The sequence below is a fragment of the Colius striatus genome, chromosome 1, assembly GCF_028858725.1.
Source record: "Colius striatus isolate bColStr4 chromosome 1, bColStr4.1.hap1, whole genome shotgun sequence".
NCBI lineage: Eukaryota > Metazoa > Chordata > Aves > Coliiformes > Coliidae > Colius > Colius striatus.
This window is the reverse complement of record NC_084759.1, coordinates 133,856,451-133,917,398: the sequence shown is the minus strand read 5'-3', so window position 1 is coordinate 133,917,398 and position 60,948 is coordinate 133,856,451. Positions and strand designations below refer to the sequence as shown.

The 60,948-nt window shown below is 40.7% G+C and overlaps 1 protein-coding gene across 1 annotated transcript; it reads right to left on the bottom strand.

Annotated features, from left to right (window-relative positions):
* Positions 1-242: 242 nt before the first annotated feature.
* On the bottom strand, positions 243-48,359 carry CRACR2A (calcium release activated channel regulator 2A). The gene is given in 17 exon segments (XM_062011416.1): positions 243-333; positions 1,139-1,239; positions 3,772-3,842; positions 3,845-3,866; positions 5,573-5,687; positions 7,228-7,309; positions 10,110-10,242; positions 10,740-10,747; positions 12,916-13,016; positions 13,709-13,851; positions 16,055-16,166; positions 39,378-39,471; positions 40,693-40,823; positions 43,313-43,409; positions 43,412-43,463; positions 48,193-48,266; positions 48,269-48,359. Coding segments are annotated over 17 exon segments (1,518 nt in total).
* Between the last annotated feature and the right edge of the window lie 12,589 nt (positions 48,360-60,948).

Here is a 60,948-nt window from a genome sequence, read left to right as displayed (position 1 = left end):
TTTATAATGTTGCAGCTTCTATACACAAAGTAGGATTTGATGGTGTTAGGTGTCAAACTGAATAAAAGACTCTTACTTCCCCAGATATGCTGTCAATTAACAAAATACAATATATGTAATAGTAAAGATGAGTGAATACAAGGATTTTCAGAATTAGAAAATCAGAATAGGTGAAAATATTTCACAAGAAATATTTGGGCAATAAAGCAATCTGATGACTTGTCTAAACATGCCCAAACGTTTTATGGCCTGACACAGCAAGACTTTTTATTCATATCAGGTTGAAGTTCAATGGTTTTCTCTTTCACTTTATCTTCATGTTCCTTTAAAATCCTGGGGAAAGAAAACAATACTTTTGAGGAAAAAAAGTCAATAATACCTATAAAAGATCAAAATAAAAATCAATTCCTCCAAGTGTATACACCTGTCCAGAGAAAATGTCAGAAATACATGAACTAACAAACAAACAAAAAAGTACAATTACAGTAGCTCCATCATAAACCCATCTTTGTTCACTTAAAAAGATGTAGCTGGTGCTGATTGTTAGCATTTATTGTATATTATAGGTTTAAAACAGTTACTTTCATTTGTTATTTTTGAGGCTGGAGCAAAACAAACACATATCTGGCTACATAGACATTTATCAATTACCTGACATGTTTACAAAATGTCACTTCAGCAACAATATTAAAGATCAGCTAATTAATCACTAGTGTTTCTGCCTCTGTAGGTAATTCAGAAGAGGCAGATTTATCTTTATTTTTACCCCTGTCCTTTATAACTTCAAAAATCCACCTCTTCCTCTCTCCCACCCTTCAGCATACAGCTGTAATGGTCAGAGGGAAGAAAGAAGCACTTCAAGTGTTCTGCTGCAAATCTATATCCATGCAGAGTTCTCCAAACCTCCAAGAACTATCACAACATAGCAGGCTCTCAAATGTTCCTAGTTTTCCAGGTGTTTCTGGCTCAATATAGAGCTTCACTAGCTTACGTGGGACTTTTTATGAACCTGAGCAACTACTCAGTTGGAGCAACGGTGTCAGCCTACAGACCAGTTTAAAAGGAACAAACATTTAATCTCATTTAACAAACAATTCACTGTGTTATCAGTGATAGGAAAGTCAGGCACATACAGAACTCACAGATCATGTTATCTTCTTATCTTGCTAAGTGGAGCACACACTTTTTGATATTGTAGCCAGAATATGCACGGCATTCATAGAAAAATAAATTGTAATCCTAGAATCAAACAGAAAGACAATTACAATTAATTTTGCACAATATTTCCAGTTTTAAAAAAGCAACACAGACACACTGAAATATGCAAACAAAGAAACAGAACTAGATCATCTTAGGAAAAATGAAGATTGAATTCTAGAGCTAACAAAACAGAATAACAAAAGAAAATAAGCCCAAGGGTGCCTCCCAATCAACTATATGCATTTCTTAGCAGATATTTTCTATATGGCTGTTTTTTTCTGTAAGAGCTTGAGGTAATTAGTACATCACTGAGTGCTTGACAAAGCAAGTGAAAATAATTCCAGTGATTTGTTGAGTTGTTTTTTTATCTTGTAAAGCTTCAGCAGCAACATTTCTGTATTCAAGAGTTCAAGACCAATGTTTTCAAGCAAATGACCAGTTAAATACATCAGTGAAAAAATAACAACAAATTAATTTTGATTTTTATGTACTTGTGAAACTTTTCTGCAGCTTCTTTCACAGTCAGCCTGCACCTTTGGTTTTGTAGCCCCAGGGAACTTTATAACTAAGAACAAGGGATGAATGATCAAGCCTAGAGGTCATTCTCAGCACTTCAGCTGAAGCCGTATCACAATAAATGTAAATGCAAGAAATCATCTGCACAAAAGTCTGATCTGGGAAGAAAAGTGAGAGGGAATGAAGGATTATCCTCTCTGAAAGAATATGCTTTCAACATAGTACCTGGAATCTCACCTTGAATACCCCTATGCTATTACTACATGCCCTTTTACCATCCAGATTTCAACTTTCTATTTACTGTCCACTCTTCTGTGGACACTTAAGACACATAATCCCAATCCTGTGAGACCTTGAAACTTGTTGGACTTCAGCTTCCAGTAGGCTAATCTGCATGAGAACAGATTCAGAGTTGTTTTCACCAAATAAGGCTATATATATTTGTATCAGCTCAGCAACTAGTCCTGTGTATTTTGGATCACTTGTGGGTAATTCATGGGATTATTTGCAAAATAACTAACTCAATTACACTCACTAATAGAGACAGTGATATGTGGTTTCATAGAAATTGCGTGGTTATTTAGCAAGAATTAATATTTAATTAAAATTCATGGCTATTATTAGCTCAGCAAGAAAAATTATATAATTTAATTATATCTATGCTGCTTTTCAACTAATCCATTGTTATTATTCATTCCTTGCCTTAGTTACCTCATGCAGTACACTGAAACACTCCGATGAGTCATTCAGATCCATTTATTGGATTATGATCATCTTTACTTATGTAAAGCATGTTATTTTCTTACATGACATGCCAGAATTAATAGCCTGGTGGGCTGTGAGTTCTATATATTAGAATTATTCATCTTTACTAGTACAATGTTTTAAGAGAGCTAAATGACATGTAAGACACCTACTCTGTCCATTTAGCATGTGTCATACGTTTTTTCACAGAAGGGTTCAATGTTACACCCTGGAGTCCCTCCTAGACTCAAAACTTTCTGCATTTTCATGCCTACAGAAAAATAAAGCAGATTTATTAAAAGGAGAACCTTTGAGGGATGAAGTTGAAGGCTGGCAGTGGTCCCCTATAAAAACAACATAATGGACACAAATCTGAATAAAGGAGGTATGCTTGTAAATGTCTGTATGAGTAATCAAAATACGATAAAAAGAGATCTGGCCCTAATTCTTTCAGTTATATAGAAGTGCCTAGCAGCAATCTTTAGTTGCACTTCAAATTTTAAAAATGCTCTTTTTGGCTAACAGCAAGAAGACCTGTAAATATATTTTCAAATGAGAAACAAGGACATACATTAAATACATTGTTTAATTTAGGTAAATGCCTACCAACTCAGTTCATTTCTCAGGATGACTTATTTCTTAATAAATTAATATTCTGGAGGAAGTAGTGTTCAATCTGCAAGCATTGTATAAAGACATTAAAAAGAAAATTTGATGGGCATGGTACACAGGAATATAAACAATTATCTGATATTGGCAGTGCTTTAATGCTTAAATTAGGGCACCTGGATCACCAGTGTTCTGATAGATGCATACTGCTAACTCTACTTACTTTATCTGTGACAGAAAGTTACTAAAAGTAAACACGTTTTCTACTCCTACCATAGGAGAAACAGATGGTCTTCATGGTTTTACAGGAGGTAGGAGGGAGAAAAGGTCCCTGAATTATCTCTCTTTTAAGAAATCATTCACAGAAAAAAGAAAAAAAAGAAAGGAGGGAAAAAATATAGAGAAAGAGAGAATAAAGAAAAAGAGAGAGGGGAAGAGAGAGGAGAGACAATGAGAGCTAATTCTTAAATATTTTTTGTACCACTCTTTGTTTTTTTAATCTAGGCAGTTTTATGTCTACTATAATTATCAGCAGTTACATCAGTGAGAGCTGAATGGATGAGTGTGATGGGGTTCCTAATCCTTTAAAATACTTGTCTGATTAAAACAAATATGTGTTTCCATGAATTTAGACATATTCAGCTACAATTTAAAAAACTTCACCTTCAAGTTTTGTAAGGGGTTTACCTCTAAGTATATTACCTTAGCAAGATGCTCTCCCATTCCCATAGGGACTTCACGTTCCTTTTCATTGTCAGTTTTATTACCCAACAAGGTACATTCTCCCCAGTCATCTCCTACAGAATGAAGGGTAAATATCAATGAGGCATTGCATTTGAAGTCAGATATCAAGATGATTAAAACTAAAAAAGTTTCACTTCAACAAGATATTTAAAACATACCAGCCAGATGTGCATCTCTTTACTTTCAAACATATCAGGAATTAAAGTGGGATAAAAAGCATGAAAAAGAATTATAGAGATTGTACTAATCTAGCATCAGACTCAATATTAAAGTGGGAAAGAGAAAACTACCTTGCTACACAGACCCTGACAATGCATGTTTATAGCCATTGCTTTTCTAATTATACAGAGAGGAAAATAATGTCAACATCCACATACATTTATGCCAAATAAACTACATAAAGTAGTAAAGAGATACACAGAATAGATTCCTCAAAATACACAGAACAGTCACAAATCAAAATTTATTCTGAAAATGGTTAGAATTATCCCAATGAGTACATTCATAAGGTGGGCTGAATGCTGCAGTGGTAAATAGACTTGGCTTTATGTCTTCAACTTAGCAATAGCTTATAGGAAACAAAATTAGTAAAAATCAGTGAATGCTTGGAAAAAAATTTTTACTACAATATTATTTTTTTCTAGATCAGAAACTGGAATTCTCTTTTTCTATTATGAATTATAATAATCACTGATTAGTAAAGATCAAATATTTAATAAGGTCCTGTTGTTTCAAAATGCATGCTACTATCCAGTAGAGATACTCAATAATCATTGAATTATAGAATGGTAGGGGTTGGAAGGGACCTTTAGAGATCATCTGGTCCAAGTCCCCTGCCGAAGCAGGTCTGCCTAGATCAGGTCACACAGGAATGCATCCAGTTTGGAAGCATTTGAATGGATAAGTCCTAATTTCAACTCACCCTTTTGGTCATTACAGAACAGTGTATTATACTAGAATATGTGCCCAATCAAAACTGACTCAATGATCTTTGCATACCTACATTTTCAGTAACATTACTTTGCAATAGTGAGCAAATAGGAAGTTCCATTTTGTTCTCTCTAATGATTTAGTTCTTTATGGCAGCAGCCTCAGGGGTTTTTTTGGGGTTGGTTTGGTTTTTTTTTTTTTCCCCACAAGAAAATTCAGCTGATTGCACTCTCACATGTTGTCTATGAGCTACAGAGATATACTACAAAAAGAAAAGAATTTTTAATCAACTGAAGTCACTCAGTGGCATGAGCTACGGTTTTGTTTTCATGTGGTTGAAAGGATGATCCCCAGGAAACTGATCTGTCTACTATGAGACATTTTTATAACACTAGTGTATCTGATAGCTTTAAGTTCATGGCTTCTGTTCACAACAGTCTTCTGTGAGCTACATACTTGGTTGTCAAACTGTTAATAACAGCCAGTGATCATGAAATCATCATGATGGATCCAAAGCACCTCCCAGTGATAGTGGTGATCCAATGGGAGTTATCAGCTAGATAACCTTTATGAGAAATTCCATGAGAGGACTCCATGCTGGCCTTTCTCCATAACTCATTTAAAGTCCTTAAAATCCTGGAACTGTGATAATTTTCATAGACACAGAAATTCTAAAAATAGCTTTACTGGTAACTGTGCAGAACAAAATCTCTAACCTAAATGTAATTGTGACAAGAAATATGCTGCTCTCTGTGCTTTGCCCTGCTAACATTCCATACCCAGAAGGTAGAGAGTAACAACATCAAAGTTTAAAGTTATATCATGTTACCTCGATGTTTATCAGCCACTTCTTCACAGCTGTGAATGTTTCTTTTGCTGTTACATCGTACATAACAATGACTCCATCAGCTTTTCTGAAAAACTGCTTGGTAATACTTTGGTACCTAGAAGTAAGAACCTATTTATAGCTCTCTTCAACAAAAGTAGTGATCAGACAATACAAGCAAAATTTTATAGTAATCTCCTTCCCCCTAAAGGAAGATATTGTCATACAGTTTCTTCTCACTGTCTAGTCTTAGTGTCTAGACACAGGAGATCTTCACTGCAGATTCCATTTGAAAGATGAGGCTTATTACAAATTATAGTAAGGTATGCCATTCTTCCTAAACCATCACACCCCTTTGCACATTCAGCAGAAGATTCACAGAGGACACTACTATCACAAACTACTGCAAAAGCAAATAAATTATTTGCAAATTTCTTTTTTTTTTTTTTTAATAGAAAGTATTTGGAAAAGTTCCTTCTGCCTTTCTTTAATGAATTCTAGTTAGTCTGGATAATCAGTTGCATATCACAGATGCATATCTGACCTTCCCCCATCCTCTTTGATTTTAAGCTTGGAGCAGAAATTTCCCCCTCACAAAGTGCTGTGCTTAAAGCTAGCTAGGTTTCTGTTCAGGTCTTTTCCCTCAAGATTCCTGTAGAAAATGTTTATCATTATTATCAACCTTGCTTTTAGTAATACAAAACCACATGACAGGTGAAGGGAACTACACTGAAGGTGAACTACATGACAGGGAAGGAAATTATCACTGAAAACTTACAAAAAATTGGAGTTCTTCAACTACAATACAATTGTTTTGGTGAAAAAAAAATCTTATTTTTTAACTATTAAGGCATTTTCTGCTATAAATAGTTCTAGGTACATTTAAAAATCAGCCTTCTTCCTTAAAGAAATTGTGTGGCACTAAACTTTGAAGAGCTTTAGTAAGAATCTCTTATAGATTGGCAGTTTTGCAATAGACACTTAGCTCCAAATCAGCATGCTAGGCAAAGAGGTAAACTGAATTCACCAGCTCTATTAGGAATATGATTGCATTTTTTCCTCTCCTGAGAAGCCGGATTAGGTCCATGTTTACTAATCTTCAAACAGATGATTCAAGGAAGTAAAACCTTAGAATGTGCAATGGTTTTGGCTGAAATAGTTAAATTTCATCATACTAGTTTGTGCGGGGACATGTTTGGGATTTGTGATGAGAACAGTGCTGTTAACACACCATTTTTGGTACTGCTCAATGGCACTTACAAAGTGTCAAGGCCTTTTCTGTTTCTCAGACTGGCTTGACAGCAGGTTGTCTGGCGATGAATAAGGAGCTAGAAGGGGACACAGACGGAACAGCTGAACCCAACTGACCAAAGAGATATTCCATACTGTATGATGTTGCACTGTGATGGAGAGAGAGGTTGCCTGAGGCTGCAGTTGCTCAGAGATTGTCTGGGTATCGATTGGTTCACTTTTTTTTTACATGACCTGGCTTTTGTTTGGTTTGTTTGTTTTTAATTATTAAACTTTTTATTTCAAGTAATGAGTTTTCTCACTTTCATCCTTCTGGTCTCTCCCAGTGGACAGAGGAGTAAGCAAGCAGCTGTGTGGTTGGTGCATGGCTGACTCCCAGTGTTAAACCACAACAGCATGTTTCTTACCATTCCTGGCCAGCAGTGTCCCAGAGTTGCAAGGCTACCTGGGTATTGTCTACTGTCATGGTTTTCACACTGAAATCCACACCTATAACAGAAATACAAGGTAAGTTGCCTATATGCTCAGTTTGATCACTGAAACAACATAGCAACAATTCCAGAAAGGTAACAACACAGATACTACATTACAAATTATGGTGATGGCCTCTATCAGAGAACAAGGTGACATTTTATTTGCCAGAAGTTCTTCAGAAATAAATACTGAATGTTAACAGATGAGTTGAATTTTGCAAAAGCTGTAGGATAAGTAACTTTCCAAATCAGGGTACGTGACTGTCTACTTGACAGGCCACAGCAATCTAAACCATTTAGCCTGGAATTAATGTTGTATAACTTCAGTTGTCTGAAATTTCAGTGTTTAGTTTGAGCTAGTCACACAGGCACCTTTCAAAGCTATTAGAAAAGCACAAAGCAATGCATTAATGGGGCAGTAGAACCTAAAATAAATACTGAAGATAGATGGACTGGATACATGGAGAACCGCCTCCCATCTTCAGAATATAGGAGATAAGATGACTTAAGTTAGATTAATCACCTAATTTTTATGTGACTAAATGGAAGTGAGATAAAAAATAATTTATATAAACTATTAAATTAATCCTCTCCCAATTCCCCATATCTATCATGGTGTAAGTATCTTCTGGATAGTTATAATTATTAGTATCTTAATCAGTGACTGTCTCCTCCTAATGACAACCTACATTTTCTTGTATCGCACTGTACTGTATCACAGAATCGTAGAATAATTCATGTTGGAAGGGATCTTAGTAAATAATCAACAATTTCTTTGGTGTCACTTCCCACATCAATGAGATTTTTACCACTGGCATTAATTAAGAAGCATTTGAGATTGCATTCCTTTGATGGGCAATTAAGAATTGTGGATAGAGGGTACATCCATTGCTTATAACTCAGAGGAAAAAAAAAAATCAGCTATTCTGTAGAAACTCAGTGAGAACACTCTTCTCTGGGCAGTTCACTTGACTTTTCAATTGTCTGCATCTCAACAGCCTTAGTCCACACCTGTGAAACTCATTGCTGTGAAGATTAATCAAAGTTATGATAAATACTTTCTTGTCATTGCATTTGAAGAACACTGGATGACCAGCTTTTCCTCTGGAAGCTCCAGGAAACTGCACACACTGTTAAGACCTCAGTGTCCTGAGATGCATATCAGACACTTAGAAGACAACATGGATAGGACATAGCACCAGTATGTTAAATGTAGGTAATTGTATATAGGTGTCTAAGCTCCCATAACAGTTAATGAAGATGTAAATGAGGAACCAGGAATCTAGGAAATGACTAAGCTCATCCTGAAGTAGGCATCAAGGGTGAGATTAATTGGTCCCTAGGCTCCTCTGACTAGATTGATTTGAAGAAGAGGCCAGGTAAAATTCAGCTGTTCACCTAGTGCTGAGACGACACTTGTCATTTAAAATGTCTGTTTCAATCTGGCAGGACACTCAGAAGACCTGCTCTCTTCCAAACCAGCACCTAAATACCAGATGAAGTACCTTATAGGACCAAAATTAATTTAAACACAAGATCTTAAGATCTTAGATCTTTCCTGACTCTAATGTGAACTTAGGACACTCCATATATCAGTAGAAATTTAAACCCAAGATTTTATGTACTATAGAATCATAGAATGGTAGGGGTTGGAAGGGACCTTTAGAGATCATCTAGTCCAACTCCCCTGCAGAAGAAGGGTCACCTAGATAAGGTCGCATAGGAACATGTCCAGGCAGGTCTTGAAGACGTCCAAGGAAGAAGACTCCACAACCCCTCTGGGCAGCCTGTGCCACTGGTCCCTCACCCTCACAGTCAAATAGTTTTTTCTTGTCTTTGAGGGGAACTTTTTGTGTTCCAGCTTCATCCCATTACCCCTTGTCCTGTTACTATCTATTATAGAAAAAAGGGATGCCCCAACCTCCTGCCACCCACCCTTTAGATATTTATAAATGTTACTAAGATCACCCTTAAGTCCCCCCCAGACTAAACAGCTCCAGTTCCCACAGCCTTTCCTCATAAGAAAGATGTTCCAGTCCCCTGATCACCTTGATGGCCCTTGCGTTGGACTCTGTCCAGCACTTCCCTGTCCCTCTTGAGCTGAGGAGCCCAGAACTGGACACAGGACTCCAGATGAGGCCTCACCAGGGCAGAGGAGAGAGGGAGAAGAACCTCCCTTGACCTGTTGGCCACACTCTTCTTCATGCGTCCCAGAATGCCATTGGCCTTCTTGGCCATAAGGGCACATTGCATATAAGTCAGGGGGCAACAGCAACTGCTCATTTGAACATTCTCAGATCATCACAAATAAAACAAATCCATATTTTTTTTTTATTGTGAATAAGTTTTGTGCCTTATATGCTGCAGAATATGTAAGGCCTAAACACAAAGTATAACGAATCTGGTCACTTACAGTAACTCATCTGCATTGCAATAACTTAAGCTTTTGTACTTTGATTATATGTGTGACTTCTGAAAACTTCATTTACAACTTGAGGCAATATATGTACAACATAGGCTTTGAAAACACTGGTCCAACAAATTTCTTTGATGCTTAGCATAATGCTAAATTGTCAAACATAATTCAGACATTGTACATTCTCGTTAAACCAAAATCATATTACTTAGAGGAATATTGAAACAGATGATCCATGGGATGTAAAGCTCAGAAGACAGGATATCAGTTTCAGAACAGTGACAAGTACAAGGAAATTCTAGTTTCACTGACTTCAGTAGGATTTTTCCAATTTATTTCATCGTTGACAGCATTTCAGTATGGAATTCTCAATAACAGCAATAGTGTTTCTTAACCTTACCTACAGCAGCAGCTGTGCCTGGGAAAAAACGATCTTCACAGAATCTCCTTAAGAATGAAGTCTTTCCAACACTTGAACTGCCCACAAAAATAATCTTGAATAAGTGGTCTGGGACAGAGTTTATTCTCTTCTCCTTCAAGTAAGAGCAAACATTAGTCTCCAACTCTTCTCTAAATCAAGTTGCCTCTCCAATTTGCCTTGTCTTGAAGGCTAAGATGAGAAAAATAAGAGATTTTATCCTATCATGTTCTCTATTAGTCATAAAGCAATAATCTATTTCTGAAAATAACTCAGCATTTCAGACGTTTGCCATGCGTCATTCCAGATCAATTGAAGTGCAGTGACTTGGACTAGAATTATACTGGATATGAATCTTGACAGGAGGTTGCATTAGAAATGCATGAAATTGCCATGAGAAAACAATTTATGTCAATCCCTGCAAACTACAACTCAAATCTTTACATAGCTCTGCTCAGTAGTTTGATTCTGTACCAATCACTGAGAGAAAACAGCACATTTTGACCTAGATAACAAAAGCAAAGTCTTGATTTTTTTGGCTTATGCCATCTATTACCCGATTCTTCTCTCTGTTACTATGGTGGAGCCAGGAGCTCCCATGGAATTACTCACTTCCATGTCTGTTTAACATTACAGGCAGAAGCATAGGGAAAAGAGACAGAATTAGACCTAGACAATCAGACTGTAAACTTTCAGAAATGGTTTATCACTTAGGGTTTGTTTTTTTTTTTTTAATTAGAAGCAAGAAAAATTGGTCCTGCCCATCCAGATCCTCTTTACTCCAGGCTCAGCTAATTGGATGCTAGAGAGAATATTTGTATTGTCTGTGAAGAAAGCAACTGTTCCCAAGATCAGGAGTTGATTAGGGAAGAACACTGTGGCACCAATTCGTTTGCAGGAGGTATCCTAACTGGACTGTTTTCCTATTTGTGCAAAGGTGGAAGAGAAAGAGGGAGAAAGCGAGTTTGATCTTAATGCTGCAGAGGCAAGCAAGATCATGGATGCTTTTGGCTTTAGGTTGTTGGGGTGGGGGTTGTGAGGAAGGAGAGAGGAGGACAGAAGGGGAGGGAAAAGCTTCCCAACAGAATCCCTAAGGCTGCTGATTTCCAGAAGACATCAGAAATTAACTCACTGCCCAGCAGTGCTTTGAGTCAGGCATTAAAGTCTGGCCTTGCAAACGTTTTTTACAGATACACTGAAGCCTTACAGAAAGATGCAGAAACAATACAGAACTTAATTTGATGGGTTAAATAATAAATAAAATCTCAAACTGCTCTGTTACTTAGTAATAAAAATTTTCATTCATTGCCATAAATTTTGGGGACAAAAATACACGTCTCTCATGACCTGAACTAGTAGCCCGTTATCACTATACAGAGATTTTTTAACTCATGTTTTGCTTATCCTTTTCTATTAAAATCTCAAACTCCACTGCAACCATAAGCTGCTAGTAATACACACACACATCTATATAAAGCACATTTTCAGTTCTGCTGAAAAACATTTCCAGCTTATTAGTCTGCATGCTCTGGGAAATAAAGTAAGTTAATATACCATCACCACTTTGGCAACATTTTCACAGTAGTTCTGAGAATAGTAACCAAATATACGAACTACATGACCTGAAATACCTTGTCCCTGGTGGCCATACAAACCTCTGTAGCACTAAGACTCAAAGACACCAGAGGTCTTTAGCTTAACTCCCAACACAATAGGCAGTCATTTTTCACTGAGATATATCAAATCTACTCAGGACAATAGCCTTAATAACCAAGGTTAATTCTAAAACTGCACCTGAACACTATACTAAGAGATAAGCTACTTCATAGTCTGCTTCAACAAACTGCTGATGGGAAAATGGAATAGCAATAGGATTTAAATTTACTTCAGCTTCCAATGCAGTCTGAAAAAGACCTCACTAGATATGTGTTTTGAGTGGCCTTCATACAAACACTAGCCAGGATAAGCCATACTGTGTTGGCTTTGTGTAATTTCTGCTAACAAGGGAAGGGCTGTAGGAGTGGCTCCTGTAAGAAGTAATTTCAAACTTTCCCGAGCGCTGAGTGAGACTTGTTTCTGGGCCTGAGCCAATTAGGCACCTCTGTCACTTTTTTTTAAGAGAAGGGAGAAATGGAGGGCTTGGAGGCAGTGGAAGAAGTAAGATAAGAGGGAAGTAACCAAGGTCAGTGAGGGAAGAGAGGAGGAAGTGTGCTGGAGCAAAGACCTCCCTGCATCCTGTGACAAGATAGCAGCTGTCCCCCTGTACCCACAGAGGGTAACTGTGGATCTGAGATCTGCTGGCAGCTCTATAAGGACCCCATGGTAGAGGGAATGACTGTGCCCAGAGGGGCTGTGACTGTGGGGAGGTGGTGATAGAGCAGAATGTGCCTGGAGTTGTGTCAGCTGTGAAGGAGACCCCCACTGGGGGATTCTGTGAGGAGCTGCAGCCCTTGGGAAGAACTCATTAAAGGCTGTATCCTGTGGGAAGGACCTCGTGTTGGAGCAGGGGAAGAATGTGAGGAATCCGAGGAGGAGGAGGAAAGAGCAGCAAAGACCATTGGTGAGAGACTGATCACAGCCTCCTCCATTCCCTGCACTGCCAAGGTACAGGATCAGGTGTCTGAGCCTGAGAAGGTAAAAGGGATGGGGAAAGAGGTCTTAAAGTACTGGTGGTATTTTTCTCATCATCCTGCTGGGGTTTTGCTTTCTGTCTGTCCTGTTTCTAGTTGCTAGTGTATTTAAATGTTCTTGTCTTCCTGCTCAAGTTGAGCAGTTGAATCTGTTTTACCTGGAACCATAACTGGCAGAGAGCCTTCCCTGGCCTTGTCTTGATCCACGAGGCCCTTGCTTAATATTTTCACCTCCAATCTCATTGGGGCCTCTGCCATCCTACAGAAAGGAGAGGGAGGGGGTGAGAGAGTGGCTATGTAGTGCTTCATCAAGTCTTACTTTAATTTTCATTATGGTTCCTTCAGACGTCTCCCAATCACATTTCTGCTTACACCAACTGCAGCTTTGTCTTTATAGCCACTCAGAAAAATGTTCTACTGACTTAATTCTCAGATAAAAGTGCAGCTGCTGGCCTTAAGTAAATTCTTAGACACTTTCAGAACTCACTTGCCATAGGATGGAAATGGACTTACTCATTTCCAAAAGGAGAAAAAAAAATTACAATGAATCTACTCACTTATAAGACGCAATACATCATAAAGGATTAGCAGCTAAATGATTTTGAATGTATGGTGAATAGGAAGGCTTAATATCAGCAACTAGGAACCTGGGTTCAGTGTAATATACAATGAGATCATGGAATGCCTGGTACCTGGGGAGAATATCTGCAGCTTTTTAAATTTTCTTTTTATTTTAAATGATAGAGGAAAATTACTTCAAAAATAGAGGGTAACTTTTTTTTTCCTAAGCATATGCACACAAGTCCAGTAGTCATAAATCTACTTTTAAATGCATTCCAGTATCAATATTCATGAGACAAAAGCAACAGAGGGTCATAGTTTGGCAGAGCCATGTCACACCAACTTGCATTTTTCGGACCAAAAATAGTACCTAAAGAAAATCATATGAACAAATAAAAATTATCTATTTTTGAACTCTGAATGATATCAGTTAATACCATTTTCTGACTTTGAACCAATTGTTCCAGTTCTTGTTCTTTTGACTGAAGCTTGCGCTCCAGATCTTGACTGTAGGACTGGAACTTCTCTGTGTCCTGCAAAATTCAAAGAAGAAATGGATTAATAGAACAGCACAATTGTGTCAGCAGGAGGAGACATAAAGAAACAGTCATGAAAATTAATCTAGACTCTGAGCTTCTGTAAACTGGTGTAGTCCAGCAAATTTAATGACTGCAGTTGCTACAGAATGTGCTGACTGCACGTGAGTAGGGACCAACTCTACAAACTGGAGGCAGAATTCTTCTATCCTAGGCACAAGTCTTGGGAGCTTAGCCAACTTAAAACAATGAAGCTAGAATGCATCCTCCCATTTCCAGCTACACATATTCTCATCCTTTTACACACTAGTAGCCATGCTCATCTGTTGCATCAGTGAGCTGCTTCAGAGCTAAGCAATCTGAAAAAAAAAAAAAAAAAAAGTGAATAGCTTTTTGAACATTTGGTTTCCTAAACCAGACAACTACTGACACAGAGAAAGGATGAGAATGCACTGATGGAAACAACATGGAAAAATCTAAATTATTATGGAGTCACACTGCAACTCACATACAAGATACCAGGATTGACATGGGAGATACAGGACACATAGGATACAGGAGATACAGGGAGATACAGGACACAGGATGCATGTGGACACACAGCAGAGCAACTCAGGCTGAAGTAAAAGAAACAATATGAGTCTGGTTCACTATTCTGAGGCAAGTGAAAAGACTGATTCCTTAGATGGCTGATTAAGGCTCCTTTTGTTCTAACACACTTTATGTCAGGAAACAAAAAATATCTTATATAGTTAGACCACAAAAGGATTGTTTAGATTTAAGCAACATTTTGTGTACTACGTGATGTTGGAAACCATATACTGGTTTCATTTCTATGACTGCATTCAAGAAAAGGTATGAGTCAGTAGGTCATCACACAATCACCAAATGGTAGGAGTTGGAAGGGACCTCTAAAGATCACCTAGTCCACCCTGCTAAAGCAGGTCCACCTAGATCAGGTCACACAGGAACACATTCAGGTGTGTTTTGAAAACCTCCACAGAAGGACCGGTTGTCCGAGGCCACCCAGAGACACTGTGGGACCTCCATCATCTGTATACTCAAAATTCAGACAAATGCTGGAGCAACTCAATCTAGTTTGAAAGTTAGGAGTAGCATAAGTACCTTCCCAACTAAATGATTCCACGGTGCCTCTCTCCTGGAGCATACTGGGAGTTCTTGTTAGTTTCCTTGTTTTAGGAGAAAAAACAGGACAGAAAAATCCTAAGAAGAGACCATGGAAGCAGTGGAGGAGATTTAAAGGAGACTTCTTAAGAAAAGGGAATTTATTGCCACATGTCCTGGAAGCACCACGGCAGTGACAAAAGAATCTGACCTATGTTTATTTTGCAAATAGCTGAGAGGAGTTCAGAAATTACCATCATTTATCTCCTATTGCTCTTCAGTAAAAACTTACCCCTTCCCAACAGCAGAACAGCAGGACTCAACATGATTAGTGCTGCTCTGAACAACCTCAAAGAGCATTTTTTGTAATTGTGATCAGAAGCTGGACCTATAACAACATTGATAATGCATTGAGGCATTTCAAAAGAATGCCAACTATTAGTGTATGCCAACCATGGAGGACAGGACATTGATGCTCCTCTCATCCAAGAAGTCACATAGCTTGCAGCTGCAGAGCCTGAATCAGAACAAAAGTTTCAATGATGTAAATGATGGGTTTTTTTCGTATTCTGTTATGAAACACATTTTATGCACTTTCATTTCTGTCATGGTTTAGGCCCAGTCAGGAACAAAGAACCATGTAGACATTTGCTGTCCCAGTGGGACAGAGAGGAGAATCAGAAAAGAAAAGGGAAAACCTTGTGGATTGAGAGGACAATTTAATAGAACAATGCAAAGGAAGAATAAACAGTCATAAAAGTCATGAAAGAATATGCAAAACAAGTGATGCACGAGGTAATAGCTCACCACACAGTCACTCCTTACTGAAAACCTTGGTTCCAAATCTGCCCCTCTGGGCTAGCTCCCTCAGCTCTATACTGGGCATGAAGTCAGTATGGTACCACATATCCATTGGCCAGCCTGGCTCCCATTTCTGGCTGTGCCTCTTCCAGCTTCTTGTGAAAATTAACCCTATCCCAGCCAAATTCAGGACAATTTCACATCAAGAATGAATATAAAATCACTAGAAGTGGGACCAGCAGAATCCCCGCTCACAATAACAAGAGACACTCACTTTCAAGAGAAACTTCTCTTTCTCCTTTTTGATTTGTTGTTCCATTTCCTCATAGAGATGTTGAATTTCTTCATCATAAGCAGTAACTTTCCTATTAAGAGATAAAAATATACTGGGTGGATCTTTGTAGAATTACTTCAAGTCATTGCTAACACTATGAGCTAAGCCCTACATTTCTGCCATAACACAGGATTCCAGAGAATGTTCTAGGGTTATGAAAATATGAATTTTTGTGCAGGTAAGGTCATAGAATAAATTTTTATTTTTCCCTCATGAAAGGAAAGCTTCACTGGCTCAAGGGCTAATAAAGCTATACACTATGCAATTTTAATGACTACTAAATCTTAAGTTTAAGGAACAGAGGAACAGTTTTCTAGTGATAATACTTAGAATACCAGTATCTAAGTGTGACAGTTATAACTATTTTCACCAAAACTTTTTTTCTTTTTTTTAAACCCTGGAACTGCATTGTTCACCATTCAAGAGCACTGAATGGGGTACTTCTATTCATGCCTAAGCTGAGAGAGAAACACTACAAACCATTCCTCCTTTATTTCTTTCTCCCTTTCAAACATCAGAACACTTGACATTGACAGCTTGCTTTCAGTCACAAGTAAAAAATGAGAAGGGAAAGTAATTTTCTTAGGATGTACAGCAATAATAAACAAATATCAAGTTACAGCAACTTGAGGAAAACATTTGTAAACCAATTAAGTGAGAAAACCAGCCCAGACAAGTGCCTCTTCATGTGACTGCAATGTTTCAAATAGACAGCACAAGAAAAGTCCAGAAGTCCTCGTTGCTACTTTACTCCTCTCATAATGCAAAGCCAGTTCCTATCTCAGATTTTTTTTCTTAAAGAAAAAGCTTCATTAAGAAATTAATGCCGCGAAGTTTTCGGCTCTTGGCCTAAAAACCAGACTAGAAGTCTGAAAACCAGGCTTGAAGCCTGAAACCAGGCTCGAAGCCTGAAAAATAAACCAGACTCAAAGTCTGAAAACCAGGCTTGAAGCCTGAAACCAGGCTTGAAGCCTGAAAAACCAGCTCTAAGCCTACTTCATGCGGCTATCAACCCAGGGTCTGATTCTCAGGTGGGTGGGAAGAAATCAGTCCTACTCAATGTGTATGATAGCAGAAATCTTCTTCCTTATTGAGAGCAGGCTCTAACTCATGTACACAGCAGCTTCAAAGCTAGCTCAGCAACAGCAGCTAATAGATTACATTTTCATGTTCATCCTACTTGCGGTTTCTGCAATAAGCAAGCTCCCTCACATTTTCCCATCTTGTTTTTCCCCAAAGTTGTTTACCACCTTTAGCCGAAAACAGTCCGACCTTGAGGGAACAGAAAGTTGCTGTCTGCGTGACAGCAACTGCTTTAACCATGGCTCTGACTCTGGTCTTGATTGTGCACCAAATCCATATAACTAGAGCCCAGGCTGCCTTGCCCCAACGGGCCTAACATTATACCCCGGGATCCATGTCCATTCTCCCTTAACCATTCCTCCACAAATTAACACTCATAAATGGAATAAAATAACACAAATTCATAAAGAACTAACAATTATTTTGAAAGGTGTAATGGTTTGACACAACAGCCATTTCTGGTAAGGCGGAAGGGGCTTTATAGATGGCTCCTGTAAGTAGTTGCTCAAAACTCTCCCCAGCTCTGAGCCAGATCCACTTCTGGGGCTGAGCCAATTAAACACCTCAACCATCACTTTTAAAGAAGAAGCTGGAAGAGGAGGCTTCTTCCTGTTTCTTCCTTCTTCTGTCCCTTCTTCTTTTCTGGCTGGTGGTGGTGCAAGGGGTGGGAAGAGTGAGAGAAACAACCACGCGGACTCCAAGGTCAGTGAGGGAATAGAAGAGGAGGTGTGCAGAGATTCCCCTGCACTCTACGGAGAGAACTGGTGAAGCTGAGATTTGTTTGCATTTTGCTAAAGATCATCAGCGGCAGAGACTCATTTTGATAATGACCCCAAATCAGGGGCAGAGACTCATTTTGCTAAGAACCCTGAGCCAGGGGCAGCAACTATGGCCAGAGGAGGTCATGTCCCATGGGAGGGATCCAATCACTTCCCTACAGACCCCGAGCCAGGGCCAGTGATTCTCATTAAAACTATGGACGGAAGAGGCCATGTCCCGTGGAAGGGATCCAATATTCACAGAAGCTGTAACTGTGGGAAGGAACCCATGACAAAGCAGCTCATTAAACTTATGCCCAGAAGAGGCCATGTCCTGAGGGAGGGACCCTCTATCTGCAGAAACTGCAACCATGGTGAAGAATCCACGCCAGAGATATTCACCAAGGACTGCGTCCTGTGTGAGGGACCTTGTATCGGCAGAAGCCACAGCAGCTGGGAAGAACCCACACCACAGACTTTTGTTAAGGACTGTGTCCCAGGGGAAGGATCCCACATAAGAGCAGCAGAAGAATGCAAGGAGTCATCCTCATCTAGGAAGAGAGAAGTGGAAGAGTCCATCTGTGAGAGACTGACCACGTCCCCAATTCCCTGCCCTCCTGAGCCGTTGAGGGGGGGTGTTGAGGAGGCAGAGATATCAGGAGCAGTGTGCTGGGCCTGGGAAGAAAGGAGAGAAGGGGATGGAGATCTTAAAGTGCTGGTCATAATTTTCTCATCATCCTACTCCCTTTTTGCTTTTATTCCATTCTGTTTCTTGTAGGCAGCAGAATAAACTTTCCCACATTCCTCTCTGAGTTGAGTACTAGAGTCTGTTGTGCCTGGTACCGTAATTGGCAGTGAGCCCTCCCTGCCCTTGTCTTAATCCACAGCAACCTTGCTTATCTTTTTACTCCCACTTTGCTGGGGCCTCTGCCATCCTAACAAGGGTGGAGGTGAATGGGAGCACCGAGCGAGAAACTGTCGTGATGCTTCTTTGCTAACAGGGCCAAACCGCAACGAAAGCTATAGCAGAGATGCTAAGATTATATTTTAAAATACTATATTCATGCAGTATAATGTCACTATGATCTGGGCTGGATTGACTATGTACCGAAAAACCCTGTAACTTTGTACAGGCAGAACGCATTGCACTGCAGTCACTGTTTCCATAGGAATCATATAAATCTTTGCTTCTGTGTGACAGGGAGAATGACTTTAGTCCCATATTATTAAGCTGTTGATTCAGATAGTTTTCTTCCTCTTATGTGTTTGGAATTTGTATTTCTCTTAACTCTGATCAAACTAACCAGAAAGATAAAATAATATCCCGTCATAATCAAAAGTGTAACAATTATAAGAACTGTAACTAACAGACAACAGAAAAAAATACCTAATACATTAGCAGGCAAATACTCTCCACATGCAGTCAAGTCAATAAAGTCATAAGGGCATACTATTTATATGAAAAATGAAAACTATTTGATTAAATCTCTGTTCTCCAGGTTCATATAATCCAGTTTTACTCAGCACGTAACTGTACAATTTCAGCAATATTTGATAATGTAATCTTTCGCTTCACAGTAACGGTGTCAAATAACAGAAACGGAGACAAAAAGGAGATGCTGCAGTTGACCACATTAACCAATGAGGAATATAATGTGAATTCACGAAGTTCAGATGATGAGTTCAGGATCAACACACACAGAAGAGTTTAATTTCTGCCCCTCCATGTACTCACAATGACAATTGTTTGGGTTTCATAATTGCTTATGTATCAGTTCTTTCTTCCCCTTAAAAAAATATAGTGATGTGCACACTTTGTGCATTAATCTTCTGCCATGCTGATTCTCCTCTTCTTACATCAAAGATGGACTCTGACATTGTCCCATGCTAAGCCCAATGAGAAGTCAGTTCATTCTTCCCTTCCTATTTACCCTTATGTTTGTCTTCTCTGTTTAGAACTCTGTTGTTTGAAAAGCATTCCACCTTTTTACTAGGTTTGTCTTCCAAATGCATAGCACAACAGCAGACAGAGCTAATGGCATTTGAAGATTTCATTTTCTATTAGAATAAAAATGTCTTTCTCACATTTTCTAAGCTTATTTCTTCTGAGTCTTATTAAATTCCCATTGGTTCTAATGCTAGTGATTTGAAGAATAAGCCTAGTCAGTGATCTCATGGTTTTGTTAAGATCATATTCTACTCTTTACCTCCTGTGATTTAAAAATACTTCTCTCAGAATAGCTGTTCCTTACCTTTAACTACTGAGTTACTATTCTCTGTACCCTTCTTCATTCCACTACATTCTTCTTGTGTCACAGATCTTCACTCACTGCTCAAGATGTGGCCATACCAAGATTCTATGTAGTGACAGAATATGCTTTATCATGTCCTCAGTACCCATCCTGATCATGCATAGCATTTCACTGGGGTTTTTTGGCTGTCCTGAATTGATGATTTCAGCAAGCTCTTTGCGATGACCCCAAGGGCTTTCTCTGGAGATTTAACTGCCCATTTCAAGCCCAGCATCATGTAAGTGTGATTTATTTTATCTTCCTTACATTTATCTACAATGAAGTTCATCTACCACTTTTTTCCTCACTCAATATAGCACCCCATTATTTTAAAAACACTACTGCTACATTTAAGAAGCCATCTAATTTTAAACTAGCACTTAAAATATCACCAAATCAAGGAGAATTAACTCACTTTGGAAAAAAAAAATGTACCCACTCTATAGATGCCAAAAGCAAAACATATGAAGGTATGGAGCTACTAGTTCACACTCCCAGTGAACACCTTAGCTATTGCTGATTCCAGCACCAGACCTGTGCAGTATTTGGTTTTATCCATTACTGTAGTAAAAGTTTCTCCCTTTTGTTAAAGTGAAAAAAAATAAAGAAGCAAATGAGTAATTTTAAAAGGAGAGAGTTTAAACCTCATATTTTCATCTTGCCTTAAAATCCACAAATATAGGCAACAGCTCATCATCAGTTCCTTTATGATGATATACACCACTGAGATGAAGGACACCAGTTCTGAGACTAAAATGTAGCCATTTGTGGCCATTCAATTCTATGTAAAAACTCATTAGCAGTATTTTGGCTGTTCTACTGAAGCAGAATTACAGATCACCTAAAAGGAGAAACATGCGTATGGTATCAGCCACCGTATCAGCCAGCAGTGCGCTACACTCTCAGCAGCTTTCCTGGAGGAGGTATGGGCAGAGGTGTGCATTGAGCCTCTCGGCTCCTTTTGCAAATACTCTCCAAATATACAAATATAGCTCCTAACAAAAAGCTGCTAGGAAGCTGGGACAGTGCAGGCTGATAGTCTACACGGGGCCTACGTACCAGTGGACGCATCATCTGCATATGTGCTTTCTTGTAGATCCCAGGTTAAGACACATCACTGTTAGCAGCAGCCTGCTTTTTACGAAGGACCTGGCGCAGGCAAAGTGCGCAGGATTGTATACAGCTCCTACAAGTTACGCCCACTGCATCTGGGAAAGGGTATTGAACAAGATTGGCCCCAAAACCGATCCCTGTGGGACTGGTGCTGTTTAAAGACATGCTACTGCAACTGGGAGCAAGAAAGAAAGCACACAGGTACACCTTGCCTCCACTGGCAAGTATTTCTCCGCGTAGCCTAACAGACAGCGCTGTGCTTCCTTCCTATTGAACAAATCTCTTGTGGGAGCTATAACCGGAGTCGTACATTTTACCTTTTCATCTCACGTGGAAAATACCGGTTGTCCTTAAAAGATATGCCACTGCATCCGAAACGAGAAGAAAGCAAGTAGCCAGACCATGCATCCACTGTTTTGTAGGTGCCCGGGTAGTTTATCAGACAGTCCTGTGCTACATTTCTAGCGGCTTTTGTTCGGGAGCTGTCTCCACAGGCTGAGATCCGCTGAGATTCACTGAGATCCATAGTCAACACTGTAAGTCCTCCTGTGGAGCCAGATCCCCCTTCTCCTCTTAAGTCCTCTTTTGTTGGCTTTATTCCTTTTGACATTTGTTCCAATAGTATTAATTGCGCAATTCTCTGATTTTTCACAATTCGTATTGGTGGAAAGGGGGTGTGGGCCATGATCATAATTTCTCCCAAATAATCCGCATCAATAACTCCAGGGAGAACAAAAAGTCCAAGCATGGTAGTTGACGAGCGTCCTAATAACAATGCGCCCACTGCTCGTCCCCCTATAGTGACTGGCCCTTTCACTCCAGTGGGTATCTTCTGTGGGCTTGTTGTCATAATGGTAATGTCTACTGCTGCTGCCAGGTCCATTCCGAGGCTCCCACTTGTGGCTGGCTGGAGGCAGCTACTGGCATCTGTCGGGCTGCAGCGGCGACTTGTGTCTGAGCGCGGCCACTGCGGTTCGACGCGCTCGAAGTGGAGTTTCCCGACCTGCGACGACACGCCCCGGTGTTGTGATTGTCCGTTTGGCATTTTTGGCACCAGATTCCTGTAGCATTGCATTCACGACGGAAATGTCCCGTTCCGCCACACCGGTAACACCTTATTCGTCCACTTGAAGAGCCCCTTTGAGTAGTCATAACGGATGGCTGAAGGGGTGCAAGGGCGGCTAACACCTGATTCTGAGTTGCTTTCGCCTGCTCCTTTAATCCTAGTCCCAATTCCTTAATAGCTTCCACGAGAAAAGCTTGCTGACCTGTCGGGACCTGGGCCATACGCTCTAAAGCCTCTTCAATTGACCAATTAGCCCCTAATGTACTCAATACTGTCCTAGTAGCTGAATTACAATTCCGTAGGGCGCACTGTTTTAACAAGGCACCACGCATATAATCCGGAACTCCAGCCCTCTCTATGGCAGAGGCAACTTTATCAATAAAGGTCCCGAACATCTCGTCCCGACCCTGTTTGATTCCCATATATATTGGCACTCCACCTGGGTCCTTTACCTTTTCCATAGCCTCCCTTACTAATCGCATTGCCTCCCTGCACTTATCAGGCCCTATCAAAGCCTGAGCCTCTGTACGGAGGAAGGGTCCCAAACCCATTAGCTCTTCCACCGTCACACCATAGAGAGGGTCGCCTTGCTGACGCTGAGCTGCAACACTTTCATTCACTAATGTCTGCCAATGTGAATGAAATAACAGCTGCTGATGTTGTGAATAAATAAGTTTTACTATGCCTCGACAATCAGCAGGCAATAACAACTGGGTTCCCCACACATAATCAATCATTTGTTTCACTGGTTCACTATTTACCCCGAACTGGCTGACCGTGGACCGCAACTGGGATAACAACTTCCAATCTAGAGCAGAAATTCTCTGTCAAGCTGCTGTTATAAAAAGCAAGAACAAGTTACACAAGAGCAAATAAAGCTACCAAAAATTACCATCCATATTCATTGTTTCCACATTGACACAAATCAGGAGAACACATTTCACAATCCCCCATTTTCTTTTTGATACTATTGATTTGTGTTTTAGCTTCTAACTGAGTTAATACTTGTTTGATTGATATAAATTTTGGATCTTCCTTTAATTTTAATACCATCAAAGGGTTGGTTTTACCACTTGACGCTTTTTCAGGATCTATGGGCATGGCAGTAATTTGCATACAGAGTGGATCAGTCTAATCAAACATGGGATCATACAAGGTAAAAACAATAAGCTTAACATTGAACACAATATCATAAATCCTTATTTCTTCCACCAAGCACCACCAAATAAATTATCCTACTAGTCAATTTTTAAAATTGAGTCCCATCGTTGTACAGGTACATGTGTGACTCCTTTAATTTCATCTGAAATCTTTGTAATTGTATCCCCATGATCATCAATTTCTACACAACATTCAGGTGTATTAAATTTTCCACGCATGCTTCCTTCTGCTGCTAGCAGAAAGCAGCAGAAAGCTATCCAAAGCTAGTCGATTCTGATACACGGCTGCTCGAGTTGAGATAATTGTTTTGCTATTAATTCTAAAGCCCAAGCAGTTTGATTAGTAATTCTTTCAACTACTGCTTGTAATCGAATTATGAAGTTTAGCATGTAGATAGGAGTTCTAGAACCCCAACTTCCATCTTGGAAGGGGGGGTCATATCGCACCATTACTTCTTGCAACGGAAAAACAGTGCACTAGCAAATTAAATGCACTCTTGTGTGCCTCCCTCACATAGTCTTGTCCCATAGTCCACTGACTCAGGTGGAAGTGGGTTTCCAAGAGCACATTTAGAGTTTCAGAAATTCTGAAAAATTTTAGAACAAAAATGCTTGTGAACCCAACTGCAAACCAAGTGCCAAATAACTAAGGAGATACTTGCAACATGTCTCTCGAGCCTTCTAGTACAATTCGCATAAGCTTGGGTCCACAAAGTTCAGTAACAATGTAGACAGAAATGTCCCCCCAACATTTTTTCCATTAAAAAAGAATGTTTATTTGAAGATAATATTTAATTTTCATCTGAAAATTCTCTAATTTAGGTCAAGGGTGTAACATTCCTTGACAAAGTAGAAATAGTGTATTTTAGATTCGAAGCCAAATTTTTGTTATGTTTTCAAGCAGATAAAAGGTTTTGATTCTAGAAGATACATTTTTAGCAAAAACTTATGGAGGAGGCAGACTATTTCAAGGGGTTTTACTTGTGAAAATGGTGTACTTTAAAGATGTTCTTGTCAACCAGATTTTACGAGCTGAAAGTAGCTCCATTTAGCAGTGAGTCATTAAAAACCTGAAAGACAAGACAACTAAAAGGAACTTATGCTGCTTGAACGTTTTCCAGGCTTTTATTTCAGCGTGGAGGGTCTGTTTCCAATGTGAATAATTTGTCAAAAAATGGAACAGGCCATATGAATTGGCAATACCTCCTTGACAGAACATCATGTTGTACACCATATACTAATATAATACTGTTATCAATGTGTAGTTATTTGCATTTCGTTTTAGTGCTTGGGACAATCCAACACAGTAAACTCAGATGGAGTCAGCTCGGTTTTGACTTCACCATGTTTGAAATGTACTGCATATATTGTAGGGTGCTCCTTCTTAACAATAGTTTTTACTTCTCTGCGCTAACATGTTTTGGAAATATGTCAAAATAATAGTTAAATCATTCTAAATAATTCTGACACAAGTTGTATAACTGCTAATGTCACTACTGTTTGTATGCATACATAAAAACTGACACTGCAGCCAGAGATGTTAGCTAGAGTTGTTACCCAAAATACAGCACTGGCCAAAATTCTAGTTGTATGCAGTAAGGGTTTATTGATGTTAGACATATAGACAGAATTTGTGGGGAAAACACAGACTCAGATACACATGCACACTTCTACCACCATCCTCCTCAGACATTAGGTAAATCAACAGTTTATTGAAGGCTCAGTGTTCTTGCAATCAGCAGGCAGGCAAGGAACAACAGGGAGGAAGAACAGGTATTCTTGGATATGGGGTCCTTGAATAAGACAGGAAGAGAAGACAGAGGGAGAAAAGGAAAGCATGGGTGCTGGAGGCATGCAGAGACTGCAGGCAGGGTGCCCTGACAGCTCTAATTGATCCTGTGATTATTGTGAATAGTGATTTCCATGATGATTGTTGCCTCTAAATTCAGTGTCCTTTTGTAAGAAAATGCATTTCCAGACAGTTCTTAGCTTTTCATTTCTTAAATACATTAAAATGGAAGCATCCAAAGCAATGAAAGAATTCCACTAAAATTCTGCTTAGAATAGCTTTATTTCTGAAGAAGGCTAGCAGCACTAAGCAGGTCGATTCAACTTCACCTGGCCTTTTCAGATTGAATCCCCCAATATTTAGGCAATGAAAATCAGAGAGAACAGTGCTGGAAGGAAAGCAGGAGGTTCCGCAGTTCTTGTTGCCCTGCACATTAGTTGATTTTTGTTAGTGTTTCTATACTGAAGGAACAGGATGGGGAATAAATTAATCTGCCAGCTTCCATTGCTTATCTGTGTTGCTTTTGAACATCTGAATTATAACACATGGATAGTTTTGCTTACTACTTCCATAGAGGCCATCAAGAAGCCAGGGAGGCGACTTTCTTCTTCAGCTATGTGGAAAGCTAGCCTTTGGGAGAGGCCCATTTTATGAGAAACTCAGTGAAAACTAGCTGATTGGATGGAGACATTAAAAAGAAGAAAGGTTGATGAGGACATGGCTAGCAGTCGGCGACTTGAGGTTCTGCAGAGAAGGGCATAGTTTGGTTTTTTCCCACCATTTGAATTTGTGGATTCATCTAGGGACAAATGCCAAGTGTTTTCACTCCAAAGTCTACGATTGTTTGGAATTGTTAATGTTATCATTCTAAGCAATTTTTTTTCTATTTTTCTTCTCTTTCTCAGTGAAGTGCTTGTTTATGTGTCAGGCGTACTACAGAAGAGGTGCAGGTTATTTTAACAATGATAATTTTTTTGTAGGAAAATTATACTTCTTGTAACAAAAGGACGGAACCTAATTTTTATTTTCCAGTGTTTCTAAAATGTATTAACTCTCATATAAGTATTTAATATAACATATTATAGTTAATATAAATGTTATATTATAATTATTTAATATTTAATACTTATATAGAGAATATACATAGTCTTTACATTGGTGACCTCAATGTTAAGCAAGCTTACTACTCAGCTTTCTGCTGATGATTCAGGTTTCTGAGTGTGTTGCAGAAATTTGTACCTATAAATGCTGAAAAAGTATATTAGTGAAGCCTAGAAACTCAGAGACAGGAATTCAGGTAAGTTTTTAACTATTGCAGTCAGAGAGAATGAGGTTGTTGCAAGTCATGACTTAAGAAAGTTATTATCAGCAGGGCTCTTCATGTATAGAGTCTAGTGATTTACAGTACACCTGAGTGGATAATCATGATGAAAATTTAATTTGAAATGCTAAGAGTGACCTGCCTTTTGCAGAGCAGTTAAAAAAAAAAACCTCATAAAGCACACATCCTTGTTTTGTATTATTTGGAGCTATGAATGCTTGCGTCAGTTTATGATACAACCTATTTTGAATGAAGTGTTTGTAGCCTAAAGAACAGAAATCAAGGGTCTTAATAGAAGAGAATTGTATTTTCAATTTGTAAGCAGTTTTATTTCTGAAGGAGATGGTTGAGCGAATGGAACTATCTATTATGTTACTTAAGTAACTGACCTTGAAGTAATCACATGACTCATCCAATAACGTGGAGTAAATTGCAATTATAGTCATAGAATCATAGGGTTGGAAGGGGCCATCTAGTCCAACCCCCCTGCAGAAACAGGTCAGCCTTCATCATGTCGCACAGGAATGTGTCCAGGCGGGTCTTGAAGACCTCCAAGGAAGGAGACTCCACAACCACTCTGGACAGCCTGTGCCAGTGCTCCGTCACCCTCACACTGAAGTAGATTTTTCTTATATTTAAATGGAACATTTTGTGTTCCAGCTTGATCCCATTACCCCTTGTCCTGTTGCTAGATACAATAGAAAAAAGGGATGCCCCGACCTCCTGACACCCACCATTTAGATATTTGTAAACACTCCCCCCGCAAGTCTCCTCTTTACTAATCACCCCAGATCCCACAGCCTTTCCTTGTATGAAAGATGTTCCAGTCCCCTGATGGTGGCCCTGCGCTGGACTCTCTCCAGAAGTTTTCTGTCCCTCTTGAGCTGAGGAACCCAGAATGGGACAAAGTACTCCAGATTGAGGCCTGTTGTAGTGGTGCAAGGAATATTCACTCGAAGACGTAGAGAGTCTAAGTAATGCACTTGCAGAGACGTACACAGGCAACATAGTACAACCACCAGAGTTGACTCAAAGCCACCCTTCCTTTGCTAGCTACCTCCTTATATGCTGCTTCTGCCCATGAGATCACCCAGGGCCCAATTGATTAACTTGCAGCACCTGTTTCTGAAGTAGCTTGCCAGCTGCATTAACTTATCCCTACCATCTTGTGAAAAGGGTATTTTTTTGCGCAGAGGTGCCAGCGCCCAGGCAACATAAGTTTGACAAATAGTTGGCTAGTTCTTCATTCCCTGAGGTAAAACAGTCCATTGATATCGTTTTGCTGGCTCTTGTTTGTTAATCGATGGTACTGTAAAGGCAAGCTTCTCACTGTCATCCTCATGTAGGGGAACTGTGACAAAACAGTCCTTTAGGTCAATCACCAACAGGGGCCACTCTTTTGGAAGCATTGCAGGAGAGGGTAATCCTGGCTGTAAAGCACCCATGTCCTGCATCACTGCATTAACAGCTCTTAGATCATGTAACAGCCGCCACTTCCCTGATTTTTTAGGGATAGTAAAAATTGGTGTATTCCGTGGACTGGTGGACGGCTTAGTATGACCTTTCTCTAATTGTTCATTTACTAATTCATGAATGTGGGCGAGCTTTTCTTTGCTTAGCGGCCATTGATCAATCCAAGCTGGTTTATCTGTGAGCCAGGTGAACTTTAGGATTGGTCGCCCATCAATGGGCCGCCATTAAAAATTTTCATTTGACAAACGAAAGCCCATTTGGCTTAAGGTGTCTCTACCTAAAAGCCAAACTGAAGTATTCATTACATAGGGCCTAATTTGCACACATCTATTCTCTTCGCCCTGTATGCATACGGAAATCAGGTCTGTGCTAATTTTTGTCATCTGTGTTCCTCCTACTCCAACAACAGGGGTGTCTAAATTCTCTAAAGGCCAGCTTTTTGGCCAATAGGATAATGGAACAATAGTAACATCTGCTCCCGTATCCAGTAATGTGTTGTACCCAACCATGTGTTCACCATTTGGATGTTGGAATACAACCGTCTGAGTGGGCTTTCCCTGTGAAAGTGGCATTGCCAGTCTTACCTCAGGTACTCCAGTGGATCCAAAACCACCGTCTCAACGCTTACGACTTCCTGCAAAAGGAACTTTAGCTCTGAAAGGAACTAATTGAGCTATTTTAGTTCCTTTAGGTATATGAACTGGTGGCTGCCAAACTTTAACCATTATTCCAATAATCCGCACCGGAGAGCACAAAAATACCCTGTCGAGAGGCCGATGACCGTCCTTAAAGCAAAGCACTTAAACCATAGCCAAGGGGTCCGTTAGCGTTAGATGAGATAACCGTTACCGCTGTCTTGTGGATGGTTACATCTACTGCTGTTTCCACATCCACTCCTGCGCTTCCTGCAGTGGCTGATCTGAGGCCATCCAACTAGCTGTTGGTGTTGAAGGGTGTTTTTGTGTCATCGCACTCGCCCTTTTGGCGCTTGTTAACCTGTTTCCCTTAGGCATTGTATGTCTGGCCACTCGAGAGCGGCACTCAGTGGCTCTACGGCCAAACTTGCCACATCTGTAACAATTGCCATGAAATCCGCCGTTGAACCCAGATGGTCTGGCGGAGCTGTTTGTCCGTACCAATGGTCTGGACCGACACTGATTTTTCACGTGTCCTATTTTTCCACAGTTAAAGCATTTTGGCCTCCGATTTCCTTTGTGAGGTTGAACTAAAGGTTTCAATGCTGTTGCCATAGCTTCAGCTAAATGTGCCGACGATCCTACCCTAGAGCAGGCTTCTATCATGTCGACCAAAGTTGCTGTCCGCAGGAGAGCCTGCAGGATCTTTTTGCAGTCATAGCACTAGCAACTGCTAAGTGTAACCCTATTTCCGCCTTTACTTCAGTTGATATGTTTGGTATACGATCCAGAGCTGCTCTTAGACGGTCTAAAAAGGTCATAAAAGGCTCATTAGGTTTCTGCATAATAGTTGTATATGAGGGAACTGGCACCCCCATGTCAGGAACAATCTTAAATGCTTGACGAGCCAGTGTCTGTGTTTGCTGCAAAATAGCTTCATGCAGTCGGGCTTGTACCTGAGGGTCAGCAAACGGTCCTTTACCCAACATCATATCCTGCTGTGACGACTCGCCGCGGATCTCCCTGTTGTAAGTCCATATTTTCTACTACTGCCAGATCAACTCTTTTTTTCCCAGAGGTGTGCATTAAGCCTCTTGGCTCCTTTTGCAAATACTCTCCAAATATACAAATACAGCTCCTAACGAAAAGCTGCTAGGAAGCTGGGACAGTGCAGGCTGATAGTCTACACGGGGCCTACGTACCAGTGGACGCATCATCTGCATATGTGCTTTCTTGTAGATCCCAGGTTAAGACACATCACTGTTAGCAGCAGCCTGCTTTTTACGAAGGACCTGGCGCAGGCAAAGTGCGCAGGACTGTATACAGCTCCTACAAGTTACGCCCACTGCATCTGGGAAAGGGTATTGAACAAGATTGGCCTCAAAACCGATCCCTGTGGGACTGGTGCTGTTTAAAGACATGCTACTGCAACTGGGAGCAAGAAAGAAAGCACACAGGTACACCTTGCCTCCACTGGCAAGTATTTCTCCGCGTAGCCTAACAGACAGCGCTGTGCTTCCTTCCTATTGAACAAATCTCTTGTGGGAGCTATAACCGGAGTCGTACATTTTACCTTTTCATCTCACGTGGAAAATACCGGTTGTCCTTAAAAGATATGCCACTGCATCCGAAACGAGAAGAAAGCAAGTAGCCAGACCATGCATCCACTGTTTTGTAGGTGCCCGGGTAGTTTATCAGACAGTCCTGTGCTACATTTCTAGCGGCTTTTGTTCGGGAGCTGTCTCCACAGGCTGAGATCCGCTGAGATTCACTGAGATCCATAGTCAACACTGTAAGTCCTCCTGTGGAGCCAGATCCCCCTTCTCCTCTTAAGTCCTCTTTTGTTGGCTTTATTCCTTTTGACATTTGTTCCAATGGTATTAATTGCGCAATTCTCTGATTTTTCACAATTCGTATTGGTGGAAAGGGGGTGTGGGCCATGATCATAATTTCTCCCAAATAATCCGCATCAATAACTCCAGGGAGAACAAAAAGTCCAAGCATGGTAGTTGACGAGCGTCCTAATAACAATGCGCCCACTGCTCGTCCCCCTATAGTGACTGGCCCTTTCACTCCAGTGGGTATCTTCTGTGGGCTTGTTGTCATAATGGTAATGTCTACTGCTGCTGCCAGGTCCATTCTGAGGCTCCCACTTGTGGCTGGCTGGAGGCAGCTACTGGCATCTGTTGGGCTGCAGCGGCGACTTGTGTCTGAGCGCGGCCACTGCGGTTCGACACGCTCGAAGTGGAGTTTCCCGACCTGCGACGACACGCCCCGGTGTTGTGATTGTCCGTTTGGCATTTTTGGCACCAGATTCCTGTAGCATTGCATTCACGACGGAAATGTCCCGTTCCGCCACACCGGTAACACCTTATTCGTCCACTTGAAGAGCCCCTTTGAGTAGTCATAACGGATGGCTGAAGGGGTGCAAGGGCGGCTAACACCTGATTCTGAGTTGCTTTCGCCTGCTCCTTTAATCCTAGTCCCAATTCCTTAATAGCTTCCACGAGAAAAGCTTGCTGACCTGTCGGGACCTGGGCCATACGCTCTAAAGCCTCTTCAATTGACCAATTAGCCCCTAATGTACTCAATACTGTCCTAGTAGCTGAATTACAATTCCGCAGGGCGCACTGTTTTAACAAGGCACCACGCATATAATCCGGAACTCCAGCCCTCTCTATGGCAGAGGCAACTTTATCAATAAACGTTCCCGAACATCTCGTCCCGACCCTGTTTGATTCCCATATATATTGGCACTCCACCTGGGTCCTTTACCTTTTCCATAGCCTCCCTTACTAATCGCATTGCCTCCCTGCACTTATCAGGCCCTATCAAAGCCTGAGCCTCTGTACGGAGGAAGGGTCCCAAACCCATTAGCTCTTCCACCGTCACACCATAGAGAGGGTCGCCTTGCTGACGCTGAGCTGCAACACTTTCATTCACTAATGTCTGCCAATGTGAATGAAATAACAGCTGCTGATGTTGTGAATAAATAAGTTTTACTATGCCTCGACAATCAGCAGGCAATAACAACTGGGTTCCCCATACATAATCAATCATTTGTTTCACTGGTTCACTATTTACCCCGAACTGGCTGACCGTGGACCGCAACTGGGATAACAACTTCCAATCTAGAGCAGAAATTCTCTGTCAAGCTGCTGTTATAAAAAGCAAGAACAAGTTACACAAGAGCAAATAAAGCTACCAAAAATTACCATCCATATTCATTGTTTCCACATTGACACAAATCAGGGGAACACATTTCACAATCCCCCATTTTCTTTTTGATACTATTGATTTGTGTTTTAGCTTCTAACTGAGTTAATACTTGTTTGATTGATATAAATTTTGGATCTTCCTTTAATTTTAATACCATCAAAGGGTTGGTTTTACCACTTGACGCTTTTTCAGGATCTATGGGCATGGCAGTAATTTGCATACAGAGTGGATCAGTCTAATCAAACATGGGATCATACAAGGTAAAAACAATAAGCTTAACATTGAACACAATATCATAAATCCTTATTTCTTCCACCAAGCACCACCAAATAAATTATCCTACTAGTCAATTTTTAAAATTGAGTCCCATCGTTGTACAGGTACATGTGTGACTCCTTTAATTTCATCTGAAATCTTTGTAATTGTATCCCCATGATCATCAATTTCTACACAACATTCAGGTGTATTAAATTTTCCACGCATGCTTCCTTCTGCTGCTAGCAGAAAGCAGCAGAAAGCTATCCAAAGCTAGTCGATTCTGATACACGGCTGCTCGAGTTGAGATAATTGTTTTGCTATTAATTCTAAAGCCCAAGCAGTTTGATTAGTAATTCTTTCAACTACTGCTTGTAATCGAATTATGAAGTTTAGCATGTAGATAGGAGTTCTAGAACCCCAACTTCCATCTTGGAAGGGGGGTTCATATCGCACCATTACTTCTTGCAACGGAAAAACAGTGCACTAGCAAATTAAATGCACTCTTGTGTGCCTCCCTCACATAGTCTTGTCCCATAGTCCACTGACTCAGGTGGAAGTGGGTTTCCAAGAGCACATTTAGAGTTTCAGAAATTCTGAAAAATTTTAGAACAAAAATGCTTGTGAACCCAACTGCAAACCAAGTGCCAAATAACTAAGGAGATACTTGCAACATGTCTCTCGAGCCTTCTAGTACAATTCGCATAAGCTTGGGTCCACAAAGTTCAGTAACAATGTAGACAGAAATGTCCCCCCAACATTTTTTCCATTAAAAAAGAATGTTTATTTGAAGATAATATTTAATTTTCATCTGAAAATTCTCTAATTTAGGTCAAGGGTGTAACATTCCTTGACAAAGTAGAAATAGTGTATTTTAGATTCGAAGCCAAATTTTTGTTATGTTTTCAAGCAGATAAAAGGTTTTGATTCTAGAAGATACATTTTTAGCAAAAACTTATGGAGGAGGCAGACTATTTCAAGGGGTTTTACTTGTGAAAATGGTGTACTTTAAAGATGTTCTTGTCAACCAGATTTTACGAGCTGAAAGTAGCTCCATTTAGCAGTGAGTCATTAAAAACCTGAAAGACAAGACAACTAAAAGGAACTTATGCTGCTTGAACGTTTTCCAGGCTTTTATTTCAGCGTGGAGGGTCTGTTTCCAATGTGAATAATTTGTCAAGAAATGGAACAGGCCATATGAATTGGCAATACCTCCTTGACAGAACATCATGTTGTACACCATATACTAATATAATACTGTTATCAATGTGTAGTTATTTGCATTTCGTTTTAGTGCTTGGGACAATCCAACACAGTAAACTCAGATGGAGTCAGCTCGGTTTTGACTTCACCATGTTTGAAATGTACTGCATATATTGTAGGGTGCTCCTTCTTAACAATAGTTTTTACTTCTCTGCGCTAACATGTTTTGGAAATATGTCAAAATAATAGTTAAATCATTCTAAATAATTCTGACACAAGTTGTATAACTGCTAATGTCACTACTGTTTGTATGCATACATAAAAACTGACACTGCAGCCAGAGATGTTAGCTAGAGTTGTTACCCAAAATACAGCACTGGCCAAAATTCTAGTTGTATGCAGTAAGGGTTTATTGATGTTAGACATATAGACAGAATTTGTGGGGAAAACACAGACTCAGATACACATGCACACTTCTACCACCATCCTCCTCAGACATTAGGTAAATCAACAGTTTATTGAAGGCTCAGTGTTCTTGCAATCAGCAGGCAGGCAAGGAACAACAGGGAGGAAGAACAGGTATTCTTGGATATGGGGTCCTTGAATAAGACAGGAAGAGAAGACAGAGGGAGAAAAGGAAAGCATGGGTGCTGGAGGCATGCAGAGACTGCAGGCAGGGTGCCCTGACAGCTCTAATTGATCCTGTGATTATTGTGAATAGTGATTTCCATGATGATTGTTGCCTCTAAATTCAGTGTCCTTTTGTAAGAAAATGCATTTCCAGACAGTTCTTAGCTTTTCATTTCTTAAATACATTAAAATGGAAGCATCCAAAGCAATGAAAGAATTCCACTAAAATTCTGCTTAGAATAGCTTTATTTCTGAAGAAGGCTAGCAGCACTAAGCAGGTCGATTCAACTTCACCTGGCCTTTTCAGATTGAATCCCCCAATATTTAGGCAATGAAAATCAGAGAGAACAGTGCTGGAAGGAAAGCAGGAGGTTCCGCAGTTCTTGTTGCCCTGCACATTAGTTGATTTTTGTTAGTGTTTCTATACTGAAGGAACAGGATGGGGAATAAATTAATCTGCCAGCTTCCATTGCTTATCTGTGTTGCTTTTGAACATCTGAATTATAACACATGGATAGTTTTGCTTACTACTTCCATAGAGGCCATCAAGAAGCCAGGGAGGCGACTTTCTTCTTCAGCTATGTGGAAAGCTAGCCTTTGGGAGAGGCCCATTTTATGAGAAACTCAGTGAAAACTAGCTGATTGGATGGAGACATTAAAAAGAAGAAAGGTTGATGAGGACATGGCTAGCAGTCGGCGACTTGAGGTTCTGCAGAGAAGGGCATAGTTTGGTTTTTTCCCACCATTTGAATTTGTGGATTCATCTAGGGACAAATGCCAAGTGTTTTCACTCCAAAGTCTACGATTGTTTGGAATTGTTAATGTTATCATTCTAAGCAATTTTTCTTCTATTTTTCTTCTCTTTCTCAGTGAAGTGCTTGTTTATGTGTCAGGCGTACTACAGAAGAGGTGCAGGTTATTTTAACAATGATAATTTTTTTGTAGGAAAATTATACTTCTTGTAACAAAAGGACGGAACCTAATTTTTATTTTCCAGTGTTTCTAAAATGTATTAACTCTCATATAAGTATTTAATATAACATATTATAGTTAATATAAATGTTATATTATAATTATTTAATATTTAATACTTATATAGAGAACATACATAGTCTTTACATTGGTGACCTCAATGTTAAGCAAGCTTACTACTCAGCTTTCTGCTGATGATTCAGGTTTCTGAGTGTGTTGCAGAAATTTGTACCTATAAATGCTGAAAAAGTATATTAGTGAAGCCTAGAAACTCAGAGACAGGAATTCAGGTAAGTTTTTAACTATTGCAGTCAGAGAGAATGAGGTTGTTGCAAGTCATGACTTAAGAAAGTTATTATCAGCAGGGCTCTTCATGTATAGAGTCTAGTGATTTACAGTACACCTGAGTGGATAATCATGATGAAAATTTAATTTGAAATGCTAAGAGTGACCTGCCTTTTGCAGAGCAGTTAAAAAAAAAAACCTCATAAAGCACACATCCTTGTTTTGTATTATTTGGAGCTATGAATGCTTGCGTCAGTTTATGATACAACCTATTTTGAATGAAGTGTTTGTAGCCTAAAGAACAGAAATCAAGGGTCTTAATAGAAGAGAATTGTATTTTCAATTTGTAAGCAGTTTTATTTCTGAAGGAGATGGTTGAGCGAATGGAACTATCTATTATGTTACTTAAGTAACTGACCTTGAAGTAATCACATGACTCATCCAATAACGTGGAGTAAATTGCAATTATAGTCATAGAATCGTAGGGTTGGAAGGGGCCATCTAGTCCAACCCCCCTGCAGAAACAGGTCAGCCTTCATCATGTCGCACAGGAATGTGTCCAGGCGGGTCTTGAAGACCTCCAAGGAAGGAGACTCCACAACCACTCTGGACAGCCTGTGCCAGTGCTCCGTCACCCTCACACTGAAGTAGATTTTTCTTATATTTAAATGGAACATTTTGTGTTCCAGCTTGATCCCATTACCCCTTGTCCTGTTGCTAGATACAATAGAAAAAAGGGATGCCCCGACCTCCTGACACCCACCATTTAGATATTTGTAAACACTAATAAGATCCCCCCGCAAGTCTCCTCTTTACTAATCAGCCCCAGATCCCACAGCCTTTCCTTGTATGAAAGATGTTCCAGTCCCCTGATGGTGGCCCTGCGCTGGACTCTCTCCAGAAGTTTTCTGTCCCTCTTGAGCTGAGGAACCCAGAATGGGACAAAGTACTCCAGATTGAGGCCTGTTGTAGTGGTGCAAGGAATATTCACTCGAAGACGTAGAGAGTCTAAGTAATGCACTTGCAGAGACGTACACAGGCAACATAGTACAACCACCAGAGTTGACTCAAAGCCACCCTTCCTTTGCTAGCTACCTCCTTATATGCTGCTTCTGCCCATGAGATCACCCAGGGCCCAATTGATTAACTTGCAGCACCTGTTTCTGAAGTAGCTTGCCAGCTGCATTAACTTATCCCTACCATCTTGTGAAAAGGGTATTTTTTTGCGCAGAGGTGCCAGCGCCCAGGCAACATAAGTTTGACAAATAGTTGGCTAGTTCTTCATTCCCTGAGGTAAAACAGTCCATTGATATCGTTTTGCTGGCTCTTGTTTGTTAATCGATGGTACTGTAAAGGCAAGCTTCTCACTGTCATCCTCATGTAGGGGAACTGTGACAAAACAGTCCTTTAGGTCAATCACCAACAGGGGCCACTCTTTTGGAAGCATTGCAGGAGAGGGTAATCCTGGCTGTAAAGCACCCATGTCCTGCATCACTGCATTAACAGCTCTTAGATCATGTAACAGCCGCCACTTCCCTGATTTTTTAGGGATAGTAAAAATTGGTGTATTCCGTGGACTGGTGGACGGCTTAGTATGACCTTTCTCTAATTGTTCATTTACTAATTCATGAATGTGGGCGAGCTTTTCTTTGCTTAGCGGCCATTGATCAATCCAAGCTGGTTTATCTGTGAGCCAGGTGAACTTTAGGATTGGTCGCCCATCAATGGGCCGCCATTAAAAATTTTCATTTGACAAACGAAAGCCCATTTGGCTTAAGGTGTCTCTACCTAAAAGCCAAACTGAAGTATTCATTACATAGGGCCTAATTTGCACACATCTATTCTCTTCGCCCTGTATGCATACGGAAATCAGGTCTGTGCTAATTTTTGTCATCTGTGTTCCTCCTACTCCAACAACAGGGGTGTCTAAATTCTCTAAAGGCCAGCTTTTTGGCCAATAGGATAATGGAACAATAGTAACATCTGCTCCCGTATCCAGTAATGTGTTGTACCCAACCATGTGTTCACCATTTGGATGTTGGAATACAACCGTCTGAGTGGGCTTTCCCTGTGAAAGTGGCATTGCCAGTCTTACCTCAGGTACTCCAGTGGATCCAAAACCACCGTCTCAACGCTTACGACTTCCTGCAAAAGGAACTTTAGCTCTGAAAGGAACTAATTGAGCTATTTTAGTTCCTTTAGGTATATGAACTGGTGGCTGCCAAACTTTAACCATTATTCCAATAATCCGCACCGGAGAGCACAAAAATACCCTGTCGAGAGGCCGATGACCATCCTTAAAGCAAAGCACTTAAACCATAGCCAAGGGGTCCGTTAGCGTTAGATGAGATAACCGTTACCGCTGTCTTGTGGATGGTTACATCTACTGCTGTTTCCACATCCACTCCTGCGCTTCCTGCAGTGGCTGATCTGAGGCCATCCAACTAGCTGTTGGTGTTGAAGGGTGTTTTTGTGTCATCGCACTCGCCCTTTTGGCGCTTGTTAACCTGTTTCCCTTAGGCATTGTATGTCTGGCCACTCGAGAGCGGCACTCAGTGGCTCTACGGCCAAACTTGCCACATCTGTAACAATTGCCATGAAATCTGCCGTTGGACCCAGATGGTCTGGCGGAGCTGTTTGTCCGTACCAATGGTCTGGACCGACACTGATTTTTCACGTGTCCTATTTTTCCACAGTTAAAGCATTTTGGCCTCCGATTTCCTTTGTGAGGTTGAACTAAAGGTTTCAATGCTGTTGCCATAGCTTCAGCTAAATGTGCCGACGATCCTACCCTAGAGCAGGCTTCTATCATGTCGACCAAAGTTGCTGTCCGCAGGAGAGCCTGCAGGATCTTTTTGCAGTCATGGTTAGCACTAGCAACTGCTAAGTGTAACCCTATTTCCGCCTTTACTTCAGTTGACATGTTTGGTATACGATCCAGAGCTGCTCTTAGACGGTCTAAAAAGGTCATAAAAGGCTCATTAGGTTTCTGCATAATAGTTGTATATGAGGGAACTGGCACCCCCATGTCAGGAACAATCTTAAATGCTTGACGAGCCAGTGTCTGTGTTTGCTGCAAAATAGCTTCATGCAGTCGGGCTTGTACCTGAGGGTCAGCAAACGGTCCTTTACCCAACATCATATCCTGCTGTGACGACTCGCCGCGGATCTCCCTGTTGTAAGTCCATATTTTCTACTACTGCCAGATCAACTCTTTTTTTCCCAGAGGTGTGCATTAAGCCTCTTGGCTCCTTTTGCAAATACTCTCCAAATATACAAATACAGCTCCTAACGAAAAGCTGCTAGGAAGCTGGGACAGTGCAGGCTGATAGTCTACACGGGGCCTACGTACCAGTGGACGCATCATCTGCATATGTGCTTTCTTGTAGATCCCAGGTTAAGACACATCACTGTTAGCAGCAGCCTGCTTTTTACGAAGGACCTGGCGCAGGCAAAGTGCGCAGGACTGTATACAGCTCCTACAAGTTACGCCCACTGCATCTGGGAAAGGGTATTGAACAAGATTGGCCCCAAAACCGATCCCTGTGGGACTGGTGCTGTTTAAAGACATGCTACTGCAACTGGGAACAAGAAAGAAAGCACACAGGTACACCTTGCCTCCACTGGCAAGTATTTCTCCGCGTAGCCTAACAGACAGCGCTGTGCTTCCTTCCTATTGAACAAATTTCTTGTGGGAGCTATAACCGGAGTCGTACATTTTATCTTTTCATCTCACGTGGAAAATACCGGTTGTCCTTAAAAGATATGCCACTGCATCCGAAACGAGAAGAAAGCAAGTAGCCAGACCATGCATCCACTGTTTTGTAGGTCCCCAGGTAGTTTATCAGACAGTCCTGTGCTACATTTCTAGCGCCTTTTGTTTGGGAGCTGTCTCCACAGGCGTGCATTTTGCCTGCTCAACTCCTATTGAAAATACATGTTGCTGCTGCTGTTGCTGCTCAGAATCATGCCACTGCATCTGAGAGCGCCAAGAAAGCGCTGAGACAGACCTTGCCTCCATTGGGAGGTAGGTCCCTGGTAGGCGATAAGCCTGGACTGCAATAACTTCCTGATAGCTTTCCTGTGAAGCTGTCTTTTCTTCACCTAAAAGGAGAAACATGCGTATGGTTACATTGACACACAATTTGTCTGATGTACTGACAGTCCTCTTCTGTAACAAGAATATATTTGATATATTGTTAGGAATCTTTGCTGAAACTCTTTAACTAAGGGATCACATTGGTAGCTTTAAGTTTCTTCTTCAACAATCATCTCAACTGCTTAAAATAAAATACAAAACTGAGATGAGATTAATATCTGAAAAAATCAGAGTAGGTCAGTTTACCTGAAATATTAAAGCAGACTTTTAATACTAGCTATTAAGTCCTGCCACTAATAAAAAGCCACACACCAAGTGTGCACAGTGCCATTATCTACACGTTCAGAGGATGAAAATACTAGTATCTGTACGAAGATCAGCAGCAGACAAATGCAAATCTCTTCTTCAAGACTTTTTGAAAGTCATTAACATTTTTCCCTAGGAGAAAAACCCCACCTTACTTGGCATACAGAATTTTTGTTTAAATATATTCGCTCATAAATAGAAAGAAACACCAAAACAAAAACTTACAGAGATATCAACCCTATGCCTTTGAGTAACACCCAACAAAGTATCCAACGAAGTATCACAAATTTCCTCTATGCAGGATCCCGATGCATAGTCTACATATGTATTATAAACTTACTTATAAGTTTATTGAACTCTATGAGAACAGCTCTTTAAGACACTTGTTAGCACTGGTGTTAAAGAGTTGAGATGACTAGGCCTTAGCTTGAGGATCAACTAACTCAATAGTGTATGAAAAACTACTAGATATTACATGGGAAACTGCTGGATGTAACAAGTTAACAGTGAGAAACTAACAAGTTAAGAGATAGCATCCTGGTAGATGGCTTTCACAGGTGTTCTAGGAGGAAACTGCCAACCTCACATCTCTTTGAAGGAGAGTATTGGCACCTACTGGGGAGAAAAATCTTTCCAAGGAAACCAGCATCTAGATAAGCACATCAGTAACACTTAGGTATAACTTAGATGACTTGGGTACCTATATCAGAAATACGTAATTTGCACACAGATGTGGAATGGGGAACAATGTCAAAAAAAGTATTTAGGGACAAGTTTTTCATTCATGAGGAAAGAAAGATAGAGAAATGGACCGAGGTGGATGTGAAAGGGGAATAAGTGGCTTGGTCCACTGCAAGCAATTTGATCATTAGTACATTTGTCTGGTCAAACCCTGTGTCTGATTATCACAATCTTTTTACATCCTATTCCTAACTTTGCGAACATAATGTCTGCTCTGTTGGAGGTGTTATTCATCTGCACATTCCAAACTGAATTAGTCAGCAAGGAGGAAGAGATCTCCATTTGGAAACACTCATGGTCTGAGTTGAGACTGGAAGTAAATGACATTAGATGGACTTAAAACGCCTGAACTCTGACTGTTAACGAGTGAGCAAATGAACAGCAAATTTCATAGCAAATTTCAATCCAGCTAAACCAGACAGCAAGTAAAAGGGGACTCACATCTGGAAAGACCCAAGGTCTGAGTCAAAGAATGGGTAAGAGGCCAAGCCTGTAAGCAGGTACATTAGGTAGACTAAAGTCCATGCTAATATCCAAAGAATTTGTGAATACAGGTTTGTTTTTGAATGAAGTATGAGTGAGGGAGGACTGCATGTGTGTATGTTTTCACTAATAAAATTCATTCCTGATAAACTGGAAGGGAGAAATAGGATCAGGCTGACATCCTTCATGCTTGCATTAATGTTGCAAGCATGTGTGCATGTTTTCACTAATAAAATTCATTCCTGATAAACTGGAAGGGAGAAATAGGATCAGGCTGACATCCTTCATGCTTGCATTAATGTTGCTTGTGTTTAGGTGTGTGCAAGTAGAGGCACTGCTTTATAATCAGTATTAGTCTGCAGTCTCCCACGTGTAGTATGTGTGTGTGTACTGAGATGTATGTGTGGGTACTGAGAATACAAGTTCAACCTCACTGCTGGCTGGACCTACAAATGGGAACAGCAGCAGCATACTGTATCTACTGAACCAGCACAAGAGAAAATCCCTCGGTCTCTTAGACCACAGGATTCAGGTTCATGAATGAAAATACGCATTTCTGAAAGCTCCAGAAGAAAAGATGAAAAATAGGCAAAAAAGAATGGCATGGATTGACGGGGCATAAAGATCCTAGCACATCCACATGAAACTTCTCAGGGCATCCACGTTAGAAAAAAAGGAACAACTTAAGACAAAAGTCCTACCTACATCCAGGAAAGGAGACAAAAAGTTGATAGTAGACTGCATTATTGCCTAATGACTCACAGAGGTAAGTCAGGAAGGAAAGACGAAAGATCACATTCATTCACAACCGTTCTCTCACCAATTAAGAACCACACAGACATGGTAAGATCTCAATAACCAGCACCCCTTACCTTCTGTGACCTCACTGTAAAACCTGAGTAGTATATGCAAACATGTAGATCTTAGTGCTAAGTATGTAGGTATTAAAAAAATATTCTTCCCCCTCGGTATGGTTTTGTCTTGAGCTTTGCAATGACTTCAGAGGTTACTCATCCCACTGTTACCATAAGCAATATTACTCTGACAGTTCTGACTCCTTCCAGTTATTGACAAACAAAACAATGACCTATGTGCTGAAATTAGAGGTGTTATCAGGAGCAACAGGAAGAAGAAATTAGCTAAAATCTATTTTTACTAAAAAGACATAAAAAACTAACAAATTTTTATGGTAGAGATTTTATATAAGCGAGAAAAGTCAGGTAATGCTAATGTATTCTCCGTGTACCTCTGTGCTGATGACAGCTATTAAACACACATATTTAGTTTCCAAAAACCACTGACAAGAGTTTGACCAAAAAAAAAAAAAAAACCCAAACAAAACAACAGAAAATAAATTCAAATCTCAAAACTCCTGTGTGTGCATGTGTGGGTGTCTCTGGGATACATGTTTAACTTCACTCTCAGTTGAACCCACAAACAGGAAAGCAGCAGCCACATCCATTTGGGGCTCCTGACTGTGCTTCAGCAGCTGGGCAGGAGGAATTTCCAGTATCTGGAGCTGCTGGAGATGGCAGCCATTTACAACCTCCCTTAACAGAAAAATATGATTTTGCAGGGACTACTTATGGAAATAATTTTCATTTAACTAATAAATATGTATAATTTATGAAAAGTAAAGCAATAATGCAATATTTTCTTTTTAATAATGGTAATTTGCAGATTAAAGCACACTCTTTATTAAGATACTTGTTCTAGCCCTAAAATGAGAGAAGTGAGACATGGTAAATCAAAATTTCAAATGACTGATTATTGAAGGTCCTATTTTCTGGGCTTATACACAGTATTTAAATAGAGATTTAATGTTGTAATTCACACATGGAAGAGATTCGGTTTTCTAGAGAAAATACTTAAACCTGATCTTATAGTCAGCTAAAATGTAAGCCCAAAATGGATTCTGCGTAAACAACCAAACACAGTCTCACCAACACTTGTCATCCTATCTAGAACCAAACAACTAGGGAGAAAAGAATCCTTTCCCAATCCTATGGAGAACGTGACAGTAAGAGTGCTGTTGCAAAGCAATAAAGACCTTAGCTCCCATCATGCAGTAATAATTATTATTTCAAAACAAAACAAGATGAGGGAAAGTAACACCACTTGAAGAACTCATTTGTTGCAGAAAGCATGCCCACAGCTGTAAGGACAGTGGCATAAACGCATTTTTGACATTGTTTTACTTTTTTGTCTGCTACATGTATCTGTTATGTCTAGGTAATAGTGTGGCTCCCTGTGTGCATTATTAAGCGTGTTGCTAAGATAAAAAGCTTATTTATTGATGTGGAGAGTATAAAATACTAATAAAGCTCTATATAGGAGACAATATTTCCAAACTCACTAAATCCTGTGGTGAACTCCTTAGGAGTAAGTGAGCCATTGCCATCAGCATCCAACATACAAAAACTTGTTCAAGTTCTTCCAGGCTAAGAGGTAACTCAGGATGCAGTCTCTGCAATAGCAAAACACGCAACAACTTTACCCAGTACTACAAGATGAGAGGAAGACTACATTCTACAAATCATTCATAATACAGAAGGATAAGTCCTTTTGTTTACCAGGATGAAAACTCAAACACATCAAAATCAGCTGAAAGAGATTTTCTTTTACAAATTCATGATATGATTTTATGAATGCTTTACAACAAAGAAGTAAGAACAATCTCCTTGTGACACAGGTTCCAGGTAGAGTCTCAGCATCCTGGTGAAATGCCTCAATTACCACACAGCTGAACAAACTTGCCAGTAGAATTGTATGCCTAGTTCCTCTCACATTGTCAGGTCAAGCAGGAGACTCTCTAAACAAGAACATTACAGAAGGGATACTAATTAAAGCGGTTTTAAAATGTCTCAATAAATAAAAAAAACGAAGCAGCACGGTCCAAGGAGCAAAACCTGCTGATCCTATAAATGTAGCTCACGACTGTCTACTTCTGAAATGCAGCATGCTCTCACCAAAATAAAAGACAAATCAGCTCCACAAAACAACTTACTTTTTCCTGAGAATCTAAAGACAGGCATAAAAGGAGGAAAAAAAAAAAAAAAAAAAAAGCAACAAACCTGGGTTGGCAAACGACTACAACAGTAAGGATTTCCACACTTGAAAAAAGAGACAGCACAACAGAGAATACAACTTTTCCTCAGCCTGGGAAGCAATATAAACATACACTGGTGAAGTCATCAGCTTTTTTAGCTAATATTTTAATCCATTCCTTCAACTCCTATTTCACATACAACGTATTAAAATTGCAAGCTAATAGGTTGATAAAGTTAATCAGAACAAAAGTGCTGATCTGTTCCACTGCAGAGAAGCGATTTAGGGCCAAAGAAAGTTTTCCCTGACATCCAGGAACAATAGAAACTACTGTTCAATATACCAAGCCATATTAGCCAATGTAAGAATTGTCTGAGGGCGATTCTTACCAGGCTGCAACAAAAGGTTTAGAGTATATATTATAAACCTGTAAAAGCTGAAAGGAAGAGCAGGAAAAGTTCCAAGGTGATCTTGAAACAGGAAAGCAAAAGAGCTTCTAAAGTACAGAACTACCTGAAAGAGATGGGAAGGGATGGGATCTCTTAGCAGGATTGTGCATTGCTCCCTGCTTCCTAAAAATTAAGAAAACTTGATATATAGTCAGTCTAAATAAGTTACTTCATCACCAGTTTCTCACTTAAACACACCCAATTTTGCAAATCTTTAGATTATAATCTCTTAGATCTAAAGCGAAACTCTTTAAAATTAGCTTCTCTTGTTAAATTCCTACAGCCTAGGCAGCACTGATGAGGGAGGATGTGCTTCAGACAAATTACTCTTCTTACATTTTAGAAAAACAGAAATTCTACTCCTGCTGCCAGATATTTGGTACCTGAAGAAGGAGTGCTTCTTGAAAGCTGGCTGTCCTTTTCTGAACGTGTCATAAACACATATTCACCTGCTATTCCAGTATAAGTACTTGTGGGACTTCCTGCAAACCTGACGGATAAATATATGCTTCTCCAACTTCAGTTGGAGTGCCCTATTTCAGGCTTAAAATTCTGAAATGATTTATAATAATTCTGGTGTAGAACACACCAGAATTCCTTGCATATTCTTGAAAAAACAAGATTTTTTAAAATGTACAAACATGAGTGCCACATCTCATCAAGAATGCAGGCTACTATCCTCTGCTCCTCTTTCATATGAGTATCAATGATGCAATGAGTCACAACGTGATCAAAATCAAAGAGGATTACAAAACTCTGGGGGATCAAGGGAAGGATAGTAGGGTCCAAGTTACCTTGTCCTTCATCTTGCTGTTCTGGTTTAGCAAGGAGCAGCTTTTGGCTTAGTAACAGGGGGAGCGGGTTGCAGTGAAGACCCGGTAAAGAGTTTGCGGACTCTCCCCCGGCTCCTGGGTTCAGACCCACCTCCGGCCCGGCTGGGCCAATCTGGCGCCTCTGTGATCACTATTTAGGGGACGGGAATTCGGAATGCGAGTCAGGAGGTGTAAGAGTAATACAAGATGGAGGTGACCACGCGGACCCTTCAGCCAGAGAAGGAGGAAGGAAGGAGAAGCAGTAGACCAGAGACCCCTCTGCAAGCCATGGCGAGAATGCAAGCTGTGCCCCTGCAACCTATGGAGATCCATGGCAGTGAAAGAAAGGAAAAAAATTGAACCAAAATGGCGTCAGAAACTGCAGGGTAAAACTAAGGACATTACTCCCCGCCACGCTATCAGGGTGACCTGGGTTGGGGCTTGTTTGGGTTTTGGCTCGTTTGGGTATGTCTGGATATGTTGGGGTTTGTTTTGGTATGGTTGGGGTTTGTATCGAATGGAACTGCGCAGGTGTGCTGGGATTTTCCTCTCTCCTTCCCCACACTATTGATGTGCAGATGTGCTGGAATTTTCCACTCTCCTCCCCTCTCTATATAAACCCTCCCCGCCGGGGCCTCGTGGTCGCCTCCTCTACCTCCTGCGTGAGGTATGAGACGGCCCGGAGCTCCGAAATAAAGCCACCTCGTGCGTTTGCAGCAAGCTGGTCTCTCGTCTTCCTTGAGGTGATCGCCGTCCGGTATTCAGAGAGAAAGTTCCAAATAGGGAAGCTTTCAGCAGGACCGAGAGTTACCAGCAGCTCCACGTGAGTGAGCCCGGATGGGCGAGGGACTGTGTGGGGAGACGGCCATGGCCCAGGCCGTGTTGGAGAGCCTGCACGCCGCAGAGCAGCCCCACACGAGAGGCAAAAAGGAGCTGCAGCCTTTGGAATAAGTGCGCGTCGGAGCAGCCCGTGCAGGTCTGCCATGCGTATGAGTTACCCCACGGACTTGCAGGGAGGACTGGTGTGGAGTTCACCCGTCCTGAGGAGGGACAAACGGCAGAAGCTATTGGGAACAGACTAACTGAAACCCTCCACTGCCTGCCCCCCCGAACCGTTCATGGGGGACAGGGTAAAAACACCGGGATCAGGGCTCTGAGCCCGGGAAGAGGGGAGGTGTGGCAAGAAGGTGTTCTTAAAAAGCCTGGTTGGACTCTTCATTGATGTCTGAAGACTGTTGGAATTAATTTACATTTATAACTTTTAGTCACTGTCATTAAGCTACTGTAAAGTCAAATGGAAGAGATGGGTCTCCGACAAGTTTTTTGTCAATGGAAATGCATTCATTTCAGGTTAATTAATTCTAATTTACTAAAGTGTTGAGTGGAATAAAGATAATCCAGCACCTTCAAAAGGCCTATATTTGTAATATGATCTTTAGTTGGATCAGCAGGAAATAAAAGTAAATATAAAGAAACATCTTCCCAAGTGTCCTGAGCACCCTTATTTCTGTATTTAAATGAACCAGACATGTCCATACCATACATATTGAAGTTAACAGATATGACAACCAAATACTCCTGGTGAAAGAGGTGTACTTTATCTGTTCTTTGCAACTCTTTGCAACCCTTTCTCTAATGCATCTTTTGCAACATCTGTTTCAGAACCTGAAGTATAAATTTTTCAGTACCCTAAGCATAAAACCTTGAATCAGAAGCAGATGTTCTTACATTCCTTGCAAAAACGGATATGAAAACCTTTTATATACGTGTGCATATACATGTCTTCAGCTGGGTGAAAATATATGCCATTCAGTTTTTCAAAAGGCAATAAAATTGTAATCCATGAAATTTTCTATGGGTCCAGATTTATCAAAATTGCCACCAACAACATATTTTTGTTTGCATTCAGTTACTTCAATGAGATAATGCATATTGGTAAAGCCTAGAGCACAACTGCATCTGCACTACTACCTTTTTTCAACTTGGTGGAATTTACACAGAATGTTAACCACAAAACTCAGCAACACATAACTGCACAGAAAGCTCTTGAGAGCTAGTAGTCTTAAGCAATTTACTACGAGGATTTTTGCTTTTCCAACACAGGTAGTTAAAAGCGTTTCCACTTGCATTTTCCTATATTCAGACACATCATCGTTTCTGAGCATTTAAAAGGTTTCTAAACTTCATAGTAGATGCTTCTGTTGGTAGCAGTTTGCGCTGAATTAATTTTGCTACCACTCTCCAATTTCCTTTCAGTCAAGCATGAGTACCTGTTTTCTGCCACATACTGGTTCAAATAATCTTATCATGACTGCAATACGCACCCAATCCCACTTTCAAAAGACTCTGTTATATGGTTGCTTTTTTCACCAACATTTTCAGCAAATCTGATTTTGACCCCTCAAATTATTTAAGAACAATCTGCCAAGATTATCGTGAACACTGAATAACGTTCCTCTATATTTCCTGTAAATGTGATCCAGCTGAGAGTTCACAATTGTCTGGCAGGTGAAACCAAAATGACAGACTTTATTTACACAGTTTTGCTGAAATAAAAAACCAGAAGGATAAAATTGGTGGACCGAATATATTCATGATGCTGTGGCAAATCACAAAGAAATGAATTTACTGGAGTTTCAACTTTCTCAGTGAGAATGGAATTCAATTTCTGAGGCATTTTTTAAACACATTGATTTTCCACTTTTTGTTACTTTGTCTGTGGAAACAAATGGAAGCATTATGTAACACCTCAAAGGATTATTTTAAATCCTACGTACCTCTTTAAAGCTATCAGGAGGGTGTTATAATTTTTAACTTGAAATTAATCAGTCTCAACTCATTAAGGGCATTAAGATCTCCTCTCATCGTGTTGCCAATTTTGTTTTACCTGCATGTCTTGACGAGTGATGAAGCCTTTGCCTTCCAGATCACAAATCTGAAAGAACTCCAGTGCTTTTCCAACACTGTTTGTTCTGAGTCTTGTTCTCCAGTCCTGCCCCTCCCTGCGTCTTCTGGTGGCAGAGGACTGGCACAGCCCCCTTGTATTCTGTCCATTGTCACAATCTCAGCACAGGAACATCTGGGGATGCTCTATCCTATTTACTCATAAATTCTGATCTGAAACCTGTGGATGGAAGGAAAGGAAAAGGGCAAATTAGACCCTCTTAATGATGCTCTCCACAGTCTCTTAGCAACCACCTTTTTAGTTAGACACTAAAGCTTAGAAAAAGCTTTTTGAAAATGCCTACCCTTGATGGGCTGCAGTAAAGACACTGAAAATTGGACAATGAATGAGGAGGGGTAGTCTGAGGGAAAAAGACAAAACTAGCTCTGAAAAGCAGTCTAACAAGAAATACAGACAATGAATATGAAAAATAAAACACAATAAACATGGGTAAATGAAAAAATAAAGTCACTGCAAGTGTTCAACTGCTATCCTTTCAGTTTATTATTTTAACACCAGTATCACAACTTGCACCCAGTGCGCTGGAATGCAGTTAACATGACAGCTGTAGAATGGAAGGTAATTGATGACTGATAGAACCTGACAGATCATGGTATTTAAATCAATTAAGTAAAATTACGAGAAAGATAATGGATTATGGAATTCTAACATTTCCTTGTATCTATCCTTATTACTTAGGGCTCTGACTTTCACCTGTGAAGGAGAATTAATTGCTAGTGAACTTGCTGGGAAGATGTCGTGGTTTAGCCCAGCTAGCACAGAAACACCATGACAGTCTCTCGCTCTGTGCCCCCCATTCACCCCCACCCTCGTCAGGATGGCAGAAGAGGCCGCAGCGAAGTGGGAGTAAGAAGATAAGCAAGGTTGCTGTGGATTAAGACAAGGGCAGGGAGGGCTCACTGCCAATTACGGTTCCAGGCAAAACAGACTCCAGTACTCGATTTAGAGAGGAAAGTAGGGAAGTTTATTCTACAAGAAACAGAATGGAATAAAAGCAAAAAGGGAGTAGGATGATGAAAAAATTAATTCTAAGAGATCAGATGTAAAGAGTTTTCCCTCTTCTAACTTCTACAGCTGTACAACGCACAGTATTAATACAAAAGGAGCAGTCTTTCCCAAAAGCCTATGGGCTCGAAGGCACTATCATGGGTTGTCAAGTCTCACCTGATGTTTGTAAGACCTTAAACATCCTGTACCATCTTAACTCATTATCACATGGGTAAACCAAGCAGAGAAACAGTCTGTTTCACTGAGGGTATGGTATACTTGTGAGATGCTAAGAACACGTGTACCATTACCAGGGCTCAGATGATATACAACTTGAATTTGTACTTCAGTTTTTTTAAATAGGTCTAAAGTAGTCACAAATTTGTTTGATAACTTTTAAACTGCAATAGGTTTGTGTGGAGATGCTTGTGCTTGGTAATGGGGGAAGGGACTGCAGTGCTGCTCCCATAAACAGTTCCCTAAAACTTCCTCCGGCTCTGAGCTGGATACACCTCTGGCCCAGCTGGGCCAATCTGGCACATCTGCCGTTGCTATTTAAGAAAGGAAATTTGTAGTGGGAAGGAGGAGGTGAAAGGTTAGGGCAAGATGAAGGTGATTGGGCAGATCCCACAGTCAGTGAGGGAAGAGGAGTGCTGGACTGGAGAACCTCCTGCAGTCCGCGGTGAGAGAGCAGCTATCCCCCTGCAACCCATGGAGGGCAATGGCAGGTCTAAGAGTTGTAGGCAGCTCCGGGAGGACCCTGTGCCAGATTGGGGTGAGTGTTGCAGACCCCGTGCCACAGGAGGTACAGTTGCAGGGCTGCCCTTCCTGTGGCAAACCCTGTGAGAGACCTTGAGCCGGGTATTTGTTACATTGTTGGTTGGTTGCATATTAAATTAAGTGTTGCTTTCTTCCCCAAGTCGAGTTATTTTAGTTAACAACTTATCATCACAATAAGTAGTCAAGCACTTGTTAATCACCTAGTAATAGTTCAGTCAATTAGCTAAGCACTTGCAAATAACTCAAATACCTATTGATTAAGTAAGTATTCATTTGAATCACATAAGGATCAAACTGCAAGAGTTACACACCACACCTGATAGGGACCTGTTACCTTAGCCAGGAGACCCTGGTAAATGTATTTGTTAGGTTTACCTTAGCTGTTACCTTAGCCACAAGACCCTGGTATATGTATTTGTTAGGTTACCTTAGCTGTTACCTTAGTTGTTACTAAAACAAAGGGACTGATATCTTTGTTTGACCAATCGCTGTGATTTTGGAATTTTTATGATAGTTAGGAACCAATCAAGGTAAAGGACAAAATTAAGAGATGGACATTTTATGCATGCTTTTGTTGGCAAATGTGATTCTTTTGTTTGAGGTGTATAAAAACCCTGAAAATGGTAACTAACAACGAAGCACCTTTGGAGGAGCTATCCCCCGTTTTTTTCCCAGCGCTGCATAATAAAGAAGTGCCTTCTTATCTGCATTCCTGTGATCTCTAAAGGTCCCTTCCAACCCCTACCATTCTGTGATTCTATGATATACTCTCTATTTCTACTTTGTCAAGGAATGTTACACCCTTAATCTAAATTAGAGGATTTTTGGATGAAAATTAAATATTATCTTCAAGTAAACATTCTTTCCTAATGGAAAAAAATGTTAGGGGGACATTTCAGTCTACACTGTTACTGACCCTTGTGGACCCAAGCTTATACAAATTGTACTAGAAGGCTCGAGAGGCATGTTGCAAGTACCTCCTTAATTATCTGGCACTTGGTTTGCAGTTGGGTTCACAAGCATTTTTGTTCTCAAATTTTACAGAATTTCTAAAAACCATAAACATGCTCTTGCAAACTCACTTCCACCTAAGTCAGTTTGTATGGGACAAGACTATGTGAGGGGAGGCATACGAGGGTGCATTTAATTTGCTAGTCCACTGTTTTTCCATTGCAAGAAGTAATGGTGAGATACGACACAAGAAATGTCGTATTATCCCATATGCAGTACAAGACAGTCTTCATGCTATCTCTTCTGCATGGAACACTTCCAAGGTCTCAGAAACACATAAACCTTCTTACCTACGTTTGATTAGTAGGCTTGGTGTAGCTCATCCTGTTCAGTTCTACAAAAAACGCCTTCAACACAAACAATTAAAAATGCATATTCTTAAGTGGAATGTAATTCACCTCTGTTCTCAAGTTCCCACATTCTCTGTGAGTCAACTAGTCAAAAAGTTACTGCCCGACCTCCATTTACACTGCTCTCTAACAAACGGAAGTCCCCTAGCAAGACCTTTCACCTTTCCTGACACCCTCTCTGATACCAAAGATACAAAGAACGGAATAACAGACCCCCCCCCCCCCCCCCCCCTTGACAGATAAGCAAATCTTTGTAAGAAATAGACACCCTACCCCCCAGCTTTGTGCAGTTAGTAGACAAAGAAAGGGAGGGAAGACTCCTTTGTGTAAACTTTGCACAAACAAGATATGCAAATCTACGTGCTGAGAGGCAGTTAGGGTGCTAATCAGTATTGAAGTATCCTGGTTCTACTGACTAAATTACAAAAGCCAAAATTGCAGAGGTCGCAGAAATTGCAAAGTTGTGAGCTATGACCATATATGATCAGAGTTAGCAGTCTACCTCACACGACCACCAGAGACCATCAGATACCTGTCCTCAAATTCTGTTACCTTTGCAGGAGGGCAGTGTTTTCGGACACGGGCCGGCAGCCGCCTTTCCCTGTCAACTGCCCTGAGCGTGGCGCGGCGCGGCCCGGCCCGGCCCCGCAAAGGCGATGCTCTCTGGCAGACAGCCCCTCGCAGGAAGCAAAGCTTGCAACAGGCGGAGCGTGGAGGAAGAGCAGGACACTGTTGAGACACCGTGGCTCTGCAATGAAGGGTGAAGTAGCGGCGCGGGTGCCTGTCCGCTAGCAGCTTCTCTGAGGACGACGACCTGTCTGTGCACGGACCTCTTCTTTTTCCTCCCAGACTTTTGACCCACGATACTTTCCGCCGACTCACCTCCCGCTGCTTCATGCGGGTGCCCACGCGAAGGCGCGACGCGAGCCCTGCGTGCCGGCCGCTGCGACCCTCCCCCGCCCCCGCCGCAGGGTGGAAGTAAGACCGCAGGAAGGTTGGAACAACTTTCTAAACTTCGTTTCGAGCACGGGCGGTATACGCGGGCGAGGCACGCTGCGCCCCGGGGGCGGGACGGCGGGCGAGCCTGGCCAGCCCAGCCCAGCCTCTTCTCTCCCTCCCTCCCGGTGGGGCCGCCCAAGTCCGAGCTTGAGCCACCGCCCCGGAGGCCGCTGCGGGCGGAGGCCCGATTGCACCTCGTCTTTGTCAGGACCGACTCGCTCGCGGCGAGGAGTCACGGCGACAGAGCCAGGGGAAGCCGACGAGGCACTGCCTTCCTTGGTCCCTCCTGCAGCCAGGACTGTGCACACGACGCCTTTCTAGAATAAAGGCGTGGAGTTGTAATCTCAGTAACCGACGCGGCACAGGGCAGAAGAGTTTTGGAATGGTGCAGGAACGCTCATCCGTGTCACGGACTTAAGGTGGCAATCGATCAAAATGAACCGACCAGGATCTCACACACCTTGTGATCTCAGACTGCCCCAAGTCGAGATAGGCGTGTACAGAAGATGCCGACGGGAGACAAGACTTGATCTCACATTCATTTGATCCAGAGCTTTCACTTAGCCCAAAGTATATCTTGAAAACTGTGTAAATATCTGCATCTGGCATCAGGTTATCTGCGTAGTCCCCCAGGAAGAGAAAAAACATCAACATAGTTCTCATTACTGTAAGAACTCCCAACAGCAGAAGAGCTCTTGCGGCATGGTGCCTGAAGAAGGCTTCATCTCCCTTTTCTTAATCATGTGATCTGGTAGCAGACACCTATGACATCAAACACACTGATCTGTTCTCTGCTTTTTATCCACACTCTCCATGGGTTCATCAGCTGTCCCAAGGTAAAGGGCCATGCACCCAAGGCACACCTCTTCACAGCATGCAAGCCCTCCTACTTGCCTTCCCACCTCATCTTTCCTGAACAACCTGTTAACCCTTCAGGCTTATCTCCTTAAAGTAAGCTACAATACCAGAGCACTGGTAAACAGCAGACCTTGCTTCTTTATAGAAGGAAGACCTGCAAGTGGTTTGCTGAATGCAGGCATATGCATCTGTTATATCATCTACTGAGAAAGCACTACAGATAATAGTTTAAAACAGTTATTAAATGCTGAGTTGATGATCGTATAACTGAGTTTAACTAGGATGGCTTCTGCAAAGGGAAATTTTCCTTTACTAATTATTATGATTCTTTGACTATAGACTTGTACAAGTTTCCACAAGGCAAGTTGGAGTGTGGATTTGCAGTACATTAAAGTGCTGCTTGACAGTTACTACTCAATTCCATGCTCAGTAATAAACATTTTAAATTTGCTCACCACAGCAGCTGCCTTATATGTAGTGTGGGTAAAATAGGCACACGGGTAGCTACCATAGTATCATCAGCATGTTGAACAGCTGTTAGTAAAATCGTGGGTAAAAGATGGAATTACATTCCTTTTAAAGATGTGGACAATGTTTCTCACAACAGTCTTTTAGAGAAATGAAGGTACACGGTCAGCCACAAAGTACTGGACATAATTTAGAAGCTTGTGGAGAAACTGAAGACAGCATCTAGAAAGTGAACTTTTTACCATGTTGAAAACTATTTTGAAAGGGCTCCACAGCATTCCATACAGAAACAATTCAATGAAGATGAGGTGAGAAACAACACAGAAATATTTTCAAGAAGCATCCTGTATTCAGGATTAGCTAAGACCAAAGAAAACTATGGAACAGCAAAGAGAATTTGTCATATGCACAGAGAAAAAAAGATTGCTGAAATAGCATTTGCATACTTAGTGGTAAGATTAATGTGTTAAGGCTTCAGAGAATGTATCTTAAAACTGGGGACTGCTTAGACACTTTGTTGCAACAAGTCAATCAGTTTTCTTCCTTATCACTTACTGTGATGCAGTTACACTTTCCAGTTTTTGTAAGAAAGTTTTGGGGCCTGCTAAAGAATAGTAGAAGAGCTGGTCACTGGGGTTGTCTAGTCAGTTAATGCTGCTTTTACGTATATCTCTAAAGACCCTGGAGTAGAGCCTTACAGAGACAGCTAGAAATGGGCTATTGCTCTGTTTTCATTCTCCCTCATAGCAAAAAATTATGGATTCTAGCTCTCCATTAGGAAGAAACATAACATACAATACTTACCAGTGTAGCACCGCTACTACATCCATAGCTCTTCCTAGTTTACTAGCGTTGGCAAACTTAATGTACATGCGATTCCTGCATCCAGATCACTTACAAAAACATTGAAGAGCACTGGCCCAAAACTGAGCCTTGGAAAACCCCATCTGATGTAACGCCATTTACCAATACCCTTTGAGCCTGACCCATCAGCTTATTATTACAGCCAACGTATTATGGAGTTGTCTAGCTGTGTGCTGCACAGCTTATCCAGATGGATACTGTGAGAGACAGTATCAAAAGCTTTGCTAAAATTCACACCCACCACATCTAATGGCTTCTCTTGGTCAACTAGTTTGGTGATCTTGTCATAAAAATACATTAAGTTGCTTAAGCAGGACCTTCCTTTCATGAACCTCTGCTGGGTATGCCCCACGACTGTGTTTTCTCTCAAGTGTTTCTCAGTAACTCCCAGAATAACCTTCTCCATAATTCTACCAAGCACTGAAGTGAATCTGTCAAGCCTGTAATTACCAGGGTCTTCCTTCTTACCTTTCTTGAAACCTGGGACAACATTTGCCAGCTTGCAGTTAACTGGGACCTCTCCAGACTCCCAAGACTGTTGAAAATAATGGAGAGAGTTCCTGTGATGACATTGTCCAGCTCTTTCAGTATCCTGGGACGACTGCCATGGGATCCAGCTGGATCAGCATGCATCCAGCTGGAGCAGCAAGTCCAAAACAAGTTCAGGGTCAGCTGAGAGTTTATCATCCCCCAGTCATGCTCTTCTCACACAGGACTCCCGGTGTCCCAGAGCCCATCACTAGTGTTGAAGAAAGAGGGGAAGATGGCATTAAATGTCTCTGCTTTGTCTACATCCCTATTTGTGAGATGACCTCACATAGATTCCAGGAAGCACGTTGGCCCCATATTGAAGCCAGTTATGCGTACAGCACACAGCAATACTTTACTATTCCCATGCTCTTTACAATGGTGCTGAGAAGAGGTGTTGTAGTTAACATCTCTCATTTCTGACAGTTCTGTATCATTTATGTACTGCTTCTGTAAGTCTGCCCTCATCACAAAGTGCCAAGAGAGATCAAAATTTGACTACAGGTCACCTGACTCTCCGTCCAATACTCTGTCCCACAGGAATACATAAGGTTGCTGAACACTCAGGAAAGGTTATCAGCAAGAAAACTGAGTTTAAAAATTTTAAAGCAGTAATATTTTTACATTCTCTCCCCTTCTTGCTTCCACTCCCCAGCCCCAGTACACATGCACACACATGCACTATTTCACTGATGTAACTAGTTTTCTCTCACTTACCTTTTTTTTTTCCCCCCTGGGTTTTGTGTCTCTTGTCCTCACTTTAGGTCACATTTCATACACTAAAAAAGTTAACCAAAAACATTCAAAAAAATTCAGTCTGGATCCTGTAATTAGTTGACAGCGCTCTGTCAGGGATATGGTACTCTCAACAGTTGTGTTAACACAAAATCCATAATGAAAGTATTTGCGTCAGCCAGCCCTTTTCTACAAAAAGGTCTTTTAATAGTAATTCCCTTGGTAATATCCCTAGATAACAGCACAGTGTATCTACTCATCCTTTGGAAGCCTAATTTGCACCAACTGTTCTCAGTTGGGATTACTTTCTTGGATAACCTTCACTGGTTCAACAGTAGATACTGGCCGTAAAAAAATTACATGTACTAGGTCACCGTCAGGTCTGTAACCTACACACATCACTTTATACACTAAACTGCCTTAGCATATTACAAAGGTCATCTGGGGATGCTGCACTCCAAACGTGTTGTAAACCTAGGAGATGAAATGGGAAGTGAAGCACAGAAAGACAAATAAATAGGTTGAAGGACAAGCACATTTTGTACCTACTGTTCCAATTCCTATGCTTTAAGCCCTATACAAGGCTATTGCAGCTAATCTGGTCTTTATGTCTGTTTTAGGTAACGTGGTAATACTCTCAAACACTCTTTTAAATTAAAAAAACCCAACCGTGACTACCACAGTAGTCACGTACTCACAGATGAGTACAGCTGCTGTCTTTTCTGCCTGCTTTAACCCGATGGCTTTCTAACACGGTTTGAGACAACAGATTTTCATTACAGCTGACTGTTTCATGCACAATGCGCCACAAATTGGATCTACTTCCAAAGACACATTCCTGTTATGTTACTTTCTAACATTCTTTTCCCATTTTCCTTTGGATCTTGTCAATGGTAGATAGCTATACTGGAGCCATGTATTATTTTTGCAGTAGTGTTACAGACTAGGAAACAGAATAACTGTATCTAAGCCAGACCATCCTTCCCACTCCAACTTATTTTTTAACAAAAATCCAGATCTTTTGTCTCATTCACTTTATGACAGCATGAATGCAAACAAAGCATGGGAACAGAAACAGGTGAGCAGGCTAAGGACTTACGTTGCCTTATACCGTTCATGAAAGCATGAAACAGGTCGGATACTCACCACTTGTTATTGGATTACATATTACATTGCTTTATTAGTCAATGGGAAGAAAACCACATCAGTGGAGAACCCAAGTAAAGAGAAAAAATATTTAAGGCTATTCCTTTTAGTGTCAACATCATTTAATTCCCTTTAAGTAAAATTTGGCATTTATTGACTGAAACAGGAAATTCGTCTAACTGTTGTTGGTTTCAGATAGGAAACATAATGTCATTTCCACTATCTGCCTTCCTAATAGATACACTCTAAGCACATGGGCCAAGCAACTTTCCCAAACGCTGATACATTTATCCTTTCTTGTTCTTTCACCCTTCTCTAATTGCAAAATGCCTTTTTCTAAAAAGGGAAATACTGAAACAAAAAGCCTCAAAGACATTATAAGGCAACAGGCAGGCAAAATATAAACACAATGTCACAAATTCTTTTGCAAAAGACTCTAAAAGTAGTAGCTGTGAAGTAATATTTAAATGTCTCCCAGTAAGTGTGCAAACAGCCAGGACCAGCTGGTTTGCCGTCCTTAATATGACATCAGTACAGCTCAAAGCTCCACGGAACTGATTAATGTCTGACTAGGCAAGAGTCTATTTTCTTGATCCTTTTCCCATACTTTACACCTTGTCTTCATAGAATCATAGAATAGTTTTGGTTGGAAAAGACCTTTAATATCATCGAGTCCAACCACTAACCTCACACTGCCAAGCCATGTCCCTCAGCACCTCATCTATGCATCTTTTGAATATCTCCGGGGATGGTGACTCCACCACCTCCCTGGGCAGCCCGTTCCAGCGCTTAACAACTCTCTCAGTGAAAAAGTTCTTCCTAATGTCCAGTCTAGACCTCCCCTAGTACAACTTGAACCCATTTCCTCATGTCCTAACATTCATTACTTGGGAGAAGAGACTGACCCTTCCTTATGCTCCTAATTTTTTTTTTTTCCTGTTCCACTACACACCAAATACTCTCCTACATCTGCACGTTCAAGGGGGCCCCTTACAATTAAAAAAAAATACAATGATTTGACGTCTACTTAAGTTTTCCTACTCTGTAAATGACAGAAATCAAGTCAGTGAATTAATTTGCAACATGAGTGGATTCTGCCTCTGCTAAATGAAAAACAAACAAAAAAAATGCAGGCAAGCTGCTCAGAGATTATGACTCTAAACTCCCTCACTAGCTCTGCAGGGCTGTGTCAGCACAGAAAAGCAAAAGAAGCACGGGAGAAGCAAACACACTACAAAGTATTCCACTTGCCAGTCCCTACAATTTTCTGGTGACTTGTGAAGCGTAGATGACTATACTGGAGCAGATCTATGCTGTTCTGAGAGTCTGCTGCTTTGGACAGTGCCCAATAATAATCGTATTAACAACACTGATGGACATACAGGTCAAAGGAATTTTAAGACTAACGTGCTTATCAGATGTAGCCTCTATATACTTCTTCCTGAAAGTAAACTTCACTTATGTAGACTGCACAAAATCACTTTAGCTTTCCTGCTATGATCTTGTGTGCTGATAATGGTTTAAAAAGGATCAGAGTTGTCCTCAAACCACCATCTGAACTGGCATCCAACGTACTCCTGGAATTTAGATCATTAACTCCAGCTGCTACATTATGTATCTTACATCTAGCTGTACGTGAGGGTACTGAGACATCTATTAAAAAAATAAGGCTTCATTCTTTTGTTTCTGCATATTTTAACTTAGTAAATGTCCCTGTAAATGAACTGCAATGAAGACAGACAATTTCCCAAACTGCTTTGGATGAAATGAGATCTGTTCAGCAAGAATTGAGTATAAAGTATAAAACCAATTCTATAAAAAAAAAAAAAAAAAACACACAGTATAAAATCCCTTCTATAAAGCAAAGCTGCCACAGGACGCCAGTATGATACAGAAATAAGATCAGCTCATACATTCATACTGAAGTTTTGTGCCTCTCTGAAAATATCATGCCACAAGAGTAATTTAGTAAGAAAGTTTTACTTCAGATCAAGACACATATAAGAGAATGACATCACACCCTTCTTGCACAGGTGTAAAAGGAAAATAACGCATGAAGTTTCACTACATGAAATAGTAACAGAAAACGGCAGGTTTCCTTTCCCAGAATCACACCAAATCCCTTTTCATTTCTTTAACACTCTGAAGTCCAAAAAACTACTTTCCTTCCTTCCTTCCTTCCTCTCTCACAGCTCCATTTATTAAGTCCAGATATTTCCTGCATTGGCTACTTACAGAGTTCTGAACTTTGCTCGCAACAGGTCTCCCCTTGCCAAAGGTCTCCCAGCAAAAGGGTGGCTACTTTACAGACACTTTCAGCAGCAAGATTCATCAGCATAAAATGGACAACAGAAAGTATAACAGTACATTGAAAGAAGTGCTGAAACTACAATTGCACAGTAATTTTGTAAGACTAAGATTCTGACTTTCAATTTAAGTGAGGTAGTAAACAAGGCACCACCAGACAAACAATCAGAAAAGTCACTAAGTTCAGTATAGATTATGGCATTTTGTGTCCATGAGACACTAAAAAAACCTTCCGTTTTCTTAACTAAAAAGGTCAGTTCAGACCTCAGAAGAAACAGAAGACCAAATCAAAAGAACAACTGCACGTAAATTTGTCAGTGTAATAAAACATGTTCTGTAGAATATTGTGTACTAATAAAAAGGAGTCAGTAATACACAAATTCCATCACTGATTTGCTATTAAATATTTTATATACTGTGGGGAATAATGTGCCTTTTGCACAGCTAGCATAGCATAGTAGTGAATCAAACACAAATCACTTCTGCAGCAGTAGAATCTAGAGTTCCCAATTGGAATTGGAGATCATGCTTCCTGTTTCACTAAAAGGAAAATGTATCTTATGAGATTATAAATACAGACAACCCAACTTGTGCAAGCTCCACTGATAGGCAAAGACAACATCACTACAGTAGAGATGTTTGCGTCCTAAGTTATGATGCCAGGTACATCGTCATATTCTGCTTCCAGTTCCACGGGTTAAATATGATTTCAAGCAGACTTGGTCACGCCAGCTGCAGTGCCTTTTAAACACAATAGATTTTAAACGTAGACTTTGATCCAAAAAGTCCATTAACAACTCCACGTCAGACCAATTCAGATCATTCTATATCTGCCATAACTATACACTGTTCCTGGTCATAGCTAAAGAAGTCTGGAAAGACTTCCACTTAGACCTTGTCCTTTGTGGTGCTTAGTTTCTTTAACAAAGAAAAGCACTAGGGACACAATTTTGTAGCAAACTGTTTAACATTTCAGTGTATTCTTCTTCAGAGACTTCCTGAATGTACAACTATATCAGTTACAAAACCCTAATCTACACAAGTGCTACTGCAGGCTTTCTATTAAAGCGTTTAAAAATGGAAGGATCGCATCTTTGGAAATTTTTATTATTACTCTAACTGTATTATTTCCAGTTAAGTTAATCTAAGTGTTCTCTTTAGTGACAGCAAGTATGCAAGCACTGAGTGCTTCTTAAACCCTCACCAGGCAAGAATCACAGCAGCATAGCTGCAGGAATGCAGCTGCATGAGTGTAAGTGCATGCCTAGACATAGTATAACAAGAGAGCAAAAATTCTGTCAAGGAAGAACTTGGAAAGGCGTGTGGCACTGCTGCTACCCCAACACTGAGCTCAACAGTTAAATACCAAACAATTAACTACCACAAGACCTTGTGTGCCGTGAAGTTTTCGGCTCTTGGCCTAAAAAAACAGCTCGTGGCCTAAAAAACCAGCTCGAGGCCTACTTCATGCAGCTATCAACCCAGGGTCTGATTCTCAGGTGGGTGGGAAGAAATCAAGTCCTACTCAGTGTGAGTGATAGCAGAAATCTTCTTCCTTATTGAGAGCAGGCTCTAACTCATGTACACAGCAGCTTCAAAGCTAGCTCAGCAACAGCAGCTAATAGATTACATTTTCATGTTCATC